At 49.2% G+C, this 71519-nt stretch overlaps 1 protein-coding gene and 2 non-coding genes across 3 annotated transcripts; 1 reads left to right on the forward strand and 2 right to left on the reverse strand.

The window, feature by feature from the left end:
- Positions 1–19230: 19230 nt before the first annotated feature.
- On the forward strand, positions 19231–47861 carry LOC123356741 (zinc finger protein 345-like; the record flags this gene model as incomplete). The annotated part of the gene is made up of 2 exons (XM_045000123.1): positions 19231–19931; positions 47414–47861. Coding segments are annotated over 2 exons (1149 nt in total), but the record flags the coding sequence as incomplete, so codon positions are not given.
- TRNAA-UGC lies at positions 31319–31390 on the reverse strand. Its single transcript has one exon. It is a non-coding gene; the product is annotated as a tRNA-Ala (tRNA).
- A 15480-nt stretch (positions 47862–63341) lies between the features above and the next one.
- Positions 63342–63414, reverse strand: TRNAV-AAC. The gene has a single exon. It is a non-coding gene; the product is annotated as a tRNA-Val (tRNA).
- Between the last annotated feature and the right edge of the window lie 8105 nt (positions 63415–71519).

The raw sequence follows: 71519 nt of genomic DNA on the forward strand, positions 1-71519 counted from the left end.
CTCAGGCGCCTTCCAAAGCCCCTCAAGGGCCTAAACAGGCGTTTTGACGGGACGCGCGAGGACGGCCCATCAGTCTCCGCTTCGGATCCTTCCCCGTTGTTTTACAACCGCCTTTCCCACTTCCTCCCGGCGTGGTCCCAAATAACTACGGACAGCTGGGTGCTTCGTACGGTCCAGTCCGGTTACCGCCTTCAGTTTATTTCGCCCCCTCCCTCCCACCCACCTTCCCTGTCCCTCTTCAGGGACCCCTCTCACGAGCAATTCCTCTTACAAGAGGTCGAGACTCTGTTGAGTTCGGGTGCCATAGAGGAGGTGCCGCACGACATGCGGGGCAGGGGATTTTATTCCCGATATTTTCTCATCCCCAAGGCGAAGGGAGGTCTCCGCCCTATACTAGACCTCCGAGAGCTCAACAGGTACCTGCTCAAGCTCAAGTTTCGCATGATAACCCTGGGGACCGTCATTCCCTCTCTGGATCCGGGAGACTGGTTTGCCGCCTTCGATATGAAGGATGCCTACTTCCATATCGCGATTTACCCTCCCCATCGACGCTACCTGCGCTTCATGGTCAACAACGCGCACTACCAGTTTACGGTACTTCCCTTCGGCCTCTCCACCGCGCCAAGGGTCTTTACCAAGTGCATGGCAGTCGTAGCTGCGGCCCTCCGCCGTCGTCACATTCACGTCTATCCGTACCTTGACGACTGGCTGATTCGCGGCCCGTCCCGACAGCTGGTAGCCAGTCAAATGGCCGACATCCTGGCCCTGTTTCAGGACTTGGGCCTTCTCATAAACATAGAGAAGTCCACTTTAACTCCATCCCAGCGGGTGGAGTTCATCGGAGCAGTCCTAGATTCTCAATTGGCCAGGGCCTGTCTCCCGCAAACTCGGCACCAGGCTCTTGTGGCCCTTATCCGGGATGTCCAATCCTTTCCCACAACAACGGTGCGGTCCTGCCTCCGCCTACTGGGCCACATGGCATCTTGTACGTTTGTAACCGCTTATGCCAGGCTACGCCTTCGCCCGTTCCAGACTTGGCTAGCCTCAGTATACCGCCCGCACCGCGACCCCATGGACATGATAGTCACTGTCCCGAGAACAACTCGCGACTCGCTCAGATGGTGGCTGGCCCCTCAGGTCGTGTGTGCAGGAGTCCCGTTTCGCCCTCCGCGCCTCTCCGTTACCCTGACCACAGATGCCTCGGCCTTGGGATGGGGTGCACACCTTGGCGACCTCCACACCCAGGGCCTCTGGTCGCCTCAAGATCTCTCCCTGCACATCAACGTCAGGGAACTACGAGCGATCTGGTTGGCGTGCCAAACCTTCCACGCCCACCTTCGGGGGCGTTGTGTGACGGTGTTAACAGACAACACGACAGCGATGTTCTATGTCAACAAGCAGGGCGGGGCCCACTCCTCCCTGCTTTGCACGGAAGCGCTGCTCCTGTGGGACTTCTGTATAACCCACTAGATTCACCTAGCAGCGTCCTTTCTTCCAGGAGTGCAGAACACGCTAGCCGACCGCCTCAGCAGGTCGTTTCTCACCCACGAGTGGTCTCTTCGCCCAGATGTGGTGCACACAATTTTCCTGAGGTGGGGATTTCCCCAAATAGACCTGTTTGCCTCCAAGGACAACAGGAAGTGCCACCGGTTTTGTTCCTACCGGGGTCACTCCCCAGGCTCCCTGTCGGATGCGTTCCTCCTCTCCTGGAAGGGCCACCTCCTCTACGCCTTCCCTCCGTTCCCACTTGTCCATCGGGTACTACTCAAGCTTCGGAGGGACAGGGCCCGCCTCATACTCGTCGCTCCGGCCTGGCCGAGACAGCACTGGTACACCCTGCTGCTCGAGCTCTCCGTTCGGGATCCCATTCCTCTCCCGTTATGGCCGGACCTGATAACACAGGACTTCGGCAGGCTTCGACACCCGGACCTCCAGTCCCTTCATCTTACAGCCTGGTACCTGAGTGGTTAACCAGCGCGGAGCGGGGCTGTTCGGCGGCGGTGTAGCGAGTCCTCCTGGAGAGTAGGAAGCCTTCCACTCGATCAACCTACCTCGCTAAATGGAAGCGTTTCGCACTCTGGTGCGATCAGAGACCTTGATCCCTCTATAGTCCCTATCACTACGGTTCTGGACTACCTCTGGTCCCTTAAGGAACAAGGCCTTGCGGTCTCCTCCTTGAAGGTCCACTTGGCAGCCGTGTCCGCCTTTCGTCCATCCATCGGATGTCGGTCCATCTTCTCCAACCAGATGGTTTCCCGCTTCCTTAAGGGCCTGGACCGGTTGTACCCGCCGATGCGACGTCCTACCCCGACCTGGGATTTGAACCTCGTCTTGGCCAGACTTATGGGTCCACCCTTCGAGCCTCTGGCCACATGCTCTCTACTCTACCTGTCGTGGAAGACAGCTTTCCTCGTCGCTATAACATCGGCACGACGAGTGTCCGAGCTCCATGCCCTGACGGTCGGCCCACCATATACAGTCTTCCACAGAGACAAGGTGCAGCTTCGCCCGCACCCGGCCTTCCTCCCTAAGGTGGTGTCGGCCTTCCACGTCAACCAGGACATTTTCCTTCCGGTCGTCTTCTTCCCGAAGCCGCACGCCTCACTTCGTGAGCAACAGCTTCACACCTTGGACGTCCGTAGGGCCCTCGCTTTTTATATCGAGCGGACGAAGCCCTTCCGGCGTTCGACCCAGCTGTTCGTAGCGGTTGCTGATCGCATGAAGGGTGAGCCGGTCTCCTCTCAAGGGATTTCCTCCTGGGTAACATCTTGTATCCGGACATGTTACGAGCTTGCTCGCGTGCCAGCTAGCCGCACCACTGCTCACTCTACGAGAGCTCAAGCCTCGTCGGCCGCCTTCCTGGCCCGTGTCCCCATCCAGGACATCTGTAGAGCGGCCACCTGGTCTTCAGTCCACACCTTCGCCTCCCACTACGCGTTGGTGCGACAATCTCGAGATGATGCAGCCTTCGGCTCAGCGGTCTTACACTCTGCCACGTCTCACTCCGACCCCACCGCCTAGGTAAGGCTTGGGAATCACCTTCATGGAATGCATAGGAGCAATCACTCGAAGAAGAAAAGACGGCTACTCACCGTAGTAACTGGTGTTCTTCGAGATGTGTTGCTCCTATCCATTCCAGACCCGCCCTCCTTCCCCACTGTCGGAGTAGCCGGCAAGAAGGAACTGAGGAGCGGACGGGCCGGCTGGGGTATATATCCAGCGCCATAGCGGCGCCACTCCAGGGGGCGCCAGCCGGCCCGCCGGAGTTGCTAGGGTAAAAAAGTTCCGAGGAGCCGTGCACGCGCAGCGCGCACACCTACATGGAATGGATAGGACCAACACATCTCGAAGAACACCAGTTACTACGGTGAGTAACCGTCTTTTCTAGGTCATTGATAAGAATGTTAAATAGCACACGGGCAAAAAGCAATCCTTGTGGGAACCCGCTAGAAATAAATCCACTCGACCATGGTTCCCCATTTACCATCCCAGTTTTTAATCTGTTTAATGTATGCTGTGTTTATTTTGTATCATTCTAGTTTTTTAGTCAAAATATTGTGCTGAATCAAGTCATATGCCTTACAGAAGTCTAGATATATTACATCAATAATATTAGCTGCAACCAAACTTTTGATCTCATCTAATAAGGATATCCAGTTAGTTTGATAGGATCTATTTTCTCTAAACCTTTGTTAATAGGTACTAATTATATGACCTTCCTTTAATTCTTTATTAACGAAATCCAGTATCGACAGCTCCGTTATTTTGCTCAGTATTGATATCAGACTGACACTCTTGTAATTAGCTGGATCATCTCTTTTACACTTTTTAGTATTGGCACAGCATTAGCTTAATTCCAGTCTTCTGGAATTTCCCCAGTGTTCCAAGTCCTAATTACAATCAACATTAATAGTCCACCATGCTCCTCCACCAGGTCTTTAAAAACTCTTGAATACAAGTTATCCGAACCTGCTGATTTAAACATGTCTAACTGTAATAGCTGCTGTTTAATGTCCTTGTGAGTTCTTGTTGGAATGGAAAGAGTGTCATCGTCAACATCTTATGATATGAGTACAGCATCTGTTTTTCTCCAAATCCAGGAGAGAACACTTATTGAACACTTTTACCTCTTCTGCATTATTTTTGATAATTCTGCCATTTCCGTCTAGTAATTTATCACTACCATTGTTAGGATTAATATACTTTTCAAAACTTCCTTCTTATTTTCATTGATTGGTCATTGATTTCTGATCGCTTCCCTTACCAATTTTCTACAATTCTGACCTTCTAACTCAGGGGTGAGCAACCTTTCAGAAGTCTTCATTTATTCACTCTAATTTAAGGTTTTGAGTGCCAGTAATACATTTTAACATTTTTAGAAGATCTTTCTCTGTCTATAATACATAACTAAACTATTGTTGTATGTAAAGTAAATAAGGCTTTTAAAATGTTTAAGAAACTTCATTTAAAATGAAATTAAAATGCAGAGCCCTCCGGACTGGTGGCCAGGACCCGGGCATTGTGAGTGCCACTGAAAATCAGCTTGCGTGCTGCCTTCAGCACCCGTGCCATAGGTTGCCTACCCCTGTGTGACGTTATTGATATAAACTGGGACCATATAGAACATGGTTTGCAACCAAGGTCCTGTAGTGGCACCAAATCTTAGGTAAACGGGGGTCATCTACGGTGTCAAAGATCAGGTTATGGGTTGCTGGTTATGATTATGCTGTCTGTGTGCATGTATCATTTTGTAGTTGAAGTTATAAGTATTAGCTTTATACTGTCTGTATTTTGTATTTGTGCTCTGCTTCTGGGTGACATCCCAGACAAGTTGGTGTTAGCTCTGCCTAGCCTGCTTGATGGCCCATTAAGGACCATCAGCTATTCAACTGACCCACTGAGAGAAGGCAGACACGCCTTTGTAACTCAGCAAAGTGCAGGGACTTGTCCATGTGACTCCAGACTCCATTTTTCTGTAATGTTCCACAGTAAGGACAAAGAGGTTCTTACACCTGTAAAAGCCTATATAAGGCTGATGCCTCATCTCCATCTGGTCTTCAATCCTGCTTCTTACCTCTGGAGGGACTTTGCTACAAACTGAAGCTCTGCACAAAGGACTGACTGACCCATCCCTGAGGAGGATGTACTCCAGAGACTTGATTTGAACCTGCAGTTTATGCCATCACTGCTACAAGCCTGAACTAAGAACTTTGCCATTACTGTATGTAATTGATTCCATCTAACCGATTCTAGCTCTCATCTCTACCTTTTTCCCTTTATGAATAAACCTTTAGATTTTAGATTCTAAAGGATTGGCAGCAGCGTGATTTGTGGGTAAGATCTGATGTGTATATTGACCTGGGTCTGGGGCTTGATTCTTTGGGATCGAGAGAACCTTTTTCTTTTACTGGGGTGTTGGTTTTTATAACCATTCATCCCCAGGACGAGTGGCACTGGTGGTGATACTGGGAGACTGGAGTGTCTAAGGAAATTGCTTGTGTGACTTGTGGTTAGCCAGTGGGGTGAAACCGAAGTCCTTCTTGTCTGGCTGGTTTGGTTTGCCTTAGAGGTGGAAAAACCCCAGCCTAGGGCTGTAACTGCCCTGTTTGAGCAATTGGTCCTGAATTGGCACTCTCAGTTGGGTCCCGCCAGAACTGCCTCGTCACAGTGGCATAGTCATGCTTGGATCCACAGAACCAGGGCGATTAAGCTTTGGGCCAGAACCCCACGCTATCCAAATTCAAAATTTGGGATTGAGTGTTTGGTTGGTTAAAGATCAGTGACCATGAGACAGAAAGTATCAGCAAAAGCAATGAAACTGCAAGCCCTGATGGACAGCCTGCAGTTTGAACATGAGCAAAAACTGGCAGAAATTCGAATGGAAGAGAAGCAGGCCTTGGCCCAGCTGGAGAAAGAGGCTGCTGAGAGAAAGCAAGAGGCTGCTGAGAGAGAAGAAAAAGCACGTAAGGAGCTGCTGGCTACTGAGGAGAAAACTCGACAGATGCAACAAGAAACTGCTAGACCCTAGCTTCAAGTCAAAAAAGCAAGGGAAGAACAGCAGAAATTGTATCCCCTTGAAAGTCCAGTTTGTAACAATGTTGGTATGTTGTATAACTCTGAGCAGTTGTCTGGGCGTAACCAAATGTACCCCAGCAATGCCACCTTTTATGTCAATGCTGTTACTGTGTGTTCAGTAGAGGGTGGCCCCATAAATTGTGCCAGTGCTATGTATGGGACTGGTAATGGAAAATTCATAGAGAGTGTAAAAGTCAATGGTAAAAGCTGTTTTAGGGCAAATTATGGCTTCTAACATCACTCTTGTTAAAGCAGATCTGGTCAAAGAGGAAGATTATTTACCAAATCAGAGTGTGAAAGTTGTGATCCTCTGAGTTTACTGTGCGTGTGCCTTTAGGCAGAATCCACCTTGAATGGAATGGGGCTCAACACGAAGTGATAGCTGGCGTCAGGAAGTTATTGCCTAAAGATCTTTTAATTGGGGAAAACGTTAAAGCTTTGTTCAGTCCAGGTAGCCAGTCACAGGAGAGGAATGATCTTAAACCTGTGTCTATTGTGGGCAATGGTTTGCCTGAGGTGGGTTGCTCCAAAGGTTTGTCTGTGCCAAAAAGCAGTGTGTCTGTGAGTGGAGTTTCTGAGGCTGTTGCTACACTTGCATTTCAAAGCGCTACCGCGGCAGCGCTTTGAAGCGCTAAGTGTAGACAAAGCACCAGCACTGGGAGAGAGTTCTCCCAGCGCTGTCCGTACTCCACCTCCCTGTGGGGAATAACGGACAGCTCCCAGCGCTGGGGCTTTGACTACACTGGCGCTTTGCAGCGCTGCAGAGGGTGTGTTTTCACACCCTGCTGCAGCGCTGCAAATTTCCAAGTGTAGCCAAGCCCTGAATGTCTGTCTGATGTCTCAGAAGGAAGTCTGAAGTTAGATCAAGTGCAGAAAGATCTCATTGGTGAGGAAAATGTTTTTCAGGAGCAGGTTAAAGTAGATGGTCAGGTTAAAGCCCTAACTGAGGAAGGAGAGGGTAGATCTGTAATGGGTAATGGATTGGTGGCTAGTACAGCTTGTAAAAGTGAACCTGAAATGGGTAACTGTGATTTGCTGGAAGTAGCTCAGTGTAGTGAAAAAAGCAGCAGCTTATCTGTTGGGAGTGGCAATGTGCCTGGTAGGAAAAGTCTGGATGAGCCTAGGCAGCCTTGTGAGCTGATGGCTTTGTCTAGTCAGCAGTGTGGGAAGACAGGGATAGTGGAAGATGAGTGGCCCTGTGCCTTACCTGTGTCCTGTGTGGAGAAATATGACAGTGGAGGGAATGTGCCTTTGTCTGTCAGAGGTATTGACTTGCCTATGGAGGAAGTTACCCCAGTCTCCAAGCAGTTGTCTGTGAACAGCCCTGTGTGCTGGGACAAGGGAAATGAGATCCCAGGCTGTGTGTCTGGGGAAGGAGAATGTGTCTCTGGCTCTTCTGTGTCTGTGGAGCAGACAGAAGGTGCCTTTCAGCCTGGGATGGTTGAGGATGATTCAGTTGTCTCGGAGTTGGTTGTAAATACAGCTAAAGCCCAGGAAGGGAATGGTCCTAAGTTTGTGTCTGCTGGGGAGAATGGCACTGTAACTAGGTTGCATCCAGTTAGTGTCTTAGCAAAATCCCAGAGACCAGACAATTTTGGTGCTTGTAGTTTGCCAGTTGCTAATGTGTGGTTGGAAAAGGGTGCAGCAACTCTGTCTGATCAGGGTGATACCCTAGCCAGGGCACAAGGGGAGCATGAAGGTGATTTAATTGTTACCTACTGACAGTTTGACAACTTGTAGCAAGAAGAAAAGATTCCTAAACTTGTTCATGGCCAAGGGAAGGAGATTGCTTCTAACCTGTTATCAAGAAAGTCTATGAGTTTGCCTGAACGGGGATTGTGTAGGAATCTGCCTGATGGGCCTGAGGTGATTCTGAATGTAAGTAAGACCCAGCAAGAGTCTGTGGTTGCTCAGGAAAGTGTTCCTTTAGAGCAAGCCCTAGGTGAAGAGGATGAGAGCAGAATTTCTGAGAGGGATGAATTGCTGCTTAGAAAAGCTCATAGTGAAGGGAATCCTCATGGTAATCTGTGCAAGCAGTTTACTGCAACTGAAGGGTGTGAAAGTGATTTAATCAAGAAAGTTTTAGTTCCTAACAGCCAGAAATGTTCTGTTGTGAATGGATCCACTGACTTTCCTTTTGAGAGATCCAGTGTGGGCAGCTTTGAAAAGGTCTCAGATGGAGGAAAAGCTGTTAAGAAAGTTGAGCAGCCCTATAACCACGTGGCTGTTTGTGGCCAGCGTGTTGGGAAGACAATGGTGTTGGAACAGGAATGTGTCCATGCTGAATCTGTGAGTGAGCAGTCTGCGCTTCAGTGTCTGAGGACAGATTCAGTTACTGGTGTTTCACAGCAGAACAGTTTTATGTCTGAATGCTTAAGGATGCAGGGGAGAGCAAGCCAGCTCTCACCCTCAGACCCTTTGGATTTGTGTGGTATCTCTGTAAGACAGAGTCCAGCCTTGGAATTGGTAGCAGTTAAGAAGTGAAAAGCTGGTGTTTGTGTTGATGCAAATTACTTGGCTGGCAGGGAGAAGAAAGACTTGCTAATAGCTGCTGGCACAGAGAGCCCACCCCATCAGCCAGTGACTTCTGTTAGGAAAAAGCAGATCCAATCCACTGTTGTTCAAACAAGTTTTACCTTGAGTTTTTAAGGAGATTCAATCATGTTTTTGAACATGACTTTGATAAACCATTTCTGTTATACACTGGTACGGCCTCTAGCCCAACACTAGCTGTAGTGAGACAGACCCAAGGATTGGGGGCTCTTGGGATGCAGTCGGTGATGTTTTGTCATCCCTTCCTGCATCAATTTTGTGTTGGGGGTGTGACGTTATTGATATAATCTGGGACCATATAGAACATGGTTTGCAACCAAGGTCCTGTAGTGGCACCAAATCTTAGGTAAAGGGGGTCATCTAAGGTGTCTAAGACCAGGTTATGGGTTGCTGGTTATGATTATGCTGTCTGTGTGTGTGTATCATTTTGTAGTTGAAGTTATAAGTATTGGCTTTATACTGTCTGTATTTTGTATTTGTGCTCTGCTTCTGGGTGATATCCCAGGGTATGGCTACACTTACGGTTTGCAGCGCTGGTAGTTTGCAGCGCTGGTCATCCAGCTGTGCAGGGCCAGCGCTGCAGTGTGGCCACACTGACAGCTACCAGTGCTGCAGTGTGGCCACATTGGCAGCATTTCCAGCGCTGTACTGAGAGGTGCATTGTGGGCAGCTATCCCACAGAGCACCTCGTCCCGTTTTGGCGCCATTTTGGCGCTGAGTATTGTGGGAAGGGGAAGGAAGTGTGTGGGTCATTCCGCTTCCTGCTGCAACGCCCCGTGGTGCATCGCTTCACTTCCCAGCAATCTCAGTTTCGCCGTCCACGTTTCTTGCCATTGTGAGTTCAGCACGCTGTGAAATGGAGCCTGAGCTGCTGAGGAATTTGCTGCTGACTGTCGCCAGCACATCACGTTTGGCAGTTGAGCTATTTCTCCTTCAGCTCCAAAGTGACAGTGAGGAGTCCGATGATGATATGGATTTTCCTAAAGCGGGTGACATGAAATTGCTTGTGGCGGTAACGGAAATGCTCAGCACCGTGGAACGCCGCTTTTGGGCTCGTGAGACAAGCAGTGAGTGGTGGGATCACATTGTCATGGAAGTCTGGGATGACGAGCAGTGGCTGCAGAACTTTCGTATGAGAAAAGCCACTTTCATGGGACTGTGTGCTGAGCTCGCCCCCACCCTGCGGCGCAAGGACACAAGATTGAGAGCTGCCCTGACGGTGGAAAAGCGGGTGGCTATTGCAATCTGGAAGCTGGCAACTCCAGACAGCTACCGGTCGGTCGGGAACCAGTTTGGGGTGGGAAAGTCGACCGTTGGAATCATGTTGATGCAAGTTTGCAGGGCCATTAATCGCATCCTGCTGAGGAGAACCGTGACTGTGGGGAACGTGCAGGACATTGTGGATGGCTTTTCAGAAATGGGTTTCCCTAACTGTGGAGGGGCAATAGATGGGACGCATATTCCTATTCTGGCACCACCCCACCTAGCCTACGAGTACATTAATCGCAAGGGGTATTTCTCTATGGTTCTCCAGGCGCTTGTGGATCACCGTGGGCGTTTCATTGATATTTACACAGGCTGGCCTGGAAAAGTGCATGATGCACGCATCTTTCGGAACAGTGGCCTGTTCAGGAAGATGCAGGAAGGTACATTTTTCCCAGACCGAAAGATCACAGTAAGGGACGTTGAAATGCCCATTGTGATCCTTGGGGACCCCGCTTACCCATTAATGCCTTGGCTCATGAAACCATATACAGGGAAGCTGAACAGGAGCCAGGACCGTTTCAACTACAGGCTGAGCCGATGCCGAATGACTGTGGAGTGTGCTTTTGGCCGTTTAAAAGCTCGCTGGAGATGTCTCTATGGGAAGCTAGACTTGGGGGAAAGCAGCATCCCTGCGGTTCTATCCGCGTGCTGTACCCTCCATAATATTTGTGAAGGGAAGGGTGAAGCATTCTGCCAGGCATGGACCAACGAGGTGCAAGTCCTGGAGGCTGAATTTGCACAGCCAGACAGCAGGGCTACTAGAGACGCCCACCACAGGGCAACAAGGATTAGGGATGCCTTGAGGGAGAAATTTGAGGCTGAAAGCCAACAGTAATTTTTTTTGCCTTGACCAGGAGTGACGTGCACTGGTTACAGTGCTTTTAAGTGCCTGTGTTTTCCTTGCTGTTTGTTACCTGTGTTTTCATTGGGGTTTGTTATCTTTAAGTTTATCCAATAATAAAAACTGATTCATAATCAAAGAAATCATTTATTTAAAAAACAGTACACGGTCAGGGGGGGTGGTTGTTGAACTGTACATTCATAGTTTTTCATATGAACTGCCATGAGTGCTGTGCACCTCAGGATTGTACTGTTGCATGGTGATGGGGGTTGAGTGCAGAGGGTAAGGGTCGTAGTTCTCTGGGCTCATAGGTGACCGTACTGGTGTCGGGGGCAGCTGGTGATGGTGTAGGTAAGAACCTGGATGCTGGGGAACGGGACTTGGAGCTGACATTGGTGCATAGGGGAAAGAGGTTTGGGAGGGTGGGGGTTTGGCACGGTAGTGCTCTGCCTGCATTGCTACCATTGACTGCATACAGTCTGTTTGGCGCGCAATGAGGTTTATAAGCTGCCTCGTGGTTTTCTTCAGCGTCAACGCCTTTCTCCTGCTTTCTGTTTGCCTCCAGTGCTGCATCTTTTCTCTCCATTCCTGCGCATTTTTATTCTCTGTTGCACACTGGTTCATAACTGCCTTCACGAGTTCTTCTTTGCTTTTGTTCGGTTTCCTCCTCAGGTTTTGAAGCTTTCTTTCAGTCACTGATAAGACCGGCCCAGGACTACTCAAGGTCACTGTAAAAAATGATACATTTTAAGAGAGCTTCCATTGTGTATAATCTGAACTTATTTTAAAGTCTCACAAGCATTCCTCACACATTTCAGCAACTGCTAGAGAATTCACAGCCTCCCAGAAATGGTAATGGTAATTAACCCTGGGGTTTCCTTCCGCGGTGTGCTCGAGCAGGGTGCTGGGGCTTTGTTAAATGCAGCACCTCCATCTCCCTCAGGAATTAACCCTGGGGTTTCCTTTCGCGGTGTGCTCGAGCAGGGTGCTGGGGCTTTGTTACACGCAGCACCTCCATCTCCCTCAGGAATTAACCCTGGGGTTTCCTTCCGCGGTGTGCTCAAGCAGGGTGCTGGGGCTTTGTTAAACGCAGCACTTCCATCTCCCTCAGGAATTAACCCTGGGGTTTCCTTCCGCGGTGTGCTCGAGCAGGGTGCTGGGGCTTTGTTAAACGCAGCACCTCCATCTCCCTCAGGAATTAACCCTGGGGTTTCCTTCCACGGTGTGCTCGAGCAGGGTGCTGGGGCTTTGTTAAATGCAGCACCTCCATCTCCCTCAGGAATTAACCCGGGGGTTTCCTTCCGCGGTGTGCTCGAGCAGGGTGCTGGGGCTTTGTTACACGCAGCACCTCCATCTCCCTCAGGAATTAACCCTGAGGTTTCCTTCCGCGGTGTGCTCGAGCAGGGTGCTGGGGCTTTGTTAAATGCAGCACCTCCATCTCCCTCAGGAATTAACCCTGGGGTTTCCTTCCGCGGTGTGCTCGAGCAGGGTGCTGGGGCTTTGTTAAACGCAGCACCTCCATCTCCCTCAGGAATTAACCCTGGGGTTTCCTTCCGCGGTGTGCTCGAGCAGGGTGCTGGGGCTTTGTTAAATGCAGCACCTCCATCTCCCTCAGGAATTAACCCTGGGGTTTCCTTCCGCGGTGTGCTCGAGCAGGGTGCTGGGGCTTTGTTAAACGCAGCACCTCCATCTCCCTCAGGAATTAACCCTGGGGTTTCCTTCCGCGGTGTGCTCGAGCAGGGTGCTGGGGCTTTGTTAAACGCAGCACCTCCATCTCCCTCAGGAATTAACCCTGGGGTTTCCTTCCGCGGTGTGCTCGAGCAGGGTGCTGGGGCTTTGTTAAACGCAGCACCTCCATCTCCCTCAGGAATTAACCCTGGGGTTTCCTTCCGCGGTGTGCTCGAGCAGGGTGCTGGGGCTTTGTTAAATGCAGCACCTCCATCTCCCTCAGGAATTAACCCTGGGGTTTCCTTCCGCGGTGTGCTCGAGCAGGGTGCTGGGGCTTTGTTAAACGCAGCACCTCCATCTCCCTCAGGAATTAACCCTGGGGTTTCCTTCCGCGGTGTGCTCGAGCAGGGTGCTGGGGCTTTGTTAAACGCAGCACCTCCATCTCCCTCAGGAATTAACCCTGGGGTTTCCTTCCGCGGTCTGCTCGAGCAGGGTGCTTCTTGCTTCATGGCTAGGCTGCCTGTTTCGGGGCTTTGTTAACCCTGGGGTTCCTGTGGTTCCTGCCTGCCGCGCTATGCAGTTGGGGAAACCAGCACTGAAACACTCCCTCCATTTCCCACAGGAGTTAATACTGGAAGATATCTCCCTTCTGCGGGTTACCAAAGAAGCAAGGGAGGGTCTCCTACAACAATGCGGATTCCGCCCTGGCCCATATGCAGCGTGCCTCTGTGCAAGCATGGTTCCCCCACCCCTCCTGGAACAGTGGCGCGGACGCGTTAGCCTGAATGGGACAGGGACCACAATGGCTCTCCCTTTAAACTTGGTCACGCGAATTGCCTATGCTCTTGCAGAAACTTTTGAAGAGATTACAGAGGCAGATTACTGCGACGTGATAGACCACATCAATGGGATATTCCATGTCTAGGCATGCAGGCATGCAGCCATACCATCCCCCCTCCTCTCCCAAAACCTTTGCATTGCAATAAAAGCTGCTTACCTGGGACCTGCTCCTGTGATTCTTCTGCACCAAGTTCCAGGGGCTGCGACTGGCTAGCTTCCTCCTGGCTTGAGAAGAGCTCCTGACTGCATGCCTCCTCCGGGCTGGCTTCCCCCACCACAGTAGCCTCACTGTCTGCCTCCCCCTCCCCCTCCTCTACCGGCTCTGAACTGTCCATCGTGGTCCTTGGATTTACAGAGGGGTCACCCCCATAAATCTCATCCAGCTCCTTGTAAAACCGGCAGGTCGTGGGGGCACTGCCGGATCTGCGGTTTCCCTCGCGTGCTTTGCAATAGGCACTCCGCAGCTCCTTTACTTTTACCCTGCACTGCACCGCGTCACGCTCATGGCCCCTTTCCATCTTGGCTCTCGATACCTGGGCAAAGGTATCATAATTCTTACAGCTAGAGCGCAGCTGTGCCTGCACAGATTCCTCCCCCCAAACACTGATGAGGTCCATCAGCTCGCCATTGCTCCATGCTGGGGCTCGTTTGCCACGTGGAGGCATGGTCACCTGTAAAGATTCACTGACTGCATTCCATACCTGGCTGAGCAAACAGGAAGGGGATTTTTAAAATTCCCGGGGCATTTAAAGGGCGGGTCACCTGAGGCCAGGGAAGTAGAGTCTGACCTGATGAGCAGAGTGGCTGAACAGGCATTCTGGGATACATCCTTATACCCTGGAGGCCAATCACAGCGCTGGTGTGTGGCCACACTTCATGACCAGCGCTGCAGCACCAGCGCTGGAATCCTTATTCCCCATGCCGAGAAGGGTGTTCGGCCAGCGCTGCAGCCAGGGAGTTGCAGCGCTGGAAGTGCCTTGCAGGTGTGGCCACTTACTAATTGCAGCGCTGGTGGAGGCTTTCCAGCGCTGCAAATTGCCAGTGTAGTCATACCCCCAGACAAGTTGGTGTTAGCTCTGCCTAGCCTGCTTGATGGCCCATTAAGGACCACCAGCTATTCAACTGACCCACTGAGAGAAGGCAGACACGCCTTTGTAACTCAGCGAAGTGCAGGGACTTGTCTATGTGACTCCAGACTCCATTTTGCTGTAATTTTCCATAGTAAGGACAAAGAGGTTCTTACACCTGGAAAAGCCTATATAAGGCTGATGCCTCATCTCCATCTGGTCTTCAATCCTGCTTCTTACCTCTGGAGGGACTTTGCTACAAGCTGAAGCTCTGCACAAAGGACTGATGACCCATCCCAGCGGGGGATGTACTCCAGAGACTTGGTTTGAACCTGCAGTTTATGCCATCACTGCTACAAGCCTGAACTAAGAAGTTTGCCATTACTGCATGTAACTGATTCCATTTAACCAATTCTAGCTCTCATCTCTATCTTTTTCCTTTGATGAATAAACCTTTAGATTTTAGATTCTAAAGGATTGGCAACAGCGTGATTTGTGGGTAAGGTCTGATGTGTATATTGACCTGGATCTGGGGCTTGATTCTTTGGGATTGAGAGAACCGTTTTCTTTTACTGGGGTTTTGGTTTTCATAACCATTCTTCCCCAGGACGAGTGGCACTGGTGGCGATACTGGGAGACTGGAGTGTCTAAGGGAATTGCTTGTGTGACTTGTGGTTAGCCAGTGGTGTGAAACCGAAGTCCTTCTTGTCTGGCTGGTTTGGTTTGCCTTAGAAGTGGAAAAACCCCAGCCTAGGGCTGTAACTGCCCTGTTTGAGCAATTGGTCCTGAATTGGCACTCTCAGTTGGGTCCCGCCAGAACCGCCTCGTCACACCCTGTTCTAACTTATATTCTTTACTACTGACTTCTCTTTTCTTCCTTATATTTTATTTGGAGAGTGTTTCCTACCAGGAAGCCATTAGTAGGGTCCAGAGCCAACCCCATCTCCTATATCAAACTCTGGCTAGTAGGTATGTGATAAATGTGACGCCCCTGCCTGCGTCTGCCAGCTGGGAGACACAAAGATTCTCTCTTTCTACCCTCTGATGCTACCTGGCTGCTCTAAGCTAGGTGGGGTGGGACTCTGTTAACATGTGCCTCCCGGAGCTTCCATTTACCTGGTGCTGCTGTTCCGTGAATAGTGGGGTTGTGAGTGGGGCAGCAGGTACTGAGTGTTGGACTCTTGCTCTTTCAGGAGTTGGTGACTTTCGAAGAGGTGGCTGTGTACTTCACCAAGGGGGAATGGGCACTGCTGGACCCTGCTCAGAGAGCCCTCTACGGGGATGTGATGCAGGAGAACTATGAGACGGTGACCTCGCTGGGTAAGGAGTCCTGTCCCCTGGGTTATTAGAAGCTGTGGGGTCTCTGAAGAACCTGAGTAGTAATAACTTTATACCTTTATTTGTCATACAAGTTTTGACAAGTTTCTTTGCCTCCCCCCCCCCTTTCTTTGCCTTATCTCCCACCCACTAGTATCATTTTTGGACATGTGCCTTTTTGGTGCTGTCACACATTTAAAAATTGCATTGTATGTATCCTTATTGGCTACATTAATAACTGTAACTTTCATGCCTTTTCCTCATTTTAAGAGGAAAATATGCTACCTGTAGAATTCTAAATTGAGTAAATAGGTGTGTGACTCATGCATGGCTTGTGTGACAGTCAGATGAGCTCTTTTAGGAGAGCGTGTAATGTTGCCGTTCAGGATCCCATGGGTGAAGGGATAAGCGAGCCGTGGGAGGGACAGAGAACAGGGGTAGTAGATATGCCAGGACATGGGGTGTGTGTGTGCAGGGTTAGAGCTAAGAAGCAGCAGGGAGGTAGGAGGCTGTGAGAGACGAGGAGAAAATACAAGAAGTTCTCAAGGTGCCGGGAGGTGGTGCTGGCTGAGAGTAATGGGAAGAAGCGGAGGGGAGTGTGGGGGAAGGGCACCCAGGAAGTGGGCTGGGTGGGTCAGTGGGAGGGAGGAGAGGTTTGGGGATCTAGAGCTGTTGGGGATCCCAGACCTTTAACCCCAAATCCCTACCGAAGCCTTGTTGCTTTAGAGCCTCCACTCCAGTTTTATTTCTGTTCAGTTTCACTTTATTATACAATTTTTTTCCCCAAATATTATTATTTTAACTCTTGACCTCCCTCTCCCACTCATTACGCCCTCCCCATATAACCTCCCTGTCTCTGTGCACAGAGACCCTGGCCACCGACCCTGAGTCCTTGCTGCATCCTCCCGCCCAGAGCAGGGCCCCTACCCAGGCACAAATGGGCACTTCGTTGATGATGTCACAGGGTGGTATAGTCTGTACAATTTTTACACCTATAAGATTACATATTCCGAAGCCCTTCACACCAGTCGCGCTTATCTCTATACGCCGATATCGTCTGTTCCCCAGTGTTCCCTTCCCAGCTCTGATGCCACAGAGCCTTGCCTGTGTCCCTGTTCCAGTTCTCCCCCTAACCAACATTCAACATTCATGGGGCCTCATCTGGAGCACTGTGTCCAGTTTTGGGCCCAACACTATAAAAAGGATGTGGAAAAATTGGAAAGCATCCAGCGGAGGGCAACAAAAATGGTTAGGGGACTGGAACACGTGACTTCTGAGGAGAGGGTGAGGGAAGTGGGATTGTTTAGTCTGCAGAAGAGAAGAATGAGGGGGGATTTGATAGCAGCCTTCAGCTACCTGAAGGAGAGTTCCAAAGAGGATGGATCTAGACTATTCTCAGTGGTAGCAGATGATAGAACAAAGAGTAATGATTTCAAGTTGCAATGGGGGAGTTTTAGGTTGGATATTAGGAAACACTATTTCACTAGGAGAGTGGTGAAGCCCTGGGATGGGTTCCCTAGGGAGGTGGTGGAATCTCCTTCCTTAGAGGTTTTTAAGGTCAGGCTTGACAAAGCCTTGGCTGGGATGATTAATTGGGGATTGGTCCTGCTTTGAGCAGGGGTGGGACTAGATGACCTGCTGAGGTCCCTTCCAACCCTGATATTCTATGATTCCAATTTCCTTCCCCCCTCCTGTTTGACCCCATTTATAGAGTAATATTCTCAGCTATACCTTAACCAATCATTATGCTGAAATTTAACTAACCAATTCTAACATATTGTGACATAATTCTCTAACCCAGGCGTCGGCCACTTTTCAGAAGTGGTGTGCTGAGTCTTCATGTATTCACTCTAATTTAAGATTGCATGTGCCAATAATACATTTTGACGTTTTTAGAAAGTCTCTTTCTATAAGTCTATAATACATAATTAAACTATTGTATGTAAAGTCAGTAAGGTTTTTAAAATGTTTAAGAAGCTTCATTTAAAATTAAATTTAAAATGCAGAGCCTTCTGGACCGGTGGCCAGGACCTGGGCAGTGTGAGTGCCACTGAAAATCAACTCGTGTGCCGCCATAGGTTGCCTACTCCTGCTCTAACCAATTATAAACCAGTACCCTAATTAACTTACACCTGGCAACATTAATTATACAGGAGAGAGAAACAATTAGAGAACCAGACTGATTAACAATCTAAAAGTGGTGGCCATAAAGATAAAGCAATACAGAAATAAGGGTTTCACAACCACAACCATTGATAAGTGATTTCTTGCCAGACAGAATGCTATCAAATTAAGGTTTCTTTAACCATCTTAAGCTCCGGACAGCATTGTCTTCCTAACAGCCCAATAGCACCTTATTTCTGTGTGACTGGTTTGGGATGTGAGGATGTGACCCTTCACTTCCCAGCTTATGGCTGCCCCTGCTGCTTAGCCAAAGGCCTTAGCCTAAGAACAAGGCCTCAGACTATCTTAGTGAGAGAAGGCCCAGACACAGGCAGACTGTGATTTTGATTCTTTGTTTTCATACTCCTGTAACTAGCTAAGTGATAAAAATACACCTAAGTTCTTAAAATATAGGCTTTGCAGGGAGGCCTGAATATCGCCATTCTAACAGAGGGTTCTACCCCTTCCCCCATGCTGTTTTTGTACTGTGCCTAGCACAACAGAGACACACAGTTAGTTGGACCTTAGGCACTCAGGTAATGCGTATGATTAATAATAATTCTCCTGCCACTTGGAGCCAAGGAAGCTGGTCTTGGGATGTTACTGCTTAAAAATGATCTGAGCTTAAAACCATGGACTATTCTTTGTGACAAGTATCCCACAAATTCCACTGATCTTCCTGGTTTTCTTTGCCTGGCATAGGGTTTCTAAATTCCAAACCTGATGTGGTCTCACAGCTGGAACGAGGGGAAGAGCCGTGGGTCCCGGACCTCCAGGGTTCTGAGAAAGAAGTGCTCCCGAGAGCTGCCTGCAGAGGTGAGGACTTGGTTAAAGCAAGTAAAAAACTGTCCGTGAATACAGGAAACATTTGGGATGCCCTACAAAGACCCTGTGAGCTCTCCAAGTTCAGGATTGTTCCCTGCAGATGTGGAATAATTAGGGAGATGTCACTCATGGCTTCCCACCTATCCTGACTAACAACTGTCAGCAGATCCCTACCTGATCCCACTTTCCCCTGCATGTTCTGGTGAAATGCAGACCAAAACTGATCCCTTGCTCTCTCCTTTGGGGAAAATCAGCTCCTGATAGGTTTGATCTCTCCTGCACATATTTTGGTTTGTTCATCCCAAAATTCCTGTCTCTGAGATTTTCTTTCTCTCAGGCACAGGGAGTGACCTATGTCTGGATTCTCTCTGTCTCCCATCAGGTGATAGGATGGTGCGTGAGAATGAGGAGCAGAAACCCCAGCAGGAGGATGCTGAGCAAGGAGCACCACATGGGACGTTATCAGGAAGACCCAAAGGGAATGTTTCCAGGAGTTGTGCACTCCGAGAAAAAGTAAAAGCCTCTGAGACTCAGCAGAGGCCAGAGGAGAACTTCAGTAGCCTCTCAGACCTTATTACACATGAGAGAATCAACTTGGAAGAGACACACTACACATGCCACGAGTGCGGGGAAAGCTTCAGTCAGCACTCAGTCCTTATCACACATCAGAGAATCCACACAGGGGAGACACCCTACACGTTTTCTGAGTGCGGGAAAAGCTTCAATCAGCGCTCAAGCCTTATCACACATCAGAGAATCCACACAGGGGAGACGCCCTACACGTGCTCTGAGTGCGGGAAAAGCTTCAGTCAATGCTCACACCTTATCAGACATCAGAGAATCCACACAGGGGAGACGCCCTACACGTGCGCTGAGTGCGGGAAAAGCTTCAGTCGGCGCTCACACCTTATCACACATCAGAGAATCCACACAGGGGAGATGCCCTACTCGTGCGCTGAGTGCGGGAAAAGCTTCAGTGTGCGCTCAAGCCTTATCAGACATAAGAGAATCCACACAGGGGAGACGCCCTACACGTGCTCTGAGTGCGGGAAAAGCTTCAGTCAATGCTCACACCTTATCAGACACCAGAGAATCCACACAGGGGAGACGCCCTACACGTGCTCTGAGTGCAGGAAAAGCTTCAGTCGGTGCTCACATCTTATCAGACATCAGAGAATCCACACAGGGGAGACGCCCTACACGTGCGCTGAGTGCGGGAAAAGCTTCAGTCGGCGCTCAAACCTTATCACACATCAGAGAATTCACACAGGAGAGACACCCTACACGTGCGCTGAGTGCGGGAAAAGCTTCAGTCAGCGCTCAACCCTTATCACACACCAGAGAATCCACACAGGGGAGACGCCCTACACATGCGCTGAGTGCGGGAAAAGCTTCAGTCAGCGCTCTGCTCTTACCAGACATCAGAGAATCCACACATGAGAGATCCCCTACACATGCTCTGAGTGCGGGAAAAGTTTCATTGAGCACTCAGACTTTGTCAGACATCGTAGAATCCACAGTGGAGAGAGACCCTGTACATGCTCTGCATTTGGGAAAAGCTTCAGTCAGATGTCATTCTCTATTAGATATCAGAAAATCCAAATGGGAGAGAACTGTAAGAAATGCCTTTATTAGGGCTTCCCGAAGATTTGTTTTAAAAAAAATCACATTTGCTAATTCCAATATAGTGATCTTTGCACCATCTTCACTGTGGTCTCTCAGCTCTGCCGGATGAGTTGCCTGCTTCAGACTTTTGCAGTTCACCCCTCTTTGGGGTCAGTCCTGTGATCTTTTCTATCAGCTTCTTTCCTTTTGACTTGTAGGAGCGTGTGTCCCTCCAGCCAGGAATTTCATCAGCTCCAGGTGGGGGAGAGAGGGTTGATGCCAACAAGCTACCCTGAGGCAAAAGTTACCTGTGCCTTACATCCACTAGGACTGTACATGGAATTGGGTGCTCAAGTTAGTGATTTTGGTGTAAAAAGACAATTATAGTTGTAGAGCAGAAGCAGCCCAGGGAGTGAACCTAACAGACAATGATCAAGTGATCTCTCTCCTGCCATCCATCTCCATCCTCTGACAAACAGAGGCTAGGGACACCATTCCTTACCCATCCTGGCTAATAGCCATTAATGGACTTAACCTCCATGGATTTATCCAGTTCTCTTTTAAACCCTGTTATAGTCCTAGCCTTCACAACCTCTTCAGGCAAGGAGTTCCACAAGTTGACTGTGCGCTGTGTGAAGAAGAACTTCCTTTTATTTGTTTTAAACCAGCTGCCTATTAATTTCATTTGGTGGCCCCTAGTTCTTGTATTATGGGAGTAAGTAAATAACTTTTCCTTATCTACTTTCTCCACATCACTCATGATTTTATATACCTCTATCATATTCCCTCTTAGGCCTGGTCTACACTAGGATCTTAAATCGAATTTAGCAGCGTTAATTCGAACTAATCGCTCAACCGTCCACACCAGGAAGCCATTTAATTCGAACTAGGGGGCTCCTTAGTTCGAATTTGGTACTCCACCCCGACAGGTGGAGTAACGCTAAATTCGCACTTGCTAGCTCGAATTAGGCTAGGTGTGGATGCAAATCGAACTTAGTAGCTCCGGGAGCTATCCCACAGTGCACCACTCTGTTGACGCTCTGGACAGCAGTCCGAGCTTGGATGTTCTGGCAGCCACAGAGGAAATGACCCGGGAAAATTTGAAATCCTTTTCCTGTCTGGACAGTTAGAATCTCATTTCTTGCTTTGACATCGGGGCGAGCTCCGCGGCACCTGCAACGATGCAGAGCTCTCCAGCAGAGGAGTCAGCCCAATGCAAGAATAGAAAGAGATCCCCAGCATGGACAGACCGGGAAGTCCAGGATCTGATCGCTGTGTGGGGCGAGGAGTCTGTGCTGTCGGAGCTGCGCTCCAACAAGCGTAATGCAAAGACCTTCGAGAAGGTCTCCCAAGCCATGACACAGAAAGGATACAGCCGGGATGCGATGCAGTGCCGCGTGAAAGTCAAGGACCTGAGGCAAGGCTATCAAAAAGTCAGAGCGGCAAACGGACGCTCCGGAGCACAGCCCCAGACATGCCGCTTCTACGAGGCACTGCATGCCATTCTCGGTGGGTCTGCCACCACTGTCCCACCACTGACCGTGGACTCAGTGGATGGCATAGTGAGCCAGGACAGTTCCTACTCGATGTTCGCCGATGGGCAAGACGACGAAGGGTCCGTGGAGGAAGGCGCAGGCGACAGCGAACACAATGCCGCTTTCCCTGACAGCCAGGATCTGTTCCTCACCCTCACAGAGATCCCCTACCAACCCTCACCGGCCGTGAACCCGGACTCAGAGTCAGGGGAAGGATCAGGCGGTAAGTCGTATAAACAAGAAAATATTTATTTGCTCGAAAACATGTATACCAAAAATATAAATTCTATCTATAAATACTATATCTAAAAGTTTTTAAAGGGAAACTAAACGAACAGTAGGTCTACACAGATTGGGATGGAACAATAGTCCTCCATGGACAATTCCACAAATGCTTCAAACAGTTCCTCAAATACCCTCCGCAGGAGGTTTCGAGGAAGAGGTGCCCTATTTGGTCCTCCGGTGAAGCTCACTCTTCCACGCCACGACATCCTCAGATACAGGGGAACCATCGCCTCTACCAGCATGGCCGCGTAGGGTCCCGGTCGGTGAAGTGCTTCCCTTAACATCCTTTCTTTCTGCACTCGAGAGACACGCCTCAGGGTAATCTCGTTACTGAAGTGCTGCATCTAATTAGGGCAATTAGCGAATAGTTACTGTTCTTAATGGTTTACTTATACTTTGCATAACAAAGCCCCGCGCTTAGCAGCCACGTGCTGTAGGCCACACAGGAAAAGCATACATTGATCTTTCCCCTGCAGTGTCGGGAGTGGCTGCAAAAGGGTCATAGTATCTGATTTCCAGATTGCCGTTAGCACGACGGCACAGCTATCCGTTAACTGATAAGCATAATGTACTGTAAGGCTTACCAGGACTCTCTGCTAGAGGGATTCTGCTCTCTCTCCCGACTTCTCCGCTCTCCTGTGCAATGGCGCAGCCAATCAGAGCGTAGGCCAAAATGTTGTGCTTCTCTGGAGACCACGTGACACTTGTTGTCCGGTACGGTCTTCTTCATGGAAATTGACTAGACGGTGTTCACTGTTCGCGAAAATGTATCTGTACAAGGAAATCACTAACTTTCCCCATCACACAGCTTCAGGTCCTTCCCGGACTGCCCCGGCATCCCCCTCGCAGAGACTGGCAATGATTAGACGGCGAAAGAAGAAGACTAGGGATGACATGTTCGCTGAACTGATGGTCTGCTCCCGAGCAGAGGCTGCAGAGCAGAAACACTGGAGGGAGACCCTATGTGAGCAGCATCGCACACTCATGGAACGTGAGGATAGGTGGCGGCAGGAAGACCAGCAGACCACCCAAACGCTACTTGGTCTCATGAAGGAACAAACGGACACGCTTCGTCGCCTTGTTGATGTCCTGCAGGACCGCAGGCTGGAGGACAGGGCCCCCCTGCAGTGTCTCTGCAATCGCCCTCACCAGCCAAGAAGTCCTGGCCCCCCCTCACCCAAAAGTACAAGACGGAGGGGTGGTAGAGGACGTGAGAACTGTCACTGAACCAGAGCAGAGCGGCCGTGTACCCCGCACTTCTCACGTTAGAAATTTGTAGAAGTGCTTCCCTTATAGGCTCAGCCAGTCCCAAATCCAAGGTTCATCCCCCCACTGTTTATTAGATTAATAAAAGCTGTTTGCTGTTAATCACTGTTTCCGTCATGTCTTTCCTGTCAGAGGATTTTTCGGTGTATGGGGTGGACAGGGGTTTCATACTTGCACGGTATAGCCTACAGTACCAGGGTACAGACTTGGGGAAAGGATCAACTGCGGGGCACACACACACTGCAGTCAGTAGGCACCAGGGTCATTCTGTGTTGTGTATGCTGCCCCTGATCATTTCGTAATGTGTATGCTTGTCCAGGGTCCTAGCGCCTGCCACGCCATTACTGTGAAGGCAGGCTGCCCTTACGATGCACTTGCAACGGATCCACGAGCCTATCCGCTGCCCTGAGCCCCAACAAGAGCCCTCATCCACGGACAGATAGTCACCCTTCTCCCACACCCATCACCCCTTCCCACGCAGAAACCCGCAGCCCACTGCCGTCATCCAAACCCCTATGCAAAGAAGGCACCACTCGCCCCTTCCTGCAAACCCTCCCCTTCATGCAGAACCACTGTCATCCGTCCCCCACCCCAGAGACCTATGTAGGAGCAGGAGGATGTCAGTCCTCTATGGAGGAAGCGGTCTGTACGTCAGTGCACACCGTGCCCAGCACAGTATGCGTCCATGTCTCAACACCAGAACAGAAATGCAAAGTAAAAGAAAGATTTATTAATAATGAGTGTAACAATTACTTTGCTTAAAAACGTGCTTTGGAAGTGGGGGAAACTTGGAGAACAAGGCATGTAGCCGCAGATCCAAATCGACACAAACTGACACAGGCCCAGGGTCAGTTTCTCTTGAAAGCAAGTGGAGAGTCATAGGTTACCCTGATCTCCGAGGAAACTTGCTTTCAAAGCCTCCCGGATACAGAGCGCTTCCCGCTGGGATATTCTCTCGGCACGGGTGTCTGGCTGAGCGTAAACTGCAGCCAGGCGATTTGCCTCAACCTCCCATCCGGACAAAAAGGCCTCGCCCTTGCTCTCACACAGATTGTGCAGCACACAGCAAGCAGCAATAACTACGGGGATATTCTTTTCGCTGATGTCCGAGCGAGTGAGTAAGCTCCGCCATCTCCCCTTGAGACGTCCGAAAGCACACTCCACCACCATTCTGCACTTGCTTAGCCGGTAGTTGAAGAGTTCCTTCTCACTGTCCAGGGCGCCTGTATAGGGCTTCATGAGCCAGGGCATTAGCGGGTAGGCTGGGTCCCCGAGGATCACTGTAGGCATCTGCACATCCCCAACCGTTATTTTGTGGTCCGGGAAGAAAGTACCTGCCTGGAGGAGTCTAAAGAGACCAGAGCTCCTGAACACACACGCGTCATGAACCTTGCCCGCCCACCCGACGTTGATGTTGGTAAAACGTCCCCTATGGTCCACTAGTCCTTGCAGCACCATGGAAAAGTAGCCCTTTCGGTTAATGTACTCGCTGGCCTGGTGGGCCGGTGCCAGGATAGGGATGTGAGTCCCATCTATAGCCCTACCGCAGTTTGGGAATCCCATCGCGGCGAAGCCGTCTATGATGACCTGAACGTTTCCCAGGTTCACTACCTTTGAGAGCAGTTGCTCAACGATTGCGTGGGCTACTTGCATCACAGCAACCCCCACGGTAGATTTGCCCACGCCAAAGTGGTTCGCTACTGACCGGTAGCTGTCTGGCGTGGCAAGTTTCCAGAGGGCTATGGCCACTCGCTTCTGCACACTCAGGGCTGCTCGCATCCGGGTGTCCTGGCGCTTCAGGGCAGGGGCCAGCAAGTCACAGAGTTCAAGGAAAGTGCCCTTACGCATCCTGAAGTTTCGCAGCCACTCTGTGTCATCCCAGACCTGCAGCACTATGCGGTCCCACCAGTCCGTGCTTGTTTCCCGGGCCCAGAATCGCCGTTCCACAGCATGAACTTGACCCATTGCCACCATGATCTCCACTGCCCGGCGTACCCTGCTTTCTGAGAGGTCTGCGCCACTCTCCTCACCGCGCTGCCGGAGCCTCCTCGCCCGATTTCTCAGTAGCTGACTGTTGCACAGGTGGACGATAAGGTGCGAGGAGTTGACAACGGCCATAAGTGCAGCGATGATCGCAGCGGGCTCCATGCTCGCAGTGCTGTGGCGTCCGCGCTGTAACCGACCAGAAAAGTGCGCGAACAGATTTCCCGCCGGCGCTTTCAGGGAGGGAGGGCGTTTGTGAGTGACGGTTGAATGATGACAGTTACCCAAAACCACCCTCGACACATTTTTCCCCCAGCAGGCATTGCGAGCTCTACCCAGCATTCCAATGGGCAGCGGGGAGTGCGGGAACTGTGGGATAGCTTCCCACAGTGCACCGCTTCCAAAGTCGACGCTGGCCCCGTGAATGTGGACTCAGAAATTCGAATTAGTGTATTTAGTATGGATACACAAATTCGACTTCATAAGGTCGAATCCACAAATTCGAACTAAGTTGATTCGAAATAGTCTTGTAGTGTAGACAAGGCCTTAGTCTCCTCTTTTCCAAGCTGAAAAGCCCTAGCCTCTTTAATCTTTCCTCATATGGGACCCGTTCCAAACCCCTAATCATTTTAATTGCCCTTCTCTGAACCTTTTCTAATGCCAGTATATCTTTTTTGAGATGAGACGACCACATCTGTACATAGTATTCAAGATGTGGGCATACCATGGAGTTATATAAGGGTAATAATATAGTCAGTCTTATTCTCTATCCCCTTTTTAATGATTCCTAACATCCTGTTTGCTTTTTTGACCGCCTCTGCACACTGCGTGGGCATCTTCAGAGAACTATCCACGATGACTGCAAAATCTTTTTCCTGATTTGTTGTAGCTAAATCAGTCCCCATCATATTTTATGTATAATTGGAGTTATTTTTTCCAGTGTGCATTACTTTACATTTATCCACATTAAATTTCATTTGCCATTTTGTTGCCCAATCACTTAGTTTTGTGAGCTCTTTTTTAAGTTCTTCACAGTCTGCTTTGGTCTTAACTATCTTGAGCAGTTTAGAATCATCTGCAAACTTTGCCACCTCACTGTTTACCCCTTTCTCCAAATCATTTATGAATAAGGTGAATAGGATTGGTCCTAGGACTGACCCTTGGGGAACACCACTAGTTACCCCTCTCCATTCTGAGAATTTACCATTAATTCCTACCCTTTGTTCCCTGTCTTTTAACCAGTTCTCAGTCCTTGAAAGGACCTTCCCTTTTATCCCATGACAACTTAATTTATGTCAGAGCCTTTGGCGAGGGACCTTGTCAAAGGCTTTCTGGAAATCTAAGTACACTATGTCCACTGGATCCCCCTTGTCCACATGTTTGTTGACCCCCTCAAAGAACTCTAATAGATTAGTAAGACAGGATTTCCCTTTATGGAAACCGTGTTGACTTTTGCCCAACAATTTATGTTCTTCTATGTGTCTGACAATTTTATTCTTTACTATTGTTTCAACTAACTTGCCCGGTACCGATGTTAGACTTACTGGTCTGTAATTGCCGGGATCACCTCTAGAGCCCTTTTAAAATATTGGCGTTACATTAGCTAACTTCCAGTCATTGGGTACCGAAGCCGATTCAAAGGACAGGTTACAAACCATAGTTAATAGTTCCGCAACTTCACATTTGAGTTCTTTCAGAACTCTTGGGTGAATGCCATCTGGTCCCGGTGACTTGTTAATGTTGAGTTTATCAATTAATTCCAAAACCTCCTCTAGTGACACTTCAGTCTGTGACAGTTCCTCAGATTTGTCACCTACAATTTGGCAATGTTTATGCTCCTTTCTAGGATTTGACTTCCACTTTTTAAAGGAAGTCTTTTTGTCTCTCACTGCTTCTTTTACATGGTTGTTAAGCCCCGGTGGCTCTTTTTTAGTTCTTTTACTGTGTTTCTTAAATTGGGGTATACATTTAAGTTGGGCCTCTATTATGGTGTCGTTAAAGTGTCCATGCAGCTTACAGGAATTTCACTTTAGTCACTGTACCTTTTAATTTCTGTTTAACTAACCCCCTCATTTTTGTATAGTTCTCCTTTTTGAAATCAAATGCCACAGTGTTGGGCTGTTGAGATGTTCTTCCCACCACAGGGATGTTAAATGTTATTATATTATGCCGTTTATTTCGAGCAACTGCAGTTATTCGGGAGAGTACAGACAGGCAGAGTTTCCCCTCCCGAGGTAGGTCTCGGTTAGATAAACAATTAAGGCAAGCATTTATACCTTTTGTGACATACAGTAAGGAGCAACAACTACATTTTGTTTGTACATATTCCTTTCTGATAGCTTACTTCTCTCAGCAATTTCTGCTACAATCTGCATTCTATTCTTATCTAATACAAGGTTGAAAACCAGCATCTCTTACAGTTCTTTTCCGCTCGCCCACGCCCTGCTTGGAAGTCTCCCGTTATTAGCTGTTAGTTAGCCTGGTAAATATCAAGTCCCTGAGAAAACACAGTTATACGAAGCAAAACAAAATCACAAACAGAAATGTCATTGGAAATTCACAAATTAAAAAGGAAAATGCAATTCCCATCACTTCATTGTATCTGGGCCATTCCTGTATCGAGAGTACCCGCTAAGGGCCCTGTGTGCTTATGGGAAACCTGGAGGAACTCATAGCACAGCCTCGACATGAAACTCAACTGCTCCCAGGTGCCGCCGTAAAACCCTTTCCCTGCTGTGATGTTGATGATTTTATGAAAATATGCTAATGAGTGTGAATATAATGTAACTGGAACATGCTTCATGCAAAAGGTCTCTTGTGCAGTATCATTACAAAGCTTATTATCTACTGTGTGTGTTCAGCCTATTTGTACGAACCGATCATTCCTGTATCTGAAGCTAGAAATATGAACTATAACTCTGAGGTCCTGTTGTAATGATGCAAAGTGTGGGCCATTAATTAATAGTGGTTTGGACTCCTGATGGCTCCCATTAACCAGGACAATTGACTGGAGATGGCTCTGTCCTGCACCATCTGTGAGTCAGGCCAGGAACAATGAAGGCTTGGGGTCTCACAGGACATGTGGCCATGTCACCTGGTACAGGAATCCATCTTAAACCTGGGGCTTTTCCCCAGGAGCGAGACAAAAGATTCCTGCCTTGTACCTAAGCTGTATAAGGGGGTGGAACAGAAGAAAGGTGGCTGCAGTCATGAGAAATCCCCTAGCTACCACCTGAGCTGGAACAAGGACTATACCAGGTGAAAAGATTGGGCCCAGACAAGAAATAAGTCTAGTCTTCAAAAGAAGCTTATTGGAAGATCTCTGAGGGTGAGATTTTATCTGTATTGAGTTTCATACTGTATTAGTCTTAGACTTGCATGTTTTTGTTTTATTTTGCTCTATGGAGAATACAAACTCCACAGAGAAGGAAAAGTTAATGCCTTAGAAAAATCTGTGTGTGTTAGAGTGTCTAGGAACCACTCTCCTATAGCTTCTTTTCTCTGATTTCCTTTAGAAAATCTGAAGCAGGGAGCAGAAAACCATTGTCTTTTCTCAGGACCTACTGAGTATGAGACTGACATGCTGCCAACTATGCTAAGAAGGCCCAGGAAAATGTTTAGGCTCAGTGCATATAGGATCCTCCTACAGCAGTGACTGGAGCAGGGAAGGAGCTGGAAGAAGCAGAGAGCTCTGGTGCCCACAGACCTGTCCTGGCATCTTTCTCAGTAGCAAGGAAATCAATTTGCCCTTCCAGTAAACAATCTAATGGAACTAATGGCAGCATAGGGGCGATGTTTCTAAAGTATGCACCCACCTCTACATTTTAGAACTTACTCTCCTTTTTCTAGTATAGCACTTTGTATATGAATTAGGCAAAACAAACTACACAGGTAAGAGAAACAAGGGCTTGAGAGAAAGCTTGAACTCATAACCCCAACAGATGGCCCCTCTGCACTAACCCGTTGCACCCCTGAAGATGTTTTTTAAACACATTTGGGAAGCAGGCAGTTATCAGTCTCTGTGGTTCACACCTTTGCCTGGTAATTGAAAGGTTGCTGGTTCAAACTTAACTCAAGATGCGGCTTTTCAGCGATGAGACTCCAGTACATTTTAACAGGAAGAAAATCTCCTCTATTCTGGCTTTGCCCCATTTGACTCCTTCTGCCCATCTTCTCCCCCTCCCCCAGTCTCTTTCCTTCCCCACTGGGGCCATGCAGAGAGGAGCCCCAGTCAGTCTCTGTCACAGAGAGTCTGTATCCCATAAAGGGAGGGAGGGAGGGTTTACTTTAAAACACTGATAATGGGGAGTGGTGTGCATGGTTAGGGGGAGAAAGGATGGAGAACTAACAGTGGGGCACAGAGAGATTCCCCCAGATTTGGGAATTTCCCCTGCTGCCCCCCATCAGCCAGCTGTGAGAAGAACAACTGTGGTGGTGGTGGGGTCTCCACATGCTGCCCCCGCCCCAACTGCCAGCTGTGGCAATGGGAGCTGCAGGGGTGGAGTCTGCGGGCAGCAGTGCACAGAGACGCCCGAGGCCCTCCCGCTTATGGGCTGCTGCCAGAGGTGGGTGCACGTTGCTTTTGGGAGATGCCAGAGGTAAATACTGCACCCCTCACCCTCTCCTGCACCCAGAACCCCCTGCCCCAGCCCAGACCCCACAGCTGAACCCAAACTCCCTCCAAGAGCCTGCCCCCCACACCCACTCCTGCACCCCAACCCTCTGACTGAGCCCAGACCCTGAGCCTTACACAGGTGTGTGGGGCAGGACTTGGTCCCATTCTGGGCACCACCAAAAATTATACAAACCTCCTGCCCCTGTCCTGCCCAACCTTCTGCTGATGCACCTCAGCCCACACCCATGCAGGGTTTGAAGCTTTTGTTGCTTAAATTCCAGGACACGGAGGGATTTCAGCTCCCCTTTGCCCAGAGGGAACCTTCACCCCACTCCTAACCAGGTTCTTGTCCATGGGATCACTGTAGGGGGGCTGGGTCCCTCGGTGTCTTTTCTCTCTCTAGGACAGGCCTGGGTGCAATAACTGGGGGCATCTGAGCACCGAGGACCTTCTGTGGGGCTGCCATTCCCCTTCCCCTTCTGTGGTCCCATCTGCCATTGACTCCAGCCTTTTTTCTATCCATCGTCAGCACCATCCCAAGCCAGCAGCACTCGCCTCAAAAAAGAGTCCAGTGGCACCTTACAGACTAACAGACGTATTGGAGCATAAGCTTCCGTGGGTGAATCCCACTTTGTCAGGTGAATGTAGTGGAAATTTGCAGGGGCAGGTATAAGTATGCAGGCAAGAACCAGTCTAGAGATAACGAGGTTAGTTCAATCAGGGAGGATGAGACCCTCTTCTAGCAGTTGAGATGTGATCACCAAGGGAGGAGAAACTGCTTTTGTAGTTGGCTAGCCAGTCACAGAATTCCCACTCCATTCATCTGACGAAGTGGGGATTCACCCACGAAAGCTCATGCTCCAATACGTCTGTTAGTCTAGAAGGTGCCACAGGACTCTGTCGCCTTTTACAGATCCAGACTAACACGGCTTCCCCTCTGATGCTTGCATCCGAAGAAGTGGGTATTCACCCACGAAAGCTCATGCTGCAAAACGTCTGTTAGTCTATAAGGTGCCACAGGATTCTTTGCTGCTTCTACAGAACCAGACTAACACGGCTATCCCTCTGATATCTGATACTCAAAAAGACAGTGTCCCCTGCTGGGAGTAAATCACTGATCTCTCTCCTCCCTGAGCACTGACTGCCCCTCTGTTTCCTTGCCTCTCAATCTGTGCAGATGGGACTTTTCCCTCCACTGCTGGAGGATTCGCCCTTCTCATCTACCCTTGTGCCAAGCAGCACAGTGGGTGGGAATCTTAAACGTACCGAGGTGACTTAGGAGCAGAACCCCCCCAGACCTTCCATGCAATTGTCACTTGCCCTTCACTAAGCAGGACTGAAACTGGTGCAGGGAGACTGGTGGACCACATCCCCTATGGGCATGAGCAAAGCAGCAGGATGAAAAAAATGATCATGGAGATGTTGGGGATTGAACCCAGGGCCTCATACATGCAAAGCATGGGCTCAACCACTGAGCTACATCCCCTAGGAGGTTGTGTTTGCTATGGGTTACACTCAGAGCCCTCCTGTTTCCAGTGCATCCAGTGACCTATAAGCTTCACGAGAAGCCCATTCCCCTCTCTGAGGACCAATCCTGCTCTCCTGGAGGTGACTTGTTCATAGGGGTCATTTTTCAGCAGGGCCAGATTCTATGTGTGGGGCAGAGAGAGTGGGTGCCCTGGTCTCAGGGTGCAGAGATACACTCAGCCATCTCCCCTGTATTGGGTTGGGGGTGCGGCAATCCCCTGCTGCAAGGTCATGGTGGGGGATGCTGTGAGCAGCTCAACACCTCACCCTGGTGGCAGCAGTGGTGTGGGAAGCTCCAGGTATTTCTAAGATCTGCTATTTCCACCTGCCTGTGAAGTCCAGCTTTCCCCAGCACATTCACTGCGGTGCAATTGGGTCACTGTTTCCATGGCTGAACAGCAAAGAATGGCTCCCAGTTTCCTTTCTATTGCCAGCAGGATTAGCCTGTGTCAGTGCTTAATGAGGTGGATCTTGTTGTAGATTGTTATTCGTTCCCCACCTTGACAATTCACACAGTCCCTTTCCCAGGCAGATTCCCAGCACCTCAGTGATCCTGGTAGCAAGGTTGGGTCCTGAGATTTTCAGGGTTCTTTTCCCCTCCACCTGGAGTGAACTCAGCTTTTTCCCCATCCCAGGCAATCCATGAAATAACAACAGGGGCATAAAGAAAGAGGGGAGGGAACATCTCACGGCCAGGGCTGGATGTGCCCAGAGCCCCCTGCTTGTCCATTGTTTCCATGGAATTTGGCCCCCTGCTTTGCACAAGGGACAGAGAAAGATCTTGCTGTTCCTGTGTCGGCAAAGAAAATTGTGCTTCTGTATGAAAGAGAGGCGGGAAATGGCCCCATGATGGATTAAGGATTAAGAGCAAAGGACAATGATGGGAAGGCTCACAATTGACTCAGTAGTTGCATACAAAGGTGCAGGTTTGGCAGTTACACTGGGAAATTCAGGCTCAGGTTGGCCACCCCCTAGGTGTAGAAGTGACAACATTTAAACTTGAAAGAGGGGCCAATTTCCCCATCATTTCACACCTTTACACCCAAACACGATGACTTTCTGAATGAACCCTCCTCGTTCAGCCAGAAGATCTTGGGGTGGATGTAGGAGTCACTGGGTAAAATTCTCTGGACTCTGTTCTGAATCAGGTCAGAGCAGAGGTACCTAGTGATCTAGTCTGGCTGTAAAATCTGTAGATCAACACCATTAATATGAAATTAATCCTCAGAAACAGCTGTTCCCCACCCAGACCCCAGCAAAGGGCTCTCCAGGGAAGGGGGCTGTTGAGGAAGGGAAGAAGGAAGACGTCCTTCTCCCTCTGGAGGAACTGGGCTCTGCGCTTTGGACAGAAAGGAGGGGAAGGAAATGGCCACACGATGGCAGCAGAACCTAAGAAATGAAACACAATAGGCTTATGTCCACACTGCAATGTAACACCCAGGGCTGCCCCATACCAGCTCAGGCTCCCGGGGCTTGGGCTGTGGGGTGGTAAATTTGCAGTGTAGACATCTCGGCTCAGGCTCAATACCAGGCTGTGATACCTCATAAGGCTGGGAGGGAGTGTAGCAAGTAAAAAAGGTGGAACGGCAGTGGAGTATTACCCTGGTCTCAATGGCATTTCTCCATTGCTCTGTCTGCTCTGAGGCAGGGACAATAACACGTCCTGCTGCATTCGTTATTTCAAAGGGCGGTTTAGGATTTTCATTCTCACACATGGTGCACGAAGCAGGACTCAACCCTCGGCATAAACTAAACGAGCTGCCCACAGATTCTGGCAGCCACAATGAGGCATTTGGTGTGAGAGCTCAGACCTGCCCCTGTCCCACAGGGACGGGGTCATCTGTGAGGGGACTGGGCCACTGACCTACCAGCTCCTAACTCCCAAACTTTCAGTAATATCATCAGTGCCTGTGAGTGTAATTTAAACCATCAAAACAGTCATAGTGGGTAGACCATAGTCTGGACTTCGGGTCTGGAAAAGAGCTGCCACAATCCATAGACCAGGCTGTTATATAACATGCACATGGATTTTAACCCTTCACATACAGTAATGGGAAAGTTCTTGGTTCAGGCTTGTAGCAGTGATGGAATAAACTGCAGGTTCAATAAACAGCTGGGATTGGTCATTCAGTCCTTTGTACAGAGCTTCAGTTTGTAGCAAAGTCCCTCCAGAGATATGAAGCAGAATTGAAGACAAGATGGAGATGAGGCATCAGCCTTTTATAGTCTCTTGCCACGTGGTCTTTGCTTTCTTTGTCCCAAGGACACTCTGTCCAGCACGTGGCATAGAAAAACCTTAGAGTTCTGTCCATAGGCAGGTCCCTGCAGACCTTGCTGAGTTACAAGGCGTATCTGCCTTCTCTCAGTGGGTCAATTGTAGAGCTGATGGTCTTTAATGGGCCATCAAGCAGGCTAGGCAGAACTGACACCAACTTGTCTGGCTGGGGTGTTTCCCGGAAGCAGAGCACAAGTTTGAAATATGGACAGAACAGAGCCAATACTTATAACATCAACTACAAAAATGATACACATCTAGAGATGGCATCATTATAATCAACCAATCAGAACCTCTCCATAGACCCCTTACATGACAACCTTTCTACAATATTGGCTGCAAATATAGAACAGTGGTCACAACGGTGATCTATACAGTTACAGATTATGTCAGTAACGCCACAGGAGGTGACACGGCATCAGTGAGACTGATACTGGAATACTGCCTCCAGTTTTGGTGTCCTCATTTGAAAAAGATGTTGTGAAATTGGAGCTGGGGCAGCAAAGAGCCACCAAATGTCCTGAGGGCTGGAGAAAAATGCCTTCTAGTGAGCTATTGAAAGAGCTCAACCTGTCCAGCTTCTCAAAAGAAGATTGAAAGGTGACTTCATTGAAGTGTTGAAGTGCATTAATGGAGAGAAAAGAGTGGCTAATAAAGGGCTTTTTAGTCTAGCAGAGAAAAGCATAACAAGACCCAATGTCTGGAAGGTGAAAAGAGACAAATTCATATTACAACTAAGGCACAAATATTCAACAGCGAGGATGATTGACCACAGGAACAAGCTACCAAGGAAAGTGGTGGATTCTCCATCTCTTGATGTCATTTCATGAAGACTAGATGCCTTTCTGGAATGTGTTTGCCCCAAAAGTAGCTATTGTGTCATACTGGAGGCCTGTGATATGCAGGGGGTCAGATTAGATGCTCTAATGGTCTCTTCTGGCCATAAAGTCAACTCATTTCTGAAAAACTGAGTGTAGCATTGAGAGCAGCATCTGATGTTTTCCTGTCTAGCCGGCTTGCTGCCTAGAACGAACGCTCCTTGAGTGGGGTGAGCCACAGGGAGTAGCTCAAACCTCCAAAGTGCCTGGCCAGGGGCAGGACATTAGCCCAGCAAGGGAGGGGTGTGGCAGTGACATCACAAAGGCCTTTTGCAGGACCTCAGACTATTGGTCCAAGGTGGTGGGGAGGTGGTGACCTCACAGAGAGATGCTGACATCAGCCAGGCAGGACAGGGGCGAGGGGCCAGGGAAACCTCAGAGACTCCTGTGGCTTTGCTTCAGCAAGTCTCCTTCTCCGGGTCTCTCTTTGAGGACTGAGAGAGTATTCGGGTTCACGGATGTGAGCGCCAGGAGGAACCTCTTTCGAGTTTTCTCCTTCCCTTTTCGTGATTTTACTAGAAAACAGCCGTCCCTGTTTAAAAGGTAAGAGCCTCCTGGAGGTTTGAAACCTGTTCAGTCTGATCCATCTGGTGACAGTTGAATTCTAAGCATGGAAAACTCGAGCTTAAGTAGGCAGAAGTTTATTGCGCACCTGGGATTTTGTCCCTGAGAATCACTGGGGACATTAGGGTTTGTCCTTTTTGTTTCCCCTTTTCCTCCATCCATCCCTCTCTCCTTTCTCTTCATTTCTTGCTTCTTTTGTCCTTTCTCCTGTTCCCCTCCCAACACCAGGAGTGTGTGTGTGTGTGTGTGTTGCGGGGAGTGCTCTGCAGCTCCCACTGTGGGAGGTCCACCCAAAAATGTGGGGCTGAAATAGTGCTCGGGCAGTGATCCCCACCAGTGACCTGGGCCATCCTTTGGGCTCTCTGGTGAGAACCCTCAGCCTCCCGTCCTCAGTCTCTACCCTGATTGGCTGAGCAGGGGGTTATTGACAGGGAGGAGACTCAGGTCCTTGTTGGTCCCTTTTAAGACCAAGGAAATAAGTCAGAACCAGTTCTATGTTTGATGAATTTTGCTGCTTCTCTGCATTAGTGGTCTCTGAGCAGTTCATGATTCTCTCTAACATTGCAGTTCTCCTCAAATACTTGCTGAATAATTCCTATGCACTGTTGTTGGTCTGGAGCTCATCTGAGGACATTTTATTGAGGTCATTCAATGTTGAAATTCAAGATCCGATGGTTAGTTTGAAAATCAGGGCTCTTGGGTCCTATTCCCAACTCTGCCACTGACTGGCTGTGTGACCTAAGACAAGTCAATTCTTCTTTCTCAGACGTAGCTTCTCCCTCTTTCAAGTAGGGATAATAATGATCCGCTCCTGCCTACCTCAACACACTCACTCTTCCCCAGCACACTCACTGTCTCTACCCCGCCACGCACACCACAGTTGAAAAGCAGCTGGTAATCTAGTAAGATGCCCATGGAACGGTGGGATAGAGAAACCTGCATCATGTGATGCTGTACCAGTCCGTGAGGCATTGCAAACCCTTCCCAAAACACCCTGCAGCCAGTTGCACAGTGGGATAGTTACCCACAGTGCACTGCTCTCTCTTGCCATCCAAGAACTGCTAGCATGGATGTGCTCTGGTGACACAAGGGGCATAGGGAGGACATTCAATAGCTGATTAATTAAAACACTTTAACTAAAGCAGCAATGCCGGGGGGTTGGTGGCTCCTTTCTTTCCTAAGCCTGGAGTAAACTCATCTTTTTATTCCATTCTTGATGCTTCATGGAATAACAACAGATGACCAAAGAAAGACGTGGACAGGGTGGGTCTCAGGGGAGGGGCAGAGAGATTCGAGCGGTGGGCAGAGCAGGTCTCGGAGGTGGGGGCAGTGGGCAGGGCAGGTCTCAGGGGAGGGGCAGAGGTGAGAGAAGTGGGCAGGGTGGATCTCCAGGGAGGGGCACAGAGGTGCAAGTGGTGGGCAGGGCAGGTCTCAAGGGAGAGGCAGAGAGGTGTGGGTGGTGGGCAGGGTGGGTTGCAGGGACGGGTCAGCGAGGTGGCGATGGCGGCTGGTGGGCAGACCTTGTGGTAGGGAGTGGAGAGGCACGAGCAGGAGGCAGGAAGGCCTTCGGGGAGGAGAGGAGCGAGCGAAAGGTGGCTCAGCTGTCCTCAGCCAAAGAGGAAGAACGGGGATGGGAAGTGGCCAAACAGGAGCAAGAGGGGAGCACAGGTGGGGCCTCAGAGAGAGGAGAAGGGTGTGGGGGGCAGTGCCATGGTCTGGGCACCAATGGGCCCCCCACTTCCAGGGAGCTTCCAGCGCTCACACCCAGCCTCCCTAAATGCAAGGGCCATGGACCACCTATTCTCTTCATCTTCACTAACCAAGCCCCTCCCCAAGCTATGTTGATGGGAGAAGCCCTCCTGTTGGCACAGCGCTATCTGCACCGGGGTTAGGCTGATATAACTGCATTGCTTAGGGAGGTAAATTTTTTACACCCCTGAGTAATGTAGTTACACCGATCTAATTTTGTAGTGTAGACCTGTCCAAAGAACCTTGGGAGTAAAACTTCACCTGCTCCTCTGCTTTACTGAATCCAAACACCAGCAAAGCTTGTCAGGCCCAGATGGAGGTTGGCAGAGAGTCAGGTGTGTGCAGACATGATCCCTTCAGCAACTGTAGGCACCATGGCTTAGCTGGCTAAAACCAGTGTTTTGTATACAGGACATCCTGGGTTCAAGTTCCAGTGGTACCTTACTGAGTTGCTTTTGGGGCACCTGGTACTGGCTACTGTCAGAAGACAAGATTCAGAGCTAGATTGACCTTCGGTCTAGCCTAGTGTGATTTTTCTTATGGTTTAAATTACGCTCACAGGCACTGATGATAGAGTTACTGAAAGTTTGGGAGTTAGGAGCTGATAGGTCAGTGGTCCAGTCCCCTCACAGATGACCCCGTCCCTCTGGGACAGGGGCAGGTCTCAGCTCTCACACCAAATGCTCATTGTGGCTGCCAGAATCTGTGGGCAGCTTGTTTAATTTATGCCGAGGGTTGAGTCCTGTTTTGTGCACCGAGTATGAGAATGAAAATCCTAAAGCACCCTTTGAAATAACAAAAGCAGCAGGACGTGTTTCTGTCCCTGCCCCAAAGCAGACAGACCGATGGAGAAATGCCATGAGTCCAGGGTAATACTCCCCTGCGGTTTTACCATTTCCACTTGCTAAACCCCCTCCCAACCTTCTGGGCTCCTGGAGCAGGGGACTGAGCCTGAGCCGAGACACGGACACTGCAACTTTACAGCCCAAGCCGCATGAGCCTGATTAATGTGACACGGGCCAGTCGTGGGTGTTTCATTGCACTGGAGACGTAGCCTAATGTTATGTCTGCACTGCGATTAACACACCCATGGCACCTGTCGCAAAGCCCGGGTCAGCTGACTCAGGGTTATGGGGCTTGGGCTGCAAGACTATAAAATTACAGTGCAGACAGATGGGCTTGAGCCCAACCTCTGAGACCCCACGACGGGTGAGGGTTTCCGAACCCAGGCTTCAGTGTGAACACAAATATCTGCACCACAGTTTTTAGCCTCTCAGCTTTAACTTCATGAGCCCACGTCAGATGGTCCAGGCCAGCCATGCTGCCATCTTTATCCCAGGAGAGATGGACTCTAAGGGTACGTCTCCATTGCAATGTCAGCCCAGGTGTGGCTCGCTGTGCTCAAAGCAGCACCCTGGAAGCCCCATATTCACCAGTCTCATATAATGATGATACAGTTTGCCTGGTGAGGTATCATTTCAAAAGTCTTGGTCTGTTGAACATTACTATTGTGTTGGATTGTGTGTGTAGCATTGGCTGGGAAGTTTTGCTCTGTGTGTGTTACTGAGATGAGGTTGGGAAATGCCCACCACCAGCCTTTCAGGTGTGACAATGGAGGAGCCAGACTCGCTGCTGGCCCATTAAAGGTATCTACGCTCCCAAGGACTATCCCAGGAACCGTGTACAATGCAGACTTCTCCGAGATAGCACAGCGACAACAGGCACTGCTTGATTCACATCCTAGCAAAGGTACTTCCTAGCCAGTTGGAAGAAACTATGAAAGGGGGGGTAGAGACATGAATTGGCCTCTCTCCCCCACAACTCAACACCTGTAAACACATCTGGAGGACAAACACTGTTAGGTGTGAGAAGTATAAACTGTTCAATATGTTCAGTTAGTTGGTTAATAAGATGTTTATGAAGTAAATTGAAATTTAATGTGGATAAATGTAAAGTAATGCATATTGGAAAAAATAATCCCAACTATACATACAACATGATGGGGGCTAATTTAGCTACAACGAGTCAGGAAAAAGATCTTGGAGTCATCGTGGATAGTTCTCTGAAGAGGTCCACGCAGTGTGCAGAGGCGGTCAAAAAAGCAAACAGGATGTTAGGAATCATTAAAAAGGGGATAGAAAATAAGACTGAGAATATATTATTGCCCTTATATAAATCCATGGTACGCCCACATCTCGAATACTGTGTACAGATGTGGTCTCCTCACCTCAAAAAAGATATTCTAGCACCAGAAAAGGTTCAGAAAAGGGCAACTAAAATGATTAGGGGTTTAGAGAGGGTCCCATATGAGGAAAGATTAAAGAGGCTAGGACTCTTCAGCTTGGAAAAGAGAAGACTAAGGGGGGATATGATAGAGGTATATAAAATCATGAGTGATGTTGAGAAAGTGGATAAGGAAAAGTTATTTACTTATTCCCATAATACAAGAACTAGGGGTCACCAAATGAAATTAATAGGCAGCAGGTTTAAAACAAATAAAAGGAAGTTCTTCTTCATGCAGCGCACGGTCAACTTGTGGAACTCCTTACCTGAGGAGGTTGTGAAGGCTAGGACTATAACAATGTTTAAAAGGGGACTGGATAAATTCATGGTGGCTAAGTCCATAAATGGCTATTAGCCAGGATGGGTAAGAATGGTGTCCCTAGCCTCTGTTCGTCAGAGGATGGAGATGGATGGCAGGAGAGAGATCACTTGATCATTGCCTGTTAGGTTCACTCCCTCTGGGGCACCTGGCATTGGCCACTGTCGGTAGACAGATACTGGGCTGGATGGACCCTTGGTCTGACCTGGTACGGCCTTTCTTATGTTCTTATGTTAAATCACTGGCTTTAAAATAAGATCCAATCTGGAGCATATGAACTATTGACCCCTGGACTCCATCTCTGAGAGGGGACTTGTTTACCATCAGGACACAGGCTCAAACCAGTCCAAACCGGTTTTTCCCGCCAAAACCAGCCCTCAGCGTTCCATCTCCTCAGCACTTTTCCCGCCACAGAAGTGATATAAGGACGTGCTCAGCGCCTGCGCGGGGCCGCCCCCCCCAGCGACGGCCCCTCCACGGTCGGGTCTTCCCAGCGCTCCCGAGCCGGAGTGGGACGAACCCCCTGGGTCCCGCCGTGAGACTGAGGCACAGGAGGCCTGTCACCCCCATTCCTGCCGTCCTGCATCCCTGGTGTCCAGCCTCCCACAGGGCCTCCCTGCCAGCGACGAAACCCACCCGTCGTCTGGACTCCCCAGTGCTCCTCCTCAACGGCTCTAAACCAGCCGGAGAGTGGAAGGTCCTGGGCCTCGCGCCGGCCCGTGGGACCCGCTGCACCTGCACAGGGGGGAAAGGTTTCTGTGCTGGGACATCGGTTAGTGTTTTCCGGTTTCCAAGGGAGGGTTTCTGGGCCTGAGTGTTAAGCTCCCAAAGCCAGTCACTGTTTGATTGGATTCATTAAGTTTGCATTTTCCCTTCTTCCCCCAGTTTTCTGTACCTTTACCCTGACTACACTGACCTTTGTTTGTGCCAAACCACCTTGTTGCCTCTTTATTTTGTTGACAGCTCACAAGGAGGGAGGCTAAATCCACTGGTGATAGAGACAGGAGGGAGTCGAGTTTGTATCTCCTGAGAAAAGGGCTGTTTTCCTTTCTTATTTCTCCCCTGCACCTTCTAACGTTTTCCTTTGAAGCGCTGCCTTTTTCCCCTGGAGGTCACAGAGGGGACGTGGCCACCTTCCCCTCTGAGAGTGAGATATTGGCTCGGCTCTTTCTTTACGCTGCTGCTGTTACTCCATGAAACATCAGGGATGGATGCAAGGCTGAGCTCACTCACCAACCCCCTGAAACATTTCAGTGGCCCAGAGAAATCCTGCCCCCGGCTATTGGCATCATCTGGTGGCCTCTGTGTGACTGGGCAGTGCTAAGATGTAGCCACTTCTGGGGTGGATCCATGGTGGCCATTATTTCCTAGTGACAGGCCATGGACATTTCTTACCTATTTTGTCCCTCCAGGTTTTCCATTCTCCTGTTCAAGAGGCATCCCCCAGGGCTCCCTCTGCCTGTGTGACTGGCCAGCAGGGGGCGGTGGTCACTTTCTATCCACTTCTCAGGCACTGTGAGGTAACAGTAGTTGCTGGGTGGGGGTGGGGCTGTGGGGGGAGATAGCAGCTGAAGGGGGATTGTGGTGGGGGAGGCCTCTGGGTGGCTGGGCAGGGGGTACCCTAATGAGGTTGGTGGGTTCTGGAGATTGGGGGTTTCAGGGGGTGGTTGTGATGTGCCCAGCCCTGAGGCTGTGGGTCCTGGAGGTGGGTATCGCTGGGGGCCTGGTGGCTGCAGAACAGCCGGGGTGGGCGTCTCTTGGGGAGGCGGGACAGGGGGTTAGAGGGAGCCTGGTGCTGTGCCAGGGGCTCTGTCTGGGCTTCCCCCGCAGACTCCTGGGATCGCTGCCCTGCCCAGTGCACAGAGTGTGTGTGGGAGAATCCCCGGTGCTAGGCCGGGGGGTGCCCCTGTAAAGCACCAGGGGACCTCGCAGGGGGGAGGAGGGGGTGCCAGGCAACGGGCAGGGCAGATCCTGCTGGAGGGCGGGGGGGGGGGATCCTAGGCAGGCAGTGTGGGACTGAGTTCCCAGTGGGGGTCCGTTTTGGGGGGTCTCTGGCTGTTGTGGTCTCTTGGTGGGGGGGAACCTTTTGGGATTCCCAACCTGGCAATGAAGGTCTGGTGGGGGTTCTCTGGCCGGTGGGGCTCTGAGTGGTATCTGAGGTCCCTGGCCAGGGACTCTGGGGGCTGGGTCCCAGGGAGTATCTGGGGGGGAGGGCTGGCTGGGGCTCTAGGGGCTGCTCCTGACCCCTCTTCTTCTCCCTGATTAGCTTATGCCAGAATCCTGGCTCCAAGCACTGCCCGACATTCCCCAGCCAGGCCCAGTCACCGTGATAACTTTCTAGCCACTTATCAGACACTGTGAGGTGAAATCACAGATTTTTGCTCTGCTCCCCTCTTGAAAACTGCAGGAACTTCCAGTTCCATTGTCCTAGATTGTCCAGTCCTTGTCCTGGATCTGGGGGTGAGGGAGGAGGGAAGGGGGTCAGCGCTGCCACACAATGGTCTCTTCCACAGCATTCTGGACTCATTGTTTCTGAACTCTGGTTTCATTGAGACCATTGTTAATCCAGAGTCACTGTATGGAAAGACAAGGAGTGACTCCGGATGGACAGTGGGGCAAATGAGATCAGCAATTCTCCCTGTGAGGAGGGGCTCTCATTAGCTGCTCTCCCCAGAGAGCTAAAGGAGGGAAGCTGCTCAAACGCTCTGTCCCTCTCTGCTCAGGATATTGGGGTTCAGCTTCCTGGGTCAGAGGCTGCAGCCTCCATTGTGATTGGGGAGACCAGGCTTAGCAGCTGCTGCTCCCCCAGTGGGGTTCTGTGCTGGGAAGTGACCTGAATTAAAGCTGCTTCTCTGCCTGGCCCAGGGGATGACTTTCTCCAGCTGGTCCTAGCCCCCTAGGGCAGCCCTGGGCCCTGTTAATACTAAATTCTGAGCCAGAGTCTCCAGGTAACTGACAGACCTCAGGGAAAGTGCTGGGGACTGGCAAGAAAGTGACTCTGCACAAACAGCCCCTCCTCATTTCTCCTCCCAGTAGCAATTGCCAGGAGAAAATCCAGCCATGGGAGAGCAAAGCCCGCAGGAATGGGACTGTCCCAGCCAGAGGACAGGAAGGAGAGACTGAAAGGGGCAGTGGTAGAAATGAGGGGGGAGAGATTTCCAGCTCTCTAGTCCACCCAGACACATGTATTGCTGCATCTCTGGGCAGAACCACTTTCCAGTGGACAAAACAAGGATCAGACAGAGGAAAAGCCAGTTCCTGACTCCATATTCCCCCTGCTGGGGTGTGGCTGCCATGGGGTCAGTGTCCGAGGGAATCCCCCACAGTGACTACTTTGGTTCTGCTCTTTTCTAGCCTTGTGTTCAGAGACTTTGTTAGGGGGTGAGGGGAGGGAGAAGGGAGGTTAAAAATGTGTCTGGGCTTAGCCTGGCAGGAGGGGCCAGGTCTACATTGTAATAAACAGATTGAGCATTTCCCAGCATGGCAGGATCTAGGGTGTCTGTCTGCAGGGAAAGGGCCTGGGGGAATTCTGATGTGAAATTAACTAAAACTGGTTCTGAAACGCCCACAACTGCCCTTCTCCCCCAGACAGGCTGCAGAATGGCATCCATGTTTTGCTCCAGCTCATCCCAGCCTGGCGTGGGACAGGGAAGAGAAATGGCTGCAGTGGAGCCAACTCAGGTAGAGATTATCGGGGGATTGCTGGTGGGTTCCTGCTGGAGGAGAGGGAGAGCAAATACACTGGAGATGGGAAGGTTTGCACAGTCTGGTTTGGAGGTTGGAGCGGGGCAGGAAATGCACAGGGTGGGGAAAGCAGGAGGCCAGGGTGTGGCAAACCCGCTAGGAGTTATTTAATAAGTGGCCTAGATTCTAGGAACAGACCCAGGAGGTTGGGAGGTGGAAATGCCCTAATTTGTGAAGAAAGAAAATAGCCCACCTACATGGAGCTAGTCAAACTGACCAGACTCCCAGTGCTGGAGCCTGAGCTCACTAACCAGCGGCTGCTGTGAGATATGAAGGGGGCACCCATGAGTCAGGCTTATTGGAGCTGCCTCTCCCTTCATATCCCGCTCCCCACAATGAGGAGGTTATTGGGCTTCCTACCAGGGAGCTCTCCCTGGACCCTGCTAGGGGCTCCATCTCCTGTATCAGTCGGTGGCCAGTAGGGGTGTGATGGATCTGCTGGGAGAGACAAGGGGCTCTCACTTCGTCCCCTCACCCTGGCATTTGCTGGATACGCTGAGCGGGGTGGGGGTGGGACTCTGTTGAGTGGGATCCACCCAGAGCTTCCATTTGATTCGCTCCTCTCTGCCACAAATAGTGGGGCTGTGAGTGGGGAAAGAGGTCCTGAGTGTTGGACTCTTGCTCTTTCAGGGGCCGGTGACCTTCGAGGAGGTGGCTGTGCATTTCACCAGGGAAGAGTGGGCTCTGCTGGACCCGGCTCAGAGAGCCCTCTACTGGGATGTCAAGCAGCAGAACTATGAGACTGTGACCTCGCTGGGTAAGGGTTCCTGTCCCCTCGGTTCTTGGAAGGGGAAATGAAGAGTTACGGTTCACGCCAGCCCCACAATGCCACCTCTACTCTGTCCTGTTTCTGCATCACCCCAATATGCCAGTGACACACACACTACCAGAGACCCTCCCATGCTGCAGAACACTTCGGGAACACAGCAGAGGAGCAGTATCACACAGTGTCAAATAGCTCCTCTTTACTCAAGTAAAACTGGGGGTTAGGTCCATCATAACGAACAGAAGCTTCCTACCCCCAGCCTTCTCTCAAACCCTGAGCCTTCTCTACCCAAACCAGAATGTGCTTGGAGTGTAACAAGCAGGCAGCTGGAGTCAGAGCTGCTGGTCCAGGGTTACTTATCACACAAACACTCTGTGCGTCCTTGAATGCTGGCTGAGGGTATCCAGACAGGGGATCTCCAGCAGCAGAACACTGAATCCCACCCAGGATTACAGATGACACAACTCCTCACTGCTCTGGATTGCACCCCAGCATGTGAAAATGGCCTAGGTTGGTAGTGACATTTCTTGAGACATGCAGAGTCTTGCTCCCATATCACCAGGTGTAATAACAATAACAGGAAAGGCCGAATATGGAAAACTGATTGTTCAGCTTGCTTTTGACCTGCATCATATTTTGCAATATATTCCAAATAAGGAAATTAACATGCAACGTATGTGTCATTGTTTGGGGTTTTAAGCTTTAAAAGGCTTGTGTGATTTTTAGCTCAGGGGGACAGTATTCCAATAGCTGTTGCCCCCTGCGCACTTTTAACCAAGAAAAGAACCTCAGGCTGAGCTGATTCAAAATCAATCGTGTGGTCTTTTTCCACAACAGCTTCAAGAGTTCCCTGTGATGGAATGTAAATGTCTTCTTCACACCTTCCCCCTGCAGGAGAATGGCTGTTTGACCAGCTGTTTGCCTTGCTGTCTCTGAGGAACTGCTCTGTGGGTGTTCCCCAGAATTGTAACTTTTTCAGTAATATCATACTCTAAAATCTCATAACTTTACATACAGTGTTACTACACATTTTAACAGGAGGGTAATATTCAGTAGATTATGCGTTTTCAAATGATACCTCACAAGCCATACTGCATACAAAATTGATTATAATTTTCTAGAAGAGTGAACACAGAGGTATAGACTGACACAGTGTCTGTGTGTGTGTGTTCCCAGCAGATATGTGGGTATTTCAATCCCTCATAAGCACAGTGTTCGGCATCTTCAAGAATCTGGGGAACTGGTCCTGGGAATTCACTGGTTTACCAAGTGTGACGCTGTATGGAATTGTGAGACACTTTGGTATTAATAATAAAAATAATAATATAATCTGATAAATTTGCAATGAATTGTGCTAGATATGCCATGCCAAGTGTCAGTGAAAATGTTATGATTTGCCAAGTATGATAATTTTGTTTCTATGTTTGTATCTCCTTTGTATTGTAAGTTATAGATATGTGGGGTATATTTGTATTTCCAGATTTGTGCAGTATTTCTGGGTGACACCCCCAGACATATTGGCATCAACACTGCTTAGCCTGTTTGATGGCCCATTCAGGGTCATCAGCTGTACAATGAGCCCATGGAAAGGACCAAGGGGATACACCTATTGAGTCAGCAAGACATGCCGGGCTATGCCTGTCTACTGAGAACTTCAAGGCTTTTCCATGCCACGTGCTGTGAAGCTTGTGTTTGGGACACAGGAAGTACAGGCCACATGGCAAAAGGAATGTAACGGGCAGCTGCATCATCTCCATTTTGTCTTCAATCCCCCTTCCTACCTCTGGAGCAACTTCTCTACAAACTGAACCCTGGAACAAAGGACTGAATGACCCATCCAAGCTATGGATGTGTTCCAGACGGACATTCAAGCCAGCAGCTCACCAATACTGCTAAGAACCTGATATATCCATTTTGGAATGTATCTGACTGCTTTCCCATTTAACTTCTTTCTGTCTTTCTTTCGTTTAAACCTTTAGTTTAGATGCTAAAGGATTGTCTGGAAGGATGGAATTTTGGGTAATATCCAAACCTATACTGACCTGGTGATGTGGGTGACCCTTTGGGGTTAGAGGAACACTTTGTTTATGTGAGCAGAGTTTTTAAATAACCTCTCACTGTACTGGACCTAGTTGCTGATTGGGAGTCAGAGATCAGGGATTCAATAATGGGGGCCGTGTGATTTCTTTTTTCAGCTTCTCGATAACCCATGTGGGGGATCAGAAGCACAGTGTGTGACTGGTCAGTGAGTTTAACTTCAGTGTTAACCAGCAGTTTTGGGAGCATCTGCTCTCCCTTTTTCAGCCTGCCCTAACTTTGGCATTTTCAGTGAGAACTGCCCCTGGCCCACCAGGTCACACTAAGCACCGAAGTTAAATGAATAGAATGTTTTTTTATGACCAAGTCTTATGAAATCAACTGAACTCCTTTGTTTTCTTTCATCTGAGCAGGGTTTCTAGTTTTCCAGCGTGATGTGATCTCCCAGCTGGAACAAGGGGAAGAGCCATGGGTCCCAGACCTCCAGGGTTCAGAGGAAAGAGAGATCCTGAGATCTCCGTGCACAGGTGAGGAAACATTAAACCACCCAGAATCTGTAAGTGCCTGAAGGAAACATCTGGGATACCCAACAAAGCCCTTGGGGAGGTCTCTCAGTTCATTATTATCCCTAGCAGGGGTCGTATCCTCAGGGTAAATATAGTTCATGGATTCCTATAGATCCTAGCAGACACCAGGCAGTAGCTTCCTCCCTTCCCCCTGCGTATTTGGATGGGATGTGAAGGCTGAATTCATCCCCCTCCTCTCTCCTACTTGGGAGAAGAGTTTGGGGGAGTTCAGCGCCTGATTTTTATTTGACCTGTCCTCAGCACTTGTTTTTGTTTGGTCTTCCCCTTTCCATCCCTGTTTGAGGTTTCTGTCTCTGTCACAGCAGGTGATGTAATGGCTTGTGAGAAAGAGGAGCAGAATTCTCAGCCTGAAAATGTTGAGCCAGTGGGTAAAAACAGAACATTATCTCAAAGATCGAAAAGGAATGTGTCCAGGAGTCATGAGCAGGGAAAATCTTGGGAGATTCAGCACAGACCACAAACAGATCAAGGAAACCAGCCAGGGAAGAAAGTGGATAAATTTATTTCCTGTTGGGGAACTCGGAAGGTCCTCATGGAAACCACAACACAGCAGGATATTCTCAGGCGAAAGAGAAAAAATACATGCAGTGAGTGTGGAAAAACCTTCTCTCACAGCTCAGCCCTTTCTGTACATCAGAGAATCCACACAGGGGACAGGCCCTATGAATGCCATGAGTGTGGGAAAACCTTCAATCGCAGTTCGCACCTTTTTAGGCATCAAACAATCCACAGAGGAGAGAGGCTCTATGAATGCCGTGAGTGTGGGAAATGCTTCATTAGCAGCTCAAACCTTTCTCAACATCAGAGAATCCACACAGGGGAGAGGCCCTTTGAATGCAGTGAGTGTGGGAAAACCTTCAGTCGCAGTTCGCACCTTATTAGGCATCAAACAATCCACAGAGGAGAGAGGCCCTATGAATGCCGTGAGTGTGGGAAATGCTTCACTAGCAGCTCAAACCTTTCTCAACATCAGAGAATCCACACAGGGGAAAGGCCCTATGAATGCCGTGAGTGTAGGAAAACCTTCTCTCACAGCTCATCCCTTTCTGTACATCAGAGAATCCACACAGGGGAGAGGCCTTATGAATGCAGTGAGTGTGGGAAAAGCTTCACTAGCAGCTCACACCTTTCTCAACATCAGAGAATCCACACAGGGGAAAGGCCCTATGAATGCAGTGAGTGTGGGAAAAGCTTCACTAGCAGCTCACACCTTTCTAAACATCAGAGAATACACACAGGGGAAAGGCCCTATGAATGCCGTGAGTGTAGGAAAACCTTCTCTCACAGCTCAGCCCTTTCTTTACATCAGAGAATCCACACAGGGGACAGGCCCTATGAATGCACTGAGTGTGGGAAAACCTTCAATCGCAGTTCGCACCTTATTAGGCATCAAACAATCCACAGAGGAGAGAGGCTCTATGAATGCCGTGAGTGTGGGAAATGCTTCACTAGCAGCTCACACCTTTCTCAACATCAGAGAATCCACACAGGGGACAGGCCCTATAAATGCTGTGAGTGTGGGAAAACCTTCAATCGCAGCTCAACCCATGTTAGCCATCAGAGAATCTGCAAAGGAGATAAACATTGTAAAAATCTCTAGGGCTATCAAGACTTTCTTTTCTTTAATACTTTTCCTGATTCCCACATAGTAACTTTTAAAACTCTTTGAACTGTGTGCAGAACCATTATCCCTCAGCTTGTCCAGATGAGTGGCCCATTTTTGCCTTTTGCAGTTCACCCTCTTTTGAGATGGACCTATTTGTCCTTTCTATTGTCCCACAAGTAATTGGAGTGTGCCCTTCCTATGAGGAACCAGGGAGCATCACGTTTATACCATTCCTCCTATTGCAAAGTTATTGTTAGAGTCACCAGTGATCCAGATTGTATCCTTGCCAATTGTTCTCATGTTGCTCTGGGTTGTGCTGAAGAGCAGTTATGTTGGGAATTTTTCAAATTATATGTAAATGAAGAGGAGCAGGGGCAGGAAAAAAGTATAATTACAGCTTCTGTGACACTGGAAGGAGATGGGGTGAGTCAGAGATTCCTTCCTTCCCCATCACTGCAGAACTGTTAAACTCTGCCTGGCTCAGGCAAAAGGTATCTTCATCACATTCTATCCATCCACTTCATAAGTGTCATGTGATGAAGCATTCTCCATTGTCTGTGCTTGCAGATGATGTTTTGACTTCTTTAATCCTATATCAGAGTCGCTATGACTGGAGATGAAAGTGTCAAAGACCTGGGAGGGGAATTCAAATGGATCCCAAATATAGTGTTATTGGAGTTTAAATCCCAGGTTCCATCTATTGTAAAGCCACTTTGGCAAGGTGGCTGTTTTTCCCTCATTATGGGGATGCTAGGATACTAAAAATGTTGTAAATAACATAACTGACTATTGAGACAGGGATGAGGGAAGCAGTTTTGAATGGATCAGAGGAGAATGTGATGGGAGAATCTCTTGTCCCGATACTGAATAATCAGATGTAACCTGCTCTTGAATTTCACTTGACGCTTTCTTTGTCATGTATTGTCTCTCTGTGATGTGGGTTTCTATCTTTCCTGAAGGCTGTTTGGTCACCCAATTGGATATTAGTTCAGTTTGATAGGATGTAGCTCAGATTTATTGAAGAATTTAAGACAATGACCCTTTGCTAAAGTCCTCATTTATGATTTCAGCTTTGCTTTTTCCCCAACCCTCCATGATGACATGGAGAAAGTTGAAGTGCAGTTCTATCAGCAGGAGAGAACTCTCTAATTTACTGGACAGGCTCACAAAGAAACAGCAGTGATTTAAAATCTCCACTCAGAAATGGTGAACAACAGCAGAACCCCAACTAACTGAAGGAAGTGCATCTGATCACAGTGTATTTCAGTTGTTTAAGGCAATATTCTCTCCGATGATCTGGGAAGAGAATTCCATGGTAAGTGGTTTTGAACTAGGCAAAATGCCCATGTGTTTGGTTCCCAAAGCATTTGTAACCCAGGCCCTACAGAAGATCTCTCCTAGCTAATCCTATGCTATGGGAAATGCAGCCCCTCATGCCACAGATGTTGAGGAAATAGAAGCGGAGTTTTTGTCGAATTTATCCTTTGTAGGTGCTAAAGATGTGTATAAAATTAAACCAGTGTTGAAAATGTAATATCGTCAGAAAAATAGCCATTTTTTAATAGAATCTCCAGCTCTGGTAACTAACGAAGATTCTGATCCAGGCCTGTATCCAGTCCCTTCCCTGGACCTGTGCCACCGAATTAAAGAAAAGCTGGGCATGCTTCAGGAAGCCATTCCTCATTCACACTGCTGAGATTTTAAGTGGTTTTGTAAAGGATTCTACTTCAGAGAAGTGTAAATTTACCCCATCCAAGACCAAGGATTTACCCCATCCAAGAGTCCACACCCAGTTCTTGGTTTCCACCCCAGTAAAGGAAGCAATGGTGACCCAAGGAAAATTGTTTCTACAACTCCACTTCCTAGTTCAGTGTCACTGATTACACTTCCAAAGTATGCCAGGGTTAGATTGAGAACAGTCATCCTTCACTGTTTGGATGCAAAGAGAGAGTGCTTCATAGGACAGTCCTTCCCTGTGATCCCAAACTGGCTGCCTGGTTGGGTAACAAGGACTTTCAGGCTGTAGAAATTATGATAACCAATAAGGCAAAGAATGTGTCAGCCTCCAATTTCAGATTTTCAGATACATGCATGTTGAGTCCTGATTCTATGGTTTTGTGTCTGACGCTGTGGCTACACAATTAAGCTGATGTTGGCACAGCTCCACCAATGTAGCTGTGCTGCTGTAGCACTGCAATAACAGATGCTGTAAGCCAATGGGAGAGATTTCTCCCATCAGACTTGATTACTCCAGCCCCTGCAAGTGGTGGTGGCTATGTTGGCAGGAGAAGCTCTCCTGCTCATGTAGCACTATCTACACAGGGGGTTAGGGCTGTGTAACTACATTGCTCAGCTGTGTGGATTTTTCACACCCCTAAGCAATATAGTTATCCCAATAAATGTCTTTAGTGTAGACCAGAGAGGTTTCTCTTGTGTTTTATGCATTTACCTTACTTCTCTACCTCCTCCTACTTTGAAAGATTAAAAAGTGTGAAAAGAGAGGTATTTTTCTCCATGATGCAAACATTCCGACATAGAAGACCCCTTCTACCAACACACATGGCAGAAGATCCTGAGATATATGCACTCACAGAAGTGGTTGGGACCTACGTTGGGACAAACCACAATAAGAACCAGGGTTCAGTTGTTGGCAATGGGGATTAAAAGAAAACTAACATATATATGACAAGAATTTGTGATCTTTGAATATGTTATTGTTACCAATTAAAATGAAATGATAGGTGAAGTTATTGGTTAAAGAGTAAGAGACTGTGTGATAATCTGAATTATTTTGGAAAACTGAAAGTTGTCTTGATTTTGTGTTTTGTTAGTCATACAGGAAATGATGGCTAATCTTGAAAAGTTAATTAGATTTAATTTACCCTGGTTCCTCAACTGTTGCTACAGCTCTACTACCCATCAGTCCAAAGACTGAGAGAAATGGAGAGTTCCAACCATTGTCCTTTTAGTATCTTATTGTTCCTCTCTCTGTTTTTTTGTGCTGGCCTTTCTATTCTATCACTTTCTGCCTTTGTTTAGTTGGTAACAGTTGGTTTCCATCACTCACGTTTGTTTGTTTAAATCTCTATCCATTGTTAAATAAATGTTTTGCTTGTTCGATAACTGTACTCCGGTGCTGTGTGAGATACAGTAGAAATGGTCCACAGTAAAACTAGTAACCTGGGATACTTGGGCAGATAGGATCTGGGATTTCACTAAGTATCTGGTGATCCGGGCTGGACCCCAGAGGGGGACACATTGACGGAACTCAGGGGTGAGGGTGGCTGCTGTAGCTCAGAGGAGGGTGCTTGAGTTCCAGCTAGCTGGTGAGTTTGGTCACTAACATCCAAATGGAAAACTCCCTCTTCCCTAGTGGCAGGTGGCAACAAGAGACTCACAGCCCTCAGCACCCTGAGAAGGGTCACCATGTGTCTCTGTGTTGATCCACCTGTCAAATTCACACAGGGAAAGCTCCCGATATTCCATCAAACTCTGCATCACACCTCCTGAGTATTTAAAAGAGTATCTCATAACTATTTGTCTATGTAAAGTATCAGAACAGTTCACAAATTTTAGGATCTGCCCTATGAAATCATGGAAAATATGCTCTTCACTCTGTGGGTACATCTAGACTACCCGCCGTATCGGCGGGTAGCAATCGATTTCTCGGGGATCGATATATTGTCTCATCTAGACGTGATATATCAATCCCTGAAAGTGCTTCCGTTGACTCCGGAACTCCACCAGCGCGAACGGTGGTAACGGAGTCGACGGGCAGCCGCAGACGTCGATCCCGCGCTGTGAGAGCGAGAGGTAAATCGATCTAAGATACTTCGACTTCAGCTACGCTATTCACGTAGCTGAAGTTGTGTATCTTAGATCGATCCCCCCCAGTGTAGACCAGCCCTGTGAAAGCATGTAAAGAATCCAAGCGCTGGAGGACAGGATTTGGGTCCAGAGAGACCTAGACAAATTAGAGGATTGGGCCAAAAGAAATCTGAGGAGGTTCAACAAGGAGAATTGCAGAGTCCTGCACTTAGGACGGAAGAATCCCAGGCACTGCCACAGCCTGGGGACTGACTGATAGCAGCCTTCAACTACCTGAAAGAGCAGCAGTGTGGGCTTTCTCCTTGCCACTTTTGCTGGGCTGGGCAGGCAGCCTGGAGGCCTTTCTAGAAGAGCATTGGGAACTGAGTTAGAAAAACCAATGTGAAAACCAGAACCTCAGGTTTAGACTCATTTATTTATAATATTAAATCTTCAATTCTAGTGTCACAATCAATACAATTGCTTCAGCCTGATAGTTGCCCAAAGGGAAAACTTAACGTCTCTCCAAGGGGAGTGGAGAGAAAGCAGTTTTCAGAGTCCAAGAGAGACAAGGCGGGTGAGGGTAAGAGTTTGCAGAGGACCAACCTCTGTTGGTGAAAGAGACAAGCTGTGGAGCTAACCCAGCACCCTTCTTCAGTTCTGTGTAGCCTGGAAGGTCGTCTCTTCCATAACCAGCAGTTAGAACATAAGAACAGCCACACTGAGTCAGACCAGTTCATCTAGCCCACTCTCCCGAAAGTGGCCAATGCCCGGTGCCCCAGAGGACCCCTGGAACCAGCATGGATACAACACCACCACAAACAAGGTTAAAAGTCAATGCACAGGGGAGAAGGATCTTGTGTTTCATTCCTTATGTCCTAGTCCCATCATGTGGCCATTTCCTTTTCTTCCTTTCTGTTAAAAGCTTTGGTGTTTTGCACAGAAACATTATTTCCCCAGGAGAGACCCAGGAGTTGGGGGCTGCATTCCTGTGCCAAACAGTCACTGGAAGGGGGCAGACAAAGGCCTTTAGGACGAGGCGTCCGTCACTGTCAAAAGATCATCTCCCTCCTGCAGGTCACTGGCAGCCTGAATTTGTTCCTTATCCTCCCAGAGTCTGGGGGCTGGAATCAGCACTACCCAGCCCCTCCGTATGTAGCAGGAACAAACACAAACCTGGTTTTTAAAACAAGCTGTCCCCTTCCTCCTCAGGGAAGATTTTTCTGTGATTGAAGTTGAGCTTCAGTTCCCCTCTCCTAGGGGTGGGGTGGGGGTGGGGCCAGCTCCCAGTGAGCTCTGTTTTCACCTTTGCCCCCTTTCAGTCACTCTGGGATGGTAACTCTGCTCCCAGCTGTCAGGCAGCTTCCAGCCCATCCACCCTGCTCACTAACTCAATGGTCATATGTCACCCCCTTTGCCAGCACACAGAGCCTGCCGGAAAGCTATTCCTGCCAGATGCATTGGTGGTATAGTGGTGTGTGTAGGTGTTTTCCAAGCAATTCATCTGGGTTTGATTCCCAGCCAATGCAATAATGGCTTTTCTCTTCTGTTGTTTCCTCATCTGGAAGTGGTTTAATTTCAGTCACATTGTGTTACAATCACATTATCTATAGAATGAGACAATAAACATGTCGAAGTCCAGCAGGTCATACAGGATGGAGGCACACAAGGGGCTGGAATGTGTCATCTGAAAAAGACAGAACACTTGGAAACCTGCATCTCCCATCCCCTGGCCTTGTGTGTTATGATTCCAGCTGCGTGAGCTGTTTGTAGGATGTTCCGGCATGATGGGGAAATAAAGTTTTGAGTCAGTTTTTGCTCCTGCAGATTCCTTTGCTGTTATAATTATAATGACATGAACAAAAGGGAGGCACAATAAACATAACCCCCAAATTGCAATACAGGTGGGGAAAAGGATGATCACGGTTAATCCAAACACGTCAAAATAAAAATTAATACAAAAAAGGGGAGGGGGGACGAGATCAGGTATGTGGAGATCCCCTTGATATTTCAACGCACATTGTTAGAATCAAAGTTCAGACTTGACACAGGAAACCCTGCAACTACCTCTCTCTGAACACCTGTTGAGCAAGATGGAGTTGGGACACCTGTTCTGCTTCAATCATTTATTGTCTCTCTGTTCTCTCCTTCTTCTCCCCCCAATTCCTCATCTCCAATGTCTCTGCCTTTCTCCTCTTGCTCCCTCTCCCCTGCCCTTTCCAGGAACTCACAGTCTACAGCATTTAGGACAAGCCAGAGCTCCCATGTTCTGCACATGAGCCTGTGTCAGAGGACATGTGACCCCGGTCAGAACCACTCACCGGATCAATATGTCCCTTTATGGGCGACTTCTCTGCCTACTCTGCAATTTACACACACCCCCACTGAAGGGGGTGGGGTACAGCTCTGACTGAGAGGCCTCACAGGAGAAACTTCAGCCCAAAGACAAATTTGTGTGAAATGCTGAGAAGTGAAGAGCCCCCCAAATCCCCAGAACTCTAGTGTCACCCCCATGGCACCAGCACAGGGAACCCAGTGAGATGGGGTTACAGAATACAAGGGGGAGGGAGCAGGGAGAGAGGTGACAGGGAGTCTCTCTCTTTCCTTCTCTCTTCACTTTCTGTTCATCTCTTTCCTTCCAGGAACTGCAGTCACAGCAGGGAGGGGTTTGTCTCTTTATTAGGGACCCCTCTGTGTCACGGAGGCTGCGGAAGTGATAGATTCTGTGACTTCCTGGCTTCTGCAGTGGCCACTGTGGCTGACTCCGTGGCTGCCCAAGCAGCCTGGCCTGGGGACCACTTGAGCAGTGGTTCCAAGGGTGGCAGGAGCAGCCACAGCTCAGTGGCCTCTGGCAGCACTGTCCGAGGTGGCCGGAGCAGGGTTGGCCTCTGGGGCTCCCCTGACCTGGCAGCATCTGGAGTGGTAGTGGGTCCCAGGGCTTCTCCCCCAGTACATGGTGCCATGGGCCCCCTGGACTCCCTGCGCCCACAGCTGGTGCCACGGACCCCCCGGGCCTCCCTCCCCAAGATTCAATGAGGGGTATTTACGGTATAAGTCATGGCCGGGTCATGGGCAATGAGCTTTTGGGTTTTGCCCATGATCTGTCGATGACATTTACTAAAAATACCTGCGATTAAATCTTCACCTTCCTCATTATCGATCAAATAAATCGAAACGCCTCCACCTGCAAGTGGATTTAGCCCAGGACCCTCAGAGTCAGCAGCTGTTACGCCCCCACTGAGCTCTCTGGTCAGGTGTCCTAGCGCTGGAAGCCTCCTGTTTAGATCCTAAAATAGCATTTTTGCACCAATGGGGCTGAAATTTTGGACTGGACATTGTAGCTCCACCGTTATTTTACTGAATTGCTTCAAAACAGCAAGTCAAGAAAGTCTCCTAAGTGCCAGGCTCTCTGCCATGGAAACAGCTGCCCCTGCTCTGCAGGGGTCTGTGCGTTCCACCCAGCAACGTACAAACCTGCTCCACACTGAAGGGGGGTCAGACAGTGACAGGGTTGGTAACACAAATACTTCAGACTATTAACTCCAGGTCCCTTCCTTTCTTTAACCCAGGATGTGCCAGTCAACTGGTAACCATGGTGTTATCTTCACCTTCAAATACCTCTCAGGACATTGAAAAGAGGAAGTGAACCCCCCTCCCCCGAATGGCTCCCTGTTGAGGCGTTGTACCGGACCTGCCCCTGGAGACTGTCTGGTTTTATACTCTTAGAGCTTTTTCTCTTCAAACCCCTTATCCCAATCTCTGGGCCAACCTCCGCATTTCAGAGTTTAGAATTTACTCTCATCACCCTCCTATGGCACTTTCCATGTGATTGAGACAAAGCAAGTGGGGGAAGCTCCGTGGCTAATGAAAACCAGTGCTCTGGGTGAGGCCTGAACTCACACCCACAGCTGTATTTCCCCCTGCATGAGCCACTATAGGTGCTTCTTAGACAAACTTGGGCTGTAGGTGATTATGTGTGTCTGTACTTCACCACTTTGGCTGCTCTGTGAAAAACTGATGGTTCAAACAGAAGCTGGTGGGTTTTTGTTTTGTTTTAAGCAATTAGAGTCTAGTACATTTTAACAGGCAGAAAATGTCCTATTCTGGTCTAGCCCCATTTGACTCCTTCTGTCCATCTTCTTCCTTCCCCCTCAGTGTCTTTCCTTCCCCATTGGGGACATGCAGAGATGAACCCCAGTCAGTCTGTGTCACAGAGAGTCTGTATCTCCTAAGGAATGTGAGTGAAGGATTCCGGCTGAATTAACGCCGCTCACCTGGGTTAGAAACATTTGTTTCTTTCGAGCAGATAGTGGGAAATGGGACATTAATTCAGAGCCAGGAGGCAAGGCAGAGGCTTCATGATCTTGATCTCCATGAAGGGAGAGAGGATCCCCAGGAAGGAACAGAGCTTCCTTTAGATTCAAGCTGGGTCTCCTGGAAGTTGGAAAAGACCCTTGGTCACTGAGGATCTCATGGGATCGTGCTGCTCCAGAGGCTCGAGAGTCCTGGGTGCGGGGAGGGTGTCACTGCACAGTCTGAAATGGAAGGGAGGACCCTGGAAGGGAGGGGGAGGAACAGAAAATGGAGAGGAATGAAACAGAATAAACGCCTCTTCTCTCTCCCATCCCCAACCCAGCAAGAACTGTTATCAGTGGGGAAACTCCCCACGATGAATGGCAGAGACCACAGAGACATTTGCCTCATGCTGAGAAGTAAGGTGACCAGACACCAAGTGTGAAAAATCAGAGACTTTCACCGGTGGTATAGTGGTGAGCATAGCTGCCTTCCAAGCAATTGACCTGGGTTTGATTCCCAGCCAATGTGATGATTCCTCCACTGGGAATTGGTTTAATTTCAGTCACGTTGTTTCAGTTTATCAATGGAATGAGAGAATCAGTGTCCCAAATCCCAACAGGTCATTAAATACCCAGTGGAGGAAGAAAGGGGTGGGACTATATAATGAGCAGTTGGAGTCATCCTGGTATTACAATGCTTGGTCCATTTCTTTTTAAAAATTTCCTTTACTTCCATCTCCCTATTAGACTCAGAGCCTTTAAGGTCAGAAGGGACCAGTGTGATCATCTAGTCCGACCTGCTGCACCTTGCAGGCCAAAAGACCCCACCCACCCACTCCTGGAATAGACCCGGGACGGGAGGCAGCTCCGTGCACTGCCCCTACCCCAGGCAGCACATGGAGGCCTCTGCTCCCCTCCCGCAACGGGTGTGCAGAGATGTGCCAGCAGCACTAAGGTGGCTCCCTGCCCACTCTACATCCGTCCCTCCGTGCCGCTCCCAGAAGTGGCTGGCATGTCCCAGCATCCCCTGAGGTGGGGGGAGTGTCTCCACGTGCTGCCCCTGCCCCGAGCACCAACTCTGCAGCTCCCATTGGCCAGGAACTGTAGCCAATGGGAGCTCTGGGGGCAGCACCTGCAGACAGCAGCACATGGAGATCCCCTGGCCCTACTCATCTAGGAGCTGCTGCCGGAGGGTTGTGTGTACTGGTCACTTTGGGAGCTGCACCACCACTCCTGCACCCCACCCCCACCCCCAGCACAGTGCCCACACCCAAATTTCCTCCCAGTGCTTTGCTTGTCTTCCTTTCACCAGAACCAGCCTTCTTCTCCTGGGCTGCAAGTAGCCACCCCTGGGAAGCCAAGAGGCAGGCACAGGATTCTGCAAGGTAAGTGTCCCCCAGCGCCGTGATGGACAGTGCGATGAAGGTAAGTCTTCCTGAGGCACGATGGAATGTAACACAGCAAACCACTGGCCAGGCGGTCGGGGCGAAGGGCATTCACTGGAGGTACAAGCTTGTGAGTGACTCCTGAGCACAGGGCCCCTTCCCCTTTTAAGGACCGCGAGCAGCGGCACAGGAGGCAGCAAACAGAGCTGCTAACAGGGGAGTTTGCGTGGGAGTTCCCATTGGAGGAGCAGTGTTTGTCTCCCTCAGTAGAGGCCCGGAGGGGCAGACTGCTGAAGGGGCAGCCGAGCCTGGATTGGCTGAGCCCTGATTCCAGGCACGAGCCAGGCTAGGAGGGGCCTATAAAAGCGGCCGCCCAGCCAGGCAGCGGCACAGCTGCGAGCAGCGGCACAGGAGGCAGCAAACAGAGCTGCTAACAGGGGAGTTTGCGTGGGAGTTCCCATTGGAGGAGCAGGTGAGTGTCTTTGTGTCTGTTTGTGTAGTGTTTGTCTCCCTCAGTAGAGGCCCGGAGGGGCAGACTGCTGAAGGGGCAGCCGAGCCTGGATTGGCTGAGCCCTGATTAGGGGGTGGAGCCAGGCTAGAAGGGGCCTATAAAAGCGGCCGCCCAGCCAGGCAGCGGCACAGGAGGCAGCAAACAGAGCTGCTAACAGGGGAGTTTGCGTGGGAGTTAGCAGGGGGAGGAGGAAGGGGGCGGCGCCGTGTCCCCTGTGTCTCTCTAGGTACAAGCACCGAGCGAGGCCAGGACAGCAGCAGCCATGAGCCAAGCAGCAGAGGACACACCAAGGATGAGAGCATGCAGCAGCTGCGGTATGTACCTGGTTCTAGCAGGGGACCCAGAGCAGTACTATGTATGTATGAAGTGTCGCCTAATAGAGCTGCTGGAGGAAAAGATCCAGGGCCTAGAGCTGCAGGTAGAAACCCTGATAGAGAATAGAAGGGGGTTCGAGCAGCTGATGGAGCAATGGCAGGCAGTAACTGAAGGGGAACGCCCAGGGGCACAGGTGGGAGCAGGGGCTAAGGCCAGTGAGGGGGGACCACCAGACGAGGAGGATGGGCGGTGGAAGCATGTGACTGTGAGAAGCAGGCCAAGGAAAAGGAGAGCCAGTGAGGGGGAAATAGAGCTAAGGAACAGGTTTGAAGGATTGGAGAATGAGGAAGGGGTAAAGAATATGGTAGCTGATGGTGGGAGGCCAAGGAAAAAGAGACGAGCGGCCAGTCCCATAGATAGAGGGGAGGAGTCTATGGAGGCAACACCAAGTTTGGGTCAGGGGAGATTACAGGATGGCTTAAGGGGAACCACAAGGAAGATAGGAATGGAAGGAGCTTGCAACCAGGGGGAACGGGGGATAGGTTAGAGGACCGCACTGTCCCCAGGCAAAGGCAGGTCTATCTGATTGGGGATTCCATACTGAGAAGGTTGGACAGGCCTGTGACCAGGGCCGATCCGGAGAACAGAAGGGTGTGCTGTCTACCGGGCGCTAAAATACGGGATGTGGACCTGAGGTTGAAAAGGATCCTAAGAGGAGCAGGTAAGAACCCTTTGGTCATCCTTCATGTGGGAACGAATGATACTGCTAGATTCTCACTAGACAGGATCAAGGGAGACTATGCCAGGTTGGGTAAGACGCTTAAGGAAATTGAGGCTCAGGTGATCTTCAGTGGGATCCTACCTGTCCCTAGGGAAGGGCGCCAAAGGGGTGAGAGAATCCTGACGATTAATAGTTGGCTGAGAGAGTGGTGTTACAAGGAGGGCTTTGGGATGTATGGGCACTGGGAGGCTTTTGGGGACAGACAACTGTTCTCACGGGATGGGCTCCACCTAAGTAGGGAAGGAAGTAGACTTCTAGGAGGGAGGCTGGCTCATCTGATTAAAAGAGCTTTAAACTAGACACTGGGGGGAGACGGTTGGGAGAGGCCCTGGTGCACTCCACGCCAAATTTATACATTGGGAGTGGGAACAAGAAGATAACAACAGATATAGCCAGAGGGGGACGGTTAGGTGTAAGGAAGAGGGGGGGGACAGATACTAGATCGACAGGTCATACTGGTAGTACTGTGTCCCTACCGAGCGGGGTGAGAAGAGTGAGAGGAGCCCAACAGCAAAAGGTAGGATGTTTGTTCACCAATGCGAGAAGCTTAGGTAATAAAATGGAGGAACTGGAGCTCCTGGTCCGAGAATTGAAACCGGATATCATAGGAATAACCGAAACATGGTGGAACGATAGCCATGACTGGAGTACAGGTATGGAAGGGTATGTGTTGTTTAGAAAAGACCGATGCAAAGGTAAAGGTGGGGGAGTAGCATTGTATATCAATAATGAGGTGAAATGTAATGAAATAACTAGCAATGCAATGGTTAATACGGAGTCTGTGTGGGCAATGGTCACATTAGGGAAGAAAACTACCAGAGCCTCACCCGGGATAGTGATTGGGGTGTGCTATAGACCGCCAGGATCTAGCTTGGAGACGGATAGAGAGCTCTTTAATGTTTTTAAGGAGGTAAACACTAATAGGAACTGCTTGATCATGGGAGACTTTAACTTCCCAGATATAGATTGGGAAACAAATGCTAGTAATAACAATAGGGCTCAGCTTTTCCTAGACGTGATAGCTGATGAATTCCTCCATCAAGTGGTTGCTGAACCGACGAGGGGGGATGCCATTTTAGATCTGATTTTGGTGAGTAATGAGGACCTTGTTGAGGAAATAGTTGTAGGGGACAACCTTGGCTCGAGTGATCACGAGCTAATTCGTTTCAAAATTAATGAGAGGATAATCAATATTGCATCTGAGACTAGGGTTTACGATTTCAAAAGGGCTAACTTTACTAAATTAAGACGACTAGTTAGGGAAGTGGACTGGACCAACATATTTAGGAATCTAAAGGTAGATGACGCCTGGGGTTACTTCAGGTTGAAATTGCAGGAGTTGTCAGAGGCATGTATCCCGAGAAAGGGAAAACGGCTCATAGGTAGCAGTTTTAGACCGAGCTGGATGACCAAGCGTCTTAGAGGGGTCATTAAGAAAAAACAGAAAGCGTACCGGGAGTGGAAAATGGGAGGGATCAGCAAAGAAACCTACCTTATTGAGGTCAGAGGGTGTAGGGATGCAGTGAGAAAGGCAAAGCGACGGGTGGAGATGGACCTAGCGAAGGGGATTAAAACCAATAGCAAAAGGTTTTTTAGCCATATAAATAGGAAGAAAACCAAGAAGGAAGAAGTGGGACCGCTTAAAACTTTAAACGGAGTGGAGATTAGGGATAATCTTGGAATGGCACAATATCTGAATGAATATTTTGCCACGGTCTTTAATGAGGCTAATGAAGGGCTAAGGAATAGTGATAGAGGGACCGATGGGAATGAAGATATGGGGGTAGACATTACGGTATCTGAGGTGGAGGCCAAACTTGAACAGCTTAAACGGAAGTAAATCGGGGGGCCCGGATAATCTTCATCCTAGAATATTAAGGGAATTGGCGAGTGATATTGCTAGCCCGTTAGCGATGATTTTTAATAAATCTCTAAATTCGGGGATTGTACCGTTGGACTGGAGATTAGCTAATGTAGTTCCTATATTCAAGAAGGGGAAAAAAAAGTGACCCGGGTAACTACAGGCCTGTTAGTTTAACATCTGTAGTATGCAAAGTAATGGAAAAAATTTTGAAAGAGAGAGTGGTTAAGGAGCAGGAGGCCGATGACAACTGGGATAGATTACAGCATGGATTTACGAAAGGTAGATCGTGCCAAACCAATCTGATCTCCTTCTTTGAGAAAGTAACAGATTTTTTAGACAAGGGAAATGCGGTGGATCTAATATATCTGGATTTCAGTAAGGCGTTTGATACGGTACCGCATGAGGAATTATTGGTTAAATTGGAAAAGATGGGGATCGAAATGAAAATCCAGAGGTGGATAAGGAGTTGGTTAAAGGGGAGACTGCAGAGGGTAGTACTGAAAGGGGAACTGTCGGGTTGGAGGGGGGTTACCAGTGGAGTTCCTCAAGGTTCGGTTTTGGGTCCTATTTTATTCAATCTATTTATTGCTGACCTGGGAACCAAGAGTAGGAGTGGGCTGATAAAGTTTGCGGACGACACCAAGTTGGGAGGTATTGCCAATTCGGAGAAGGATCGGGATATCCTCCAGGGAGATTTGGATGACCTTGTAAACTGGAGTATTAGTAACAGGATGAAATTCAATAGTGAGAAGTGTAAGGTTATGCATTTAGGGATGACTAACAAGAATTTTAGTTATAAGCTAGGGACGCACCAGTTGGAAGTAACGGAGGAGGAGAAGGACCTGGGAGTCCTGGTTGATCGTAGGATGACTATGAGTAGGCAATGTGATGTGGCCGTTAAAAAAGCTAATGCGGTCCTGGGTTGCATTAGGCGGGGTATTTCTAGTAGGGATAAGGAAGTGCTAGTCCCGTTATATAAGGCGTTGGTGAGACCTCATTTGGAGTATTGTGTGCAGTTTTGGTCTCCCATGTTTAAGAAGGATGAGTTAAAACTGGAACGGGTACAAAGAAGGGCCACTAGAATGATCCGAGGAATGGAAGGCCTGTCGTATGACAGGAGACTTGAGGAGCTCGGTTTGTTTTCCTTAACCAAAAGAAGGATAAGGGGAGATATGATTGCACTCTTTAAATATATCAGAGGGATAAATACCAGGGAAGGAGAGGAATTATTTCAGCTCAGTGCTAATGTAGACACGAGGACAAACGGATATAAATTGTCAGTCAGGAAATTTAGGCTTGAAATTAGACGAAGGTTTCTAACCATCAGGGGAGTGCAATACTGGAAACAGCCTACCGAGGGAAAACAGTAGGGGCGAAGGACCTCCATGACTTTAAGCTCAAGCTAGATAAGTTTATGGAGGAGATGGTATAATAGGATAACGGGCTTAGTCAATAGGTCAATTAAGTGCCAAACTGGTACTTAATTGGGTCAAATTGGGTCAATGATATGATATTCTTAACCTCTTTCAGAGGGTATGGCTGGAGAGTCTTGCCCGCATGCTCGGGGTTCAGCTGACCGCCATATTTGGGGTCGGGAAGGAATTTTCCTCCAGGGCAGATTGGCAGTGTCCCTGGAGGTTTTTCGCCTTCCTCCGAAGCATGGGGCAGGGGTCGCTTGCTAAAAGAGTGGGTAGATCGGCTAATGTGGCCTGCATCTTGCAGGAGGTCAGACTGGATGATCATAATGGTCCCTTCTGATCTTGAATTCTATGATTCTATGACCTGCTCCTCATGGCCTGCGACTAGAGATGACTTGGCTGCATCTGGTGGGTCACACTCCACCTCAGCCAGTGTCCATGCTCTGGATGTGTGATCGCTGCCTAATTAGAGTCCCAGACACCTTGTATATCTAGGAGTTCTTCTGATCTTCCAGCTGTTCAAACCAGCCCCTTCATCCCACAAGCATTCCAGGAGGGAGTGGGAGAGGGAGGGGGAAAGCCACTACACACAGGCATTCAGAGAGGGAGAGGAGACAAAAATGGGAATGGGGGAAGTATAACAGACCTATTGAGCATAGAAAATCACTGCTGCTCCTACAAACAGCAGGGACAGGCCACTAGGAGCTGGGAAAAATTAAGCCATCATGTTTCTGCCTGATTTTGAACCAGGGACCTTTTGCGTGTTAGGCAAATGTGATAACCACTACACTACAGAAACTCTGTTGCAGGGCTCTGCCCCTCCCTTCATAAGAATAGAAGAATGGCCAGACTGGGTCAGACCAAAGGTCTATCCAACCCCATATCCTGTCTGCCAACAGTGGCCAATGCCAGGTGCCCCAGAGGGACTGAACCTAACAGGTAATGATCAAGTGATCTCTCTCCTGCCATCCATCTCCACCCTCTGACAAACAGAGGCTAGGGATACCATTCCTTACCCAGGCTGCCTAATAGCCATTAATGGACTTCACCTCCATGAATTTATCTGCAAAAATAATGAGGAGTACTTGTGGCACCTTAGAGACTAACAAACTTATTTGAGCATAAGCTTTCGTGGGCTAAAATCCACTTAATCAGATGCATGCAGTGGAAAATACAGCAGGAAGATATATATATACACAGAGAACATGAAAAAAATGGGTGTTGCCATCCACACTATAATGAGAGTGAGCAGTTAAGGTGAGCTATTATCAGCAGGAGAAAAAAAACCTGTAGTGACAATCAGGATGGCCCCTTTCCCACAGTTGACAAGAAGGTGTGAGTAACAGTAGGGGGACAAATAAACATGGGGAAATAGTTTTACTTTATGTAATGACCCAAACCACTCCCAGTCTTTATTCAAGCCTAATTTAATGGTGTCCAGTTTGCAAATTAATTCCAATTCAGCATCTCTCGTGGGAGTCTGTTGTTGAAGGTTTTTTGTTGTAATATTGCGACTTTTAGGTCTGTAATCGAGTGACCAGGGAGATTGAAGTGTTCTCTGGCTGTGTTTGAATGTTATAATTCTTGATGTCTGATTTGTGTCCATTTATTCTTTTATGTAGAGACTCTCTGGTTTGGCCAATGTAAATGGCAGAGAGGCATTGCTGGCACATGATGGCACATATCACATTGGTAGATGTGCAGGTGAATGAGCCCCTGATGGCATGGCTGATGTGATTAGGTCCTATGATGGTGTCTCCTGAACAGATATGGGGAGAGAGTTGGCAATGGGCTTTGTTGCAAGGATAGGTTCCTGGGTTAGTGTTTTTGTTGTGTGGTTGCTGGTAAGTATTTGCTTCAGGTTGGGTGGCTGTCAGTAAGCAAGGACTGACCTGTCTCCCAAGATCTGTGAGCGTGAGGGATTGTCCTTCAGCATGGGTTGTAGATCCTTGATGATGCACTGGAGAGGTTTTAGTTGGGGACTGAAGGTGACGGCTAGTGGGGTTCTGTTACTTTCTTTGTTGGGCCTGTCCTGTAGTAGGTGACTTCTGGGTACCCTTCTGGCTCTGTCAATCTGCTTCTTCACTTCAGCAGGTGGGTACTGTAGTTGTAAGAATGCTTGATAGAGATCTTGTAGGTGTTTGTCTCTGTCTGAGGGGTTGGAGCAAATGCGGTTGTATCTTAGAGCTTGGCTGTAGACAATGGATTGTGTGATGTGGTCTGGGTGAAAGCTGGAGATGTAGGTAAGTATCGTGTTCAGTATGTTTCCGGTACAGGGTGGTGTTTATGTGACCATCGCTTATTAGCACAGTAGTGTCCAGGAAGTGGATCTCTTGTGTGGACTGGTCCAGGCAGAGGTTGTAGGTGGGATGTAAATTGTTGAAATCCATGGTGGAATTCCTCAAGGGTTTTCTTTTCCATGGGACCAGATGATGAAGATGTCATCAGTGTAGCACAAGTAGAGTAGGGGCATTAGGGGACGAGAGCTGAGGAAGCGTTGTTCTAAGTCAGCCATAAAAATGTTGGCATACTGTGGGGCCATGTGAGTACCCATAGCAGTGCTGCTGACTTGAAGGTACACAATGTCCCCAAATGTGAAATAGTTATGGGTGAGGACAAAGTCACAAAGTTCAGCCTCCAGGTTTGCTGTGACATTATCGGGGATATTGTTCCTGACGGCTTGTAGTCCATCTTTGTGTGGAATGATGATGGAGGGTCTACATAGCCAGACAATCCTGCTGTCAGGGTGCCAATGCCTGAGATGATGGGGCATCCAGGGGATTTCCGGGTTTATGGATCTTGGGTAGCAGATAGAATAACCCTGGTTGGGGTTCTAGGTTGTCTAATTGCCAAGGGACAGAGAAACTCAGCCAGCCGCAGGGGGTGCAGAACACCGCCCTAGTGTGGGGGTGACAGCGCCTCCGGGATCCTGACACCCCTATTGGTTCCACTGCTGGTTGTTTTCCTTTTCCGGTGGGACTTTGGGCAAGTTGCTCCCGCCTTTAGGGCTCCGTCCCCAGCAGGCAAATGGGGATTTCGTACCTTCCCGCTATTGGAAAGTGCTGGGAGAATCCCCCAGCCAAAGCTGCTCTGACAGCGCTAAGCAGCATCTGACCGAGGTCGGAGCGCACTGCCCAGGAGGAGGAGTGTTTGGCTCCGGGGTTTCACTTCAGCCCAGTCTAGAGAGAGGGGCCCAGCCATGGGGTTTGGCTCAAGAGGACCAAGTCTCCAATTTTTTAAGGGTGTTTTGAATTCCAATCCTGAGCTCCAAAGTGCTTGGTGTCAGTTGCACATTTTAGAACTATACTCTCCACTCCATTTTCCAAAATCATCATTCATACTGTTTACCTACCTCCACTAGGCCCAGAACCCTGCCAAAGAAGGAAAGAGGCTGGGTTTGGAATGATTTGTTTTTGACAAATCCATGCTCACTTGTCCTAAGAATCAAATTATCCTGTAGGTGCTGCTGACAAACTGAGTGTTTAAGAATGTATTCCAGTATCTCTCCAGCTATGGAAGTGAGGCTGGCTAGTCTGTAAGTCCCAGGGGTCTCTTTGTTCCCCTTTGAAAGATAGGTCCTGTCTTGTTCATGGATGGGAAGATGTTCTTTTTCAGGGATCTCAGACGAGAACTGGGGCACAACACCTGGTTTGTTAAGGCCACAAAAATGGAGGCAGGAACCTCTTCTCTCCTGCTGGCAAAGAACCCCAGGTACCGAAAAGACAGGGACTCACACCCCTGAATGGGCTTTAGAAAAGGCAGTGGTTAAAAAGTTTGGCCCCGACCATTTCTTTTTTCCACAGACTAGACATTTTAGCAAACTTTAGAATTCCTTGGTGCTAAACACCCTGAAACTCCCCTTTCTCCTTCACACAGGGCTTTAACGCCCCTTATCTCACTCAGGCTCACGAATACCCAGAGTTCGAGAACTGTCCCTGTTCCCATTGGGCAGATGGGGAGAAGCCTGAGGTACAGAGAAGGGAAGTGACCTGTCACCAGATGGATCAGACTGAACAGGTTTCAGACCTCGAGGATGCTCTTACCTTCAAAACAGGGATGGCTGTTTTCTAGTAAAATCACTAAAAGGGAAGGAGAAAACTCGAAAGAGGTTCCTCCTGGCGCTCACGTCCGTGAACCCGAATACTCTCTCAGTCCTCAAAGAGAGACCTGGAGAAGGAGACTTGCTGGAGCAAAGCCACAGGGGGTCTCTGAGGTTTCCCTGGCCCCTCGCCCCTGTCCTGCCTGGCTGATGTCAGCATCTCTCTGTGAGGTCACCACCTCCCCACCACCTTGGACCAATATGCTGAGGTCCTGCAAAAGGCCTTTGTGATGTCACTGCCACACCCCTCCCTTGCTGTGCTAATGTCCTGCCCCTGGCCAGGCACTTTGCAGGTTTGAGCTACTCCCTGTGGATCACCCCACTCAAGGAGCGTTCGTTCTAGGCAGCAAGCCGGCTAGACAGGGAAACATCAGACGCTGCTCCCAATGCTACACTCAGTTTTTTAGAAATTAGTCGACTTTATGGCCAGAAGAGACCATTAGAGCATCTAATCTGACCCCCTGCATATCACAGGCCTCCTGTATGAAACAAGAGCTACTTTGGGGGCAAACACATTCCAGAAAGGCATCTAGTCTTCATGAAATGACATCAGGAGATGGAGAAATCACCACTTTCCTTGGTAGCTTGTTCCTGTGGTGAATCATCCTCGCTGTTGAATATTTGTGCCTTAGTTGTAATATGAATTTGTCTCTTTTCACCTTCCAGCCATTGGGTCTTGTTAGGCCTTTCTCTGCTCGATTAAAGAGCCCTTAAATACCCAATCTTTTCTCTCCATTAAGGCACTTCAATGAAGTCACCTTTCAATCTTCTTTTGATCAGCTAAGCAGGTTGAGCTCTTTCAGTAGCTCACTAGAAGGCATTTTTCTCCAGCCCTCAGAACCTTTGGTGGCTCTTTGCTGCCCCAGCTCCAATTTCACAACATCTTTTTCAAACGAGGACACCAAAACTGGAGGCTATTCCAGTATCAGTCTCACTGATGCCGTGTCACCTCCTGTGACGTTATTGACATAATCTGTAACTGTATAGATCACCATTGCGACCGCTGTTCTATATTTGCAGCCAATATTACAGAGAAGTGGTTGTGTAAGGGGTCTATGGAGAGGTTCTGACTGGCAGATTATAATGATGCTATCTCTAGATGTGTATCATTTTTTTGTAGTTGACATTATGAATATTGGCTCTGTGCTGCCTGTATTTCAAACTTGTGCTCTGCTTCAGGAACGATACCTTTGTTTAATTGATGAAAAACAAACTAGACACTTAGAGAACTGGAACTGATTTCAGCTGATGGACAGGTTTGCTAGGTTTTTATGCTTTTGGACAGCGAAATGTTGAGTGTTCACATTCATTTCAAGCATCCTCGTATGGTGGAGTTCCTGAACATAATGGAGAATGGAAATGTTTTTTCTTTTCTTTAAGAGGTCACCTGGGTTTGAACAAAGGACCACTTGAGCTGCAATCAAACACTCTACCACTGAGCTATACCCCCATTACAACAAGAATAGGGAATCGTGATCTCCAGGACTTTGAAGGACAGACCCTGCTTCATCAAGCTCCTTTGCCATTCCCAGACTACAGGTGGTTTTAAAAATGGGGTTTGATTAAACTTCTTAAATGTGGTAAACACCACAGCTTGCACCCCCACCGATATAGCTTCTCCCCATGGCAGAGCTGCCACCTCCTGGGGAAGTGGATTGACTACACCAACAGGAAAACTCTCCCCCCTCAGCATGGAGCAGTGGTTCTCAAGCTGTGGGTCAGGACTGAAAAGTGGGTCGTGACCCTGTTTTAATGGGGTCACCAGAGCTGGCATTAGACTTGGGTCCTGGGGCTGAAGCCAAAAGTCTGAGCCCCCCCACCCGGGGCTGAATCCCTCAGGCTTTGGTTTTGCCCTCCCCCCACTGGGGCTCAGTCTTTGGCACTCCCCCGAGTGGAGGGGCTTGGTCCCTCTTTCCAGGGCTACGTATTAAGTTATTTTGGCAGAAGGAGGTTGCAGTGAAAGGACGTTTGAGAAACCCTGGCATAGAGCATCTCCATTACTGAGCTGCAGCAGCCTAGACTCACTGTTTGAAATATTGACCTGTCCTTAGCCTTCTGAATATGTCTAGGCCTGGCTCCCTATGGCACTGTTGTGATCAGACCCTGGAAGTACAGCCGTGGAGACACCACACACCAGCCTTACCTAGCTGGCAAGGATCAAACCTTCACAGAAAGACACCCATCGTTTTCTAGCCCAGCTACCTAAGGCCTCAGCCACAACCAGTTAACAGAGGGGCCTTTCTACACTCTGGTTCTGTTCTCACTGAAGGGTCATTACAAATTGTTTGCTCAGACCAGCTTCCCTAGCACACTCACTGCTGTGCAGCTCTGTACGTGTGGCCATGGCTGAACAGCAAGAATTCCTGCCCATTTCTCTACTGGCTGGAGCATGATTAGAGTGTGTTTGTGGTTAATGATGTTGCTGTAGATTGTTCATTCCCTGCCTTGGCAATTCAGACAGTCCCTTTTCCCCGTTGTATCGCCAGCACCTCTGTGATTCCAATAACAGGGGCAGGTTTTTCTCTGGGCACTGAGATTTTTCAGGGCATTGGTGGCTCCTTTCTTTCCTCACCCTGGAGAAACTCAGCTGTTTATTCCATCCTTGATGACTCATGGAATAACAACAGCAGCTATGAAGAGGAGAGTGAATATCTCACTGCCAAGGGGAAGGTGGACGCATTCCCTCTGTCTGGCCATTGCCATTGCAGGAGAGAAGGTTTTCAGTGGAATCAAATGCCCTGGCTCAGACAAGAGACACAGGGAGGTTTTTGCTGTTCATGGATCTGTGCAAAGGAAATGGTGTGTCTGTGTGAAAATGAGGAGGGATATGAAATGCCCACGTGGTGGTGCCTAAGGCAAAAGGGAACCCTAGAGGATTAGAATAGGATAAGTTCTCAAGCAAACATGTTTCTTACTTTGCCCATCTGTTAGTTTTGATTATTATCGATGGAAAGGATTTTGTCATTGGGTCGTGTGTTTACACAGAAATTGACATTTTACCAAACAAATACGTAATTCTTCCAAGCCTGCCGGTGGTGAGTTTAGAGGGACACACTCACTCTTCCCACCCCCCGATGCCAGGCCTGTGCTCTCCAGAATGTCAACTTCCCACAAAGCTGGGATCCTTCCCTCATCTCCCCCCAGACCACTGCCCCACCCTCACTTCTGGGGTCCCCTTCCAACACTGTCCAACTCCCCTGCTGGCAGGATCCCTTCCCGTTCCTTTCATCTCCTGCCTCCCCTCTGAGCAAAAGCTCTGCATTGTTCCCACAATGAGAATTGAACCCAGTTCCGCCTGGGTGAAAACGAGGAATCCAGATCATGAGACCATATGGGACTTGTATAGTCAATAGCACATTTGCACCCAATAATTCAAAGTAGCCATTCAAAAAACCTTCAAGAACAGACTTCAAAGAGAAATTGCAGAGGCTCAGGGAGATTGAGGGGAACCCCCTGGGTGTCCCAGTGTTGGCCAGGGATTGTACAGCACCTAGCGCAATGTGGGGTCCCAGAGCCGTAACTAGCTATTTTTGCACTCAAAGCAAGAATATAAAAGTGCGTCCCCCCGCTGTGCCACCCAGCCCCCTTGAAACAACGTCCCCAGCACTGCCCGCCCCAAAGAAACAAACCCTCCTTCCCCAGCGCCGCCCCACCAAAACAGGTGTGGGCCAAAAAGGAAGGTTGGGGGGAGGGGGAAGAAATGGCACCCATAGGGTGACCAGATCACAGCAGTAAAATAGGACCTGCCCCCTCCCCGCTCGACCCCATCATCACACCCCTCTTCAACCCTAGCCCCCCGCTGGCCTGCTGCATCTCCTCCTAGTCAGTCCCCCACCCACCACTCGCCTCCTTTCACCTCCTCCCTCCCCGGCCAGAAACTCCCATCCCTGCCCCTTGAGCCCCTGCTGGCTCACTGCTCACCTCTGTGCCCACCTGCCACTTGCCCACCCGCTCGCCTCCAACTCGCCTGCCCCCCCGTATAAAGCCTCATTCAAAGCCCCAGGGGTCACTATATCACTGCACACAGCAGTCACTCAGTGCAGTTGTAGATAAATCTCTGCATTATGCATTTTTGTATAACTTGTCTATGACTTTGTATTGAACCTTGGTAATATGTTATAGGGGGCCCCTAAGGTCCCCTATTAAGGTAATAGAAAAATGTCTTTTTGCTAGAAGTAGAATAAGATCTTCCCCCCACTTGGTAATGAGTCGCCCTGTGGAGTGAATGAGGTGGGACTGAGGAAGGCGTGGAAGGCAGCACCTCCAGCCAGCTGCAACCCTTGGAGAGGGGCTGGGAGCCCGACCAAGGCCAATCAGACTTGGCAAGTGGGCTGGCTAAAGAAGAGCCGACACACTGATGGCCTCGGGGGTTAGGAGCAAGCACCTTCCTGTGGGAACCCCCTCTGTGCTGTCCAGAGCTCAGCAGGCTGCCCCGACAGAGAGAGACACGAGCACCCCAAAGACAGACGCAAACAGCCCAGAGAAAAGCAGCAAAAAGGACCAACAGACACTGTCCCAGATTTTGAATCTGAGAGATTTGCCCCTCTCCATCTGCCAACTCGTGGCTGACCTCCTCACACCCCCCCCCCGAGTATGGACCCCCCAGGGGTCACTATATTACTGCACACAGCAGTCGATCACTGCAGTACCAAACATTAAAATACTGAAAATGGTGCCCCCCTCCATCCACCGACCTCACCGCTCGCCTCCTCACCCCGCCCCAAGTATCAGTGGCAGCAGGTTTGTAGAAGTTTTGGTGGTGCCCAGACCACTCAGAGCCCGCACCCCACCCCCCGAACTCTTCC

The sequence above is a fragment of the Mauremys mutica genome, chromosome 26, assembly GCF_020497125.1.
Source record: "Mauremys mutica isolate MM-2020 ecotype Southern chromosome 26, ASM2049712v1, whole genome shotgun sequence".
NCBI classification, from domain to species: Eukaryota; Metazoa; Chordata; order Testudines; family Geoemydidae; genus Mauremys; species Mauremys mutica.